General features: G+C 38.3%; 3 protein-coding genes and 1 non-coding gene across 4 annotated transcripts; 1 reads left to right on the forward strand and 3 right to left on the reverse strand.

Annotated features, from left to right (window-relative positions):
* Positions 1 to 38,481: 38,481 nt before the first annotated feature.
* On the reverse strand, positions 38,482 to 44,509 carry LOC140880871 (probable linoleate 9S-lipoxygenase 5). The gene is made up of 9 exons (XM_073285721.1): positions 44,210 to 44,509; positions 41,647 to 41,948; positions 41,188 to 41,428; positions 40,653 to 40,988; positions 40,481 to 40,566; positions 40,278 to 40,385; positions 39,870 to 40,174; positions 39,504 to 39,767; positions 38,482 to 39,332 (listed from the first exon to the last, which is right to left on the reverse strand). The coding sequence occupies exons 1-9, from the start codon at positions 44,409 to 44,411 to the stop codon at positions 38,576 to 38,578; spliced, it is 2,601 nt and encodes an 866-aa protein (XP_073141822.1). The 5' UTR covers positions 44,412 to 44,509; the 3' UTR covers positions 38,482 to 38,575.
* Positions 44,510 to 60,424: 15,915 nt separating this feature from the next.
* LOC140877817 (secretory carrier-associated membrane protein 4-like) lies at positions 60,425 to 61,525 on the forward strand. Its single transcript, XM_073281399.1, has 4 exons — positions 60,425 to 60,614; positions 61,109 to 61,171; positions 61,288 to 61,381; positions 61,456 to 61,525. Exons 1-4 carry the CDS (start codon positions 60,425 to 60,427, stop codon positions 61,523 to 61,525), a joined length of 417 nt encoding a protein of 138 aa, XP_073137500.1.
* Positions 61,526 to 64,178: 2,653 nt separating this feature from the next.
* Positions 64,179 to 64,688, reverse strand: LOC140877818 (uncharacterized mitochondrial protein AtMg00710-like). Its single transcript, XM_073281401.1, has 2 exons — positions 64,439 to 64,688; positions 64,179 to 64,306 (listed from the first exon to the last, which is right to left on the reverse strand). Exons 1-2 carry the CDS (start codon positions 64,686 to 64,688, stop codon positions 64,179 to 64,181), a joined length of 378 nt encoding a protein of 125 aa, XP_073137502.1.
* Positions 64,689 to 66,805: 2,117 nt separating this feature from the next.
* On the reverse strand, positions 66,806 to 66,912 carry LOC140885947 (small nucleolar RNA R71). The gene has a single exon (XR_012151358.1). It is a non-coding gene; the product is annotated as a small nucleolar RNA R71 (small nucleolar RNA).
* Between the last annotated feature and the right edge of the window lie 5,177 nt (positions 66,913 to 72,089).

The following is a 72,089-nucleotide window of genomic DNA, read 5'->3' on the forward strand; positions in this document are numbered from 1 at the left end:
TAAAGATTGTATTAGAACCTGGATTTGTGGTTCAAGTGTTGTAATCTTTGAGATTAACTTGGTTATTTTGAATAAAAGACTGATCATTGTTTTAATGAGTACTTGGGATTTTGCATGTTTTCAATGAATAGTTCTAGATGTTTACCTAAAATATTCTAGTAAACCAAGTGTTTTCAGAGATGATGTGATTCATCAGGATGCATGAATGTTTGTTCTAGACGGATTTATTTAGAACAGTTGGCTGTTTTGATCTTTTTAGGTTGTTACCTAGTGGTAATGGATTTTCATCAGGATGACAGACTAAGTAATACCAAGAGTTGTGGATTGTGACCAATACTAGACGTGAGGAAGCGCGACCCTTAGTCGGTATTACTCTGGAAGTTTTCTTACTTCAGAGGTTGTTTTGGAGGCCTTTGTGCTCCAGGGACTATATAGGGAAGGCTACTCAGTTTAGAAATTTGGCAACAGTCACAACAGGGTATGACTTTGGATAGGACAGATACCAGGTGTGGTATCAAGGTTTAGTTATCATTTATTTGAGATAAAGATGTTCCGTTGTCAGAACAGTCTTGGAATCGATTTTTCCTTGACAATTAATTGTTCTGAGTAGATAAATTTTTGATCTTGATTTGTGATATCGGGATTTAATCCAGGAGATTAGTTGAATTGATATTCAACAGGATTTAATTATCAGATGCTTGCAGACTCGGGATTTGAGTCGTGCCTCTACAGAGAATTTTCCTTGACCAATGATTTTGGTCCAGAAAGGAATGATTGCATAATATCAGAGACTCAGGGATGAGTTATGCCAGGGTGCTCTTGACTGTCGGGTTCCGAGATGGTATAGTAAGTGCGACCTTATGCCGGTGTACTCTGGAAGGATTCTTTTGTTCCAGTTTGGCATTATAGGAAGACTTATCTCAGTCTCGTTGTTTGTATAGTCATAGCAATGAGTATAACTATCAGGAGAATATTCAGGATTTATTTGAGTCTTCTGGAGTTATACTTGGTACTGGATTAGTTCCAAGGTATTTGAGTTATCGTCTGACTTCATCAGAGATACAGACTTTCGTTTCCGTGGACATAATAGTCTTGGAAAGGATTCCTTGACAAGTGAATATTCTGGACGGGTAGTTCTCGCACGTGATACTGGGGGAGAACCAGGAGGTTTTACCAATATTGTCTGATTCTATCAGAGGTATTTTAGTGATCAGAATCTTGATTACGAGATGAACAGGAAATTCTAAGTGATGAGTTTACTTAGGTAAATTTTCCTGTAAGAATTGGAATTAGATCGATGGATTGTCAAGCAAAGAAGAATTTTATCAGGGCACTGTGATGACTTATACTAGGAGACGTGAACTATGATCAACGATAGACATGGGAGAGTATATTTCCATTGATATTTTGGAAGTCTTTTGTACTTCAGGAAAGGATGGAAAATTTACTCAGTCTAGAGATCATTGCAACAGTTACGTTAAAAATATAGTGTGGTGTCAGTTTGATAACCTTGAAAAGATACTCGATTCTATTGACAGATGTCATGAGCCTGCTAAGTTACAGCATGGATTCATCAGTATGAGAATTCACTTGGTTAGTGAAAGCTGGGCACTTGTGTGTTCATGTATGTTTCGAAATGGTCAGTTAAATTGGTGCAAGTTTGGTGCCAATGACTATTTGCAACTATTTGTCTGAGGTAGATACAGATGTTATAACCCCGTGACGGAGGAGCTAAATATTCTTTTGCATAAAGAATGATTAGAATTATTCACTTTTTGATAGACTGAAAAGATGAGTAGAGTACTCAGATATTCAGTTCTCAGGAATGATTTAAAGTAATTCTCAAACTTCAGTGACAGAAATTGATCTAGCAAGCATTTGAATTTTAATGAATACTAACAGGATAACATCAAGTGTTTAGACATGGAAAAAGGACAGCAGCTGAGATCTAAGGTTATCAGATCCAGCGAGATTGTTGTCACTGATTTTTCAGGATGTCTAATGGATGCATTGATAAGTCTAATTCGATGAGATCGATTCAGGGGTTTTTGCTAGGTTGTATTGGTTTTAGGACTTTGCCTAAGAGGGATGAAACGGTTTTGTTCATCCAGTAGTGCAAGTCAGGATTCAACAAGAAATGATTATCCGTGAGAGGATATGCAATATTCTCATTTTCAGGTGTTATCTGATGTTATGAGATGGGTGTCAATATAAATTGGCACTAGAGATTGCACTAATCAATTTGTTAATCAACAAAATAATTGTATTGATGTTTTCCAAGAAGAAAACCTAAGAGGTTCAAGAAATCAAGAATTGTAGACAACGACATTGTCACAGTTGTTATGACAAGTGTTAGTCATAAAGTATGCGAATCCTTTCGGTGTAGAAAAATTTGCATCTGAGGTTCTTTCTGGTGGAAAGGAATGAAGAAAAATGTGTATTAGTATGCTTCTATATGTTTGGTGTATCAGTAGTTTAAGGCAGAACACTGACAACTTGGAGGATTTCTTCACAGTTTATCCATTCCTGAGTGGAAATGGGAGTTGATCATGATAAACTTCGTGACCCATTTACCGGTAAGATCAAGGAATTGTGATGCTATCTGGGTTGTGGTGGACCGACTCACCAAGTCAGCACATTTCATTCCTTATAACCGAGACTTTAGTTTTGATAGGATGGCACGATTGTACATTCAGAATATTGTTCGATTACACGGAGTTCCTGTAAGCATCGTCAGCGATCGAGATCCCAGGTTTACTTCCAGGTTCTGGGGGAGTCTTCAGCGCGCTATGAGTACTACTCTTAGTTTGAGTACAGCATATCACCCAGAGACTGACGGATAGTTAGAGCGCACGATTCGTACTCTTGAAGACATGTTGCGAGCATGTTCTATGGATTTTGGTCCAGCATGGCAAGATCAGTTGCCATTGATTGAGTTCGCGTACAACAATAGTTACCATCGCAGTATTGGGATGGCTCCGTTTGAGGCGTTGTACGGGCGACGATGTCGTACTCCACTGTTCTGGGAGGAAGTGGGGGGCGACAGGTTGAGGGACCAGAGTTAGTCCAGCAAGCTGTTGATATTGTTGGACAGATTAAGAAGATAATTAAGGTTGCGCAGGATCGACAAGCTAGCTATACGAATGTCAAGCGCAGACCTTTACAGTTTGAGGTGGGTGAGAAAGTATTCCTGAAAGTCTCACCATTTTGCAGGATTTTTGAGATTTGGTTAAGATATCTCCTAGGTTTATTGGTCCATTTGAAATATTGGAAAGTGTTGGAGATCTGGTTTACAGGTTGGCTTTACCACCGTATTTGTCTAAGTATCCACGTCGTGTTCCATGTTTCACTGTTACGACGGTATGTGGCGGATGAGTCTTATATCATACAGCCGTCTAAGGTACAGTTGGACTCGAATTTGACATATGTGGAGAGACCTTTGCGTATCATAGGTCACAAGGAAAAGGTGTTACGCAACAAGACCATTCCTCTTGTTCTAGTTCAGTGGCAGCGCCGAGGCACTAAGGAGGCCACTTGGGAACTTGAGAGTCGTATGTGTACAGATTATCCAGAGCGATTTTGAATTGTTGTATTTTCAGGTTGTAACTTGTAAAATGAATCAGTTTGAATAAAAGATGTTTATTCAATATTTTACTGCATTCAGTACTTAAGATTGTTCGAGGATGAAATATCTTAAGTAGGGGGAGAATGTAGTAGCCCGGTTCCATTTTACAAGATTAAGTGATTTTAAACATGTTAAAAAATGACATATAATTTTAAAAGTATCAAAACATGTTTAAGGATTCCTTATTTGGTTAAAATAAGTGGAAAATCAGATCCGGAACATCCGAAAAGGGTGGGGTATGTCCCGGGGGTTCTGGAGGACCAAAACCAGTTCGGAAGCATGAGAAACAGTTCGGAGCTACCGGGCAGATCGGAGCTTTCGATCCGAGAACGGAGCTTCCGATCCAAGAACGGAGCTTCCGATCTCAACCAGAAACAGGTGTCAAGGAGATTGAAACACGTGGCCAGATGCAGGAGATCGGAGCTTCCGATCCTGCGATCGGAGCTTCCGATCTCGGCCGTCCAAAACGTGGCAAACATGCACCGATCGGAGCTTCCGATCAGGAGATCGGAGCTTCCGATCGTGGTAAATAGGGGTCCGAATCCCTCATTTTTAAGTGCAATTTTCCCTCTCCTCTCCCAGTAATCGCTCTATTTAAGGGCTTTGGGACTCTTTCTTTAAGAGTTGGAGTAGGAAATAGTTTATTTTATAGCGGACAGTGTCCGCAGTAGCAGCCAGGCGGCGGAGCTCTGGCGAGGCATCTAGGAGTCATAGCTAGGCTATGCCCAGGCTCTGGGGCATGCGACATCAGCGGGCTGACGACGGACGAAGGTATGACTTTGGTTCCCTATAGTAAATAGGGAGTAGGCTATAGTTTAATTAAGGCTTTTAGAGCCTAGTAGGTGATGTTTGGCATGCTAGGTAATGCATGGTTATTTATGCTGTAGTGCTGCGTGGTAGGCTTGGACCTAGAGGGGGAGCTTCTAGGATCTGCCTTAGTAAGGTACGGAAGTATTATTTGAGATATCCAGATTGAGTATGCATGTATTATGTGTTTGCATGGATTATGTGATTGCATGTTTTATATGCCTTTATATGCAGCATGTCATGACTGTATGTTGCATACATGAGCATATTGAGCTTTTACCTTAGAGGTATCCTGTAGTAGGGCGCTCACCCTACGAGTTTGTGGATGGTTGGATACGTAAGTCTTGTGTCAGGTCACCTTTATGGTTGGACACATGCACTAGTATCAGGTCACCATTATCCACTGGGTATATGAGCCACCTCCTGATGCGACGGCGCAGCGTGCTATATACCCTGGGCCCGGTCTATGAGCTTGTTTCTTGACCTGAGAGTCTTGGTACCCAGTTCACTTGCATACATGCACACATAACATCGTATACTCATACTCTCATACTGAGCATGTTAGGCTCACTTCCGGTTATTTTTCTATTGGCTGGATGCCCTATTCCATGGGGCAGATGCAGGTAGTTTTCCCGGAGACAGGGAGGTTAGGTGGTGACCAAGGCTGGATAGCGGGGTTGACCACTAGGTTTTGCTTACCTGGTATTTGACTTACTTTAATTCCGCAGTTTCTCTGATTAAGATTATTTTATTAATTAATTGCATGCTTAAGTTCTGATTAGTAAGTGATCAAGGTGCGGGTCACTACAAGAGGACTCTACATGATCTATATAACCATCATGTTCATCTTCCTCACTATTTATTATCTCTTCCTCAGTCATATCTTTGATGGGATCCACCGTTATTTCTGATCGTATGAAGTTATGTAGCAAAACACATGCCAAAATCATTCAATTTTGAACCTTTATACAATAAAAGAGGGACTTCTTAGTACAACCCATCGCTTCTTTAGTAAACCAAATGTTCTTTCTATCACGTTCCGTGCTGAAGCATGTTTCATGTTGAAATACTCTTTATAGTTTTGTGGTGACGATGCTCCATGTCCCCAAGACTTCAAATGATAACGAACTTTCTTATATTGTGTTAAAAAACCTTCTGCATTAGCATACCCATTGTCTCAAAAATAGTAACAACCTATAAGAATGTGTAAACACAAGTCAATAAATTGAAACGAGAGAAAATTCAAAATAAAATAATAATGAGTAGTCTGTATTTTTGTTAAATTAAATACCTTTAGGAACCTTTAACCCATTTGGTCGACAAAGTGCATCACGCAACACTCTAGAATCAGTGGCTGAACCTTCCCATCCCGGCAGAACATACACAAATTTCATACCGTGATCACAAACACCTAACACATTAACAGATGTAATGCCTTTCCTTCTTCTATATCTAGCCTTCTCATTTTCACGTACATGAACACTGATATGTGTTCCATCTAAAGCACCAAGACAAACCTAATATAATATATATGATGATTAATATAAGGCCAGTATTTGAGAAACTTAAAAAAAATGTTTCAATATTTTAATAGATGAATTTTACCTTAAAGAGCTTCCACCTCTCATTTGTACTATCATCTGGTACAGGTGTTGGCTCTACAAGAAGGATATGGTGAAGTTTAAGTATAGATGATAATACATCATGAAAGTTTTTGCTAACAGTTTTTCCACTACGTAGGTAGTCATGTCCAATGATACGATTTTTCTTGTGATGCCCTAGAATGGATAGAAACATAGCTACTTTTTCTTTGACACTTACATATCTACAATCAGTCAGACCTCCCACATGTTCTGTCAAATAACAAAGCCGTGCAAATGCATTTCTAGTCATCCTCAAATTGTTTACACATTCAATATCTCCTACATCCACAATCCTTTGAAGATGCAAAATTTGTCCTGGTATTCTATCTGCCATATTATATCTCACAATTCTTGTACGAATCCTAGGATTACGTGGTTGCTTACGCATTTTATGAGCAGCTACCATCGCATTTAAAAATATGACACAATTAGTGATAATTTCTTGTACTGTCATGAAAATCAAACATAATAACTCTTTATCATCCATCAGTTAAAAAAATTCAAGATGAAATAATTAGTTTAAAATATTGAATATATGTACTCACATATTCTAACACTCCAAAAGAAAATTAAATACCATAATAAATGGTATTATGCCACAAGAAGATCAATAAAAAAACACTTTATAATGGTAATGCAGAGCTTCGAGAATTGAAGTTGAGGTACAGAACATAAGAAATAGACATGTGTACTTCACAAAAGGTTCTAAAGCACCAATATTCCAAATAATATAAACAACGAAACTTAGATACATATATGAAACTGAATTGGTATTTTGGGCCTTCAACCTCACTCCCACTAAATGCAATTGAAAAAATATTTAGACAAAAGGAAAAAAAAACGAGAGAGCAGACAGAAAGTAGGGATCGAGTACAACATACAGCAACATCAAATCATAAGCAAAAACTGGAGACACCCATGATTTGGAGTGAAAATCTTTTCTTTGAGGAGCAATAAGATACATATAAGAAACATAACACGAAAGGAAAAAACAAATTCATCCATCAAAGCACAAAAAAGTTCCCTCGGGTACTATATAAGATACAGAATTGTGCTTTTGAAATTCCTACCTAAGAATTTAAACATCATCTTCAACCAAACTACTCCAAATTTCATGGTATTTTGGAATTTTAGAAACAATCTTCCCTTGATGATGGTAACTCCACAAAATTTAACAAATAAAAAACGCCACAAGAAGCAGTCAACATTCTCCCAAGTTTTCAACTTGTTACCATCGACAACTAAAAATATCAAAAAACTTACAAATTCAAACAAAAAATTTATAATTTACTTGGATGAACCCAGAAAATACCTAAATCCATGTAAAAATTATTGAAGAATAAAATATTAAACAATCGTGAAATTAAGGCCAAATAAAAAAAAATAAAAGGAAAAAAATAGAAAGAAACCTTGCTTGTATATCTCACAGAAGCCGATGAATTGGAAGAATGAACTTCAGTGACGGCAAATGGAGCCATAAAATAGGAGAAATTGAGAGGAAAAAGAAGAAATTGGGAGGGAAATGAAAAAAACTGAGAGAAAAACGAAGAAATCACCAGGAGGGTAGATTAGGTTTTATGAATTTTTTTTTTACTCAAATATATATTAGGATACGCAATACCATGTAAAATGAAGGATGAGAAATATCGTGATATTAGGTTCGAATGACGGGCTTCAATATTTGAAAAAAATTTATTTTTTTTAAAGTAAACAAGGGATAAGAGAGGATTAATAAACTAATCCTATATTTATCAAGCCAAGTAAACGCAGCCTAGAAGTAACAATGAATTTTGTTGCCAATATTACCCTTTTCCTACTCAATCCACATGATTTTATTTCACCACAAAACTCTTCTCTCCTGTTTACGAGGGCCTCCGTTGTGGGTTATGCGGAGTTGTACAAAACTTGCTATGAATTCCATATTGTTTCTCTGTTGGTATGAAAAAAGAAATCACCATCGAAATTTTTTTAAGGACAAGTAGTTGATGGATTCCTTATATTTGTGTTCGAAAAGCACCTTCAATGGTGTGGGCTGACAAATCAATGCTTCGCAAATCTTCATTTTGTTTGAAAAAAAACAAAATGACTCGCATATGAATAGAAAAAACATAGTTGAAGACTTGAATTCTTCAAGACAGGAAGTACAGATCTGAAACTAAAAAATTCGAATGCATAAGATTTATTTTCAAACTCTCACATTATTCAAATGGGTTACGACGCAGATTTGAAACCGAGGAATCGCGATCTATAATTTCTTCGACGATATTTTGTGGATATGTGAAAGAGAAGTGGAGGAGTGAAGAGAGATCCGTGATTAGGTTTTTCTCATTTTACACCTATGTGCAGAATATTTTGTGTACCAAATTGTTTTCCAACTTTTAATCCTAAACAAAAAAGCCAACCAAACAAAAAAAGGTTTTTTATTTTTAATTCTGAAATCCTTGCATAAATTATATTTATCCCACATATTATCTTTATCACTAATAATCTCATCATATGTACCAAGCGTGGCCATATTGTTAATTATATCAATACTTTTCATTACGGCCGTTTATATCCACGAGCCAAGGCAGTGCTCAGTATGTTAGGATCGGGTGTGTGTAGAGGGAGGGTGTGTGAATATACACTTTTTAAAATTTTCTTTAAAATGCTCGGTCGGTTGAGTAGGTGTTAACCAACTGGACCAAAGTTCTCAACTTTTGAAAGCACTTGAACAACTCAAAAAGTGCAAAAATAGTTCAAAGGACTTCAATGAAGTTCTTATACTCGAATCACAAATAAATAAAAAAAATATAAAGGATAGTAAATGACACAAAATATATAGAAGTTCGATGGTTGAATCCTTCTACGTCTCCCCTTCTTTCACACAAGAAAGAATTCACTAGAAGACATTGGTTTTATAGACGCTGTAACAACCCACTCCAATATTATGACTTATAACATGCCTAAATCAGAACTCGTAGTACACTTCAAGATAAGATTTACAGTTCTTATCAAACTATCACAAACACAATACTACTGTTTGAATCCTTAGATCAAAACTATCAAACTCTTCTTCACAAGATTTCTGTATGAAGCGGTCGAGGAGCTTGAAAACCATTGGTTGATCCATGAAGAACTGATAACTTTCTTGATAAGCGAGGGTTGATTTGAGAAAAGTAGATATAAGACATTTGTGAGTGCTCAAGTGATATTGTTAGCACAACATATGCGAGGGATTCAAGTTGCAAAGATAAAGCTTTGGTGAGTTTCTCTCTTCAATCAATCTCTATTTATAGTGTCCTTTGCATGGAGAGACTCAACAATTCCTTTGACTTTTGCCGTAGATTATTCAACATGTAGATAATAATATCTTCTTCTACCAAAGAAGAAGATCAAGAAAGTAAACTTTGTCCCAAAAATAAGTCAACAAGGTCTTCTAAAATTTATTCAGCCAAGAAAGCACCAGAAAAACAATCTCATTAAGCTGAACGAGATGATGTCCTCGGTGAATCAAATATTATTATACAAGTAAAAGCTTTACAAGAGCACATGGATAAAAAAAATTTGGAGTTGAAAAATATGATTTCGAATTTGGATAGCAAGCTTGAACATGTAATGCAAGTTCTTGACATTTCAAGTTCATCCAAAATGTGTTCGAATGAACCAACAACTGTATTTACATGATCTGAAAGAAAGAAGAGCCACAAATATAAGTTTTGTGAATTTTATAATGTTAGAGATAATAATGCATTTGTTTCAATAATATGATTGATTGAATTGTAGATGAGCCGGTGATGCCTTTTTTCAATCAAGGAGTGGTTCTTGGGAAAGAGACGACCGTTGAACCATTAACACCTCCTTTGACATCTCTCGGTATATTTTCTTTTACATCCAAATTGTAGTATGTTTTTTTTAATTTTAATTAAAATTATTTAATTTTTTAAATCATAGATTACACAGTCAAAGAAACAACTTTTGTCGATCGAGACTTGAGTGAAGGAGTTAGTTGTGAGCAAGTGGTGGTCGATGATGAAGTGACCAATGAACCAGATGTTTTGTTTGATCCACCTCGTATGCTTTATTTTCAAATTTCAATTTAACTATTTTCGTAGTTTTATTTAACTTGATTAATTCATTTCATCATTGACGAGCCACCTTCCAACGAGCAACAGAGATTTGGAAAACAAATTATTTTCTACACACGTTCCAATAAAAAAGAATGATAATGTGTGCAAATATTTATGAAATTATATATTTGAAACATTCGTTTGTTTGTGTATGATACATTACTTTCTTTTAACTGTAGTTGAGTCTCAAAAGAATCTTATATATGGTTGTGGTGTGAATGAAAAAAATGTTGCTACTACGGAGATTTCATTCAAACATGATGATGCAAATGTCATCACAGTTGATAATCATGCAACTATGAATGATCAAGCATTACCAAAGGAGATCACACCATCCCTTGCAGTTCAAAAGTGTAATGCATTCTACTTTGTTATAATGTGTTTGAAATATAAGTTTTGAAGGTATGCATCACTATCTAAAACACTTGCTTTCCATATGTAGATGCTCAAAGGAGTAAAAAGTCTCAATTTTGTCGCTCTCCATATGTACACTACCCGAGACACCTTCTTTGACTGCACTTGGATATATCGGTCCTTACAACGGTTCATTTGAATCAGTGCAATGTGTTTCCATCAAGAAAGTATTGCCCACTGTCACTAAAGAAGTAGGTAGATTACATGATGGATTTAAAGCATGTACATATGGATCATATGACAAGTTATGGTTTACGGACCTTCTTAATCCAAGGCACTGACTTAAATGAAAGCGTGATTAGGATATTTTTTCTAGTCGTGTTCTAATCATAATATTTTATATATATATATAATATGCTTCCATAACATGCAGCACGTATATGAGAGCATGTATGGTTTATCTGTCTTGAAAAAGACATACCCACATTTGGTGAAATAGGATGTTGTCATCATGAGTCCATATATCTCTCAAGATATAGGTTTTTCATATCGGAATGCTCGTGATGTTTTTGACGATAGCAAGTGGAAGAAGTTATTTGGCTACGTTGATGGTATTGTCGTCGTTGGACTTCAGTACCATGGGCAAATGCATCTTCAATATTGATTCCATTGAATTTGCCTATACATTGGGTAGCGGTTATAGTAAATGTGAAGGATGAAATCATCACTATATATGATTGCCACCACGGCTGCTAGTGCTACACAGATGCTGAAATGACTGCTTATATTGATCCAATAGAATATGTGGTTCAACATCTTCTACATTATTGCAAAGTCAAGATTCCTGACATATGGACAGTCTCACGCCCCAAAGATTTCCCGCAAAATACGAGCAGGTATGTATGTTCTTGAATTTTATAGAATTTTTATTACAAAACATAATTTACCATTTCATTTGATCTCAACATATTTTGCGGGAATCTAAAATAATTCATTTTTACAGTTCTGATTGCGGTGCATGGATGCGGAAGACATTTGAGGTGGAGTTGTCTCAGCAGTCTCCATATGGATTGAATGATAATATTGTGAATTCATATAGAAAATATTTAGCAACATCTGTATGGTATGGTGAATGGTTTTTATAGATTTGCACTGATTTTATTGTTGTGATGGTTTCTAACTGGATGTTGATGTAATGGTTTCTGGACTGATGTTATATATTTGGAATTATTTTGTCGATCTGTTTGTGTAGTTGGAAGATGTTATTGATGTTATGGTTTCTGGATTGATGTTGATGTGATGGTATTCAGAATGATTAATTTTGTGAAAATTGGTTGATTGAATACACTATAAATATAAGCACAGGTCATTTCCTTCTGAACGACCCTTATCATTAACGGACTGAAATATAAGCATAAACCGCCTGATAAAACACATTTAACTGACTGAAAAAATTTTATTACCTAACTGAAATATAAGCACAAACCCCTATCATTAACCGACTGATAAAATTTTATGATCAATATGAAGTATAAACCGACTGATAAAACACATTTAACCGACTGCAATGATTTTATTAACCGACTTATTAAAACACATTTGAAATATATGCATAAACCAACTCATTAAACACATTGAACCAACTGAAATTTTTTATTCCACCTGAAATATAAGCATTAACCGATTGAATATACACATTGAACCGACTGAAATACTTTTATTAACCGACTAAAATATAAGCATACTTTGATATTTTACATCTAACCAACTGATTTAACACATTAAACCAACTGTTATATTTGAATTAACCGGCTGATTTTACATCTAACCTACTGATATATTTGCATTAACCGACTGATTAAATACATTGAACCACCCGATATATACAATAACCGATTGATTTAACACATTCAACCAACTGATATATTTGCATTAACCGACTGATTTTACATCTAACCAAATGATATATTTGTATTAACCGACTGATTAAATACGTTGAACCACCCAATATGTACAGTAATCGACTGATGTAACACATTCAACCAACTGATATATTTGCATTAACCGACTGATTTTACATCTAACCAACTGATATATTGGCATTAACCGACTGATTAAATACATTGAACCACTCGATATATGTACAGTAATCGAATGATTTCACACATACAACCAACTGATATATTTGCATTAATCGACTGATTGTACGAAAAATTAGATCATTTGCCAATACAAAGTTCGACAACATGTTCACAAAATACAACCTACTCGATAAAAAACCAATCAACATCCAAATACAACCTTTTAAACAAGAAACTAAACAACTTGTTTACTTATCAGTATGTCTCTTAAGGCATTTTTTCCGATAATGGTCTGATTCAAGACACGCACCACATTTTTTACTCCTCTTCCGGCCAAACTCTCCAATAGAGGGTATTTTTTCTTTTTGTGCTCTGCCACGTTTCCTCTTGACGTCGGGAGGAAGTACATCATATATAAAATTAATTATCTTGAATGTTCCATTCAATTGCAATCAGCATTGGATATATAGTATCGGCATAAGCGAGGGCCCATATCTGAGACGAGTAGTAGGACGAGCAAAAGTCATACAAATCTAATTTTGCCCCGTAAGTTGCTGCAATTGCATGAGCACATGAGAGTTTATCAACTTGAAACACTCGACAACTACAAGATTTGCCAGATAAGCTAACAACTTCATTCTTCCCATCACCAAATACTTGATACTCAAATGAATTAAGCTGAGATGCTTTTAGACGTTGTGACAATGTAAAATTAGCTCTCAAGATAGCTCTGTCGAAGGAGTAAGTGTCGTCGTAGCTGAACCTGCAGCATTTCGATGCTTTTTGAACCACTTTGAAGTTAATTTATAAATTGCATCCAACAATGCTACGACAGGCATCTCTCTTTCACTCTTAATTTTTGCATTTATTGACTCCACCCCATTTTTTGTCATTATATTGTATCTAGCACCGGGGGAATGTGTAGTAGCCCGGTTCCATTTTACAAGATTAAGTGATTTTAAACATGTTAGAAAATGACATATAATTTTAAAAGTGTCAATACATGTTTAAGGAGTCCTTATTTGGTAAAAATAAATGGAAAATCAGATCCAGAACGTCCGAAAATGGTAGGGTAGGTCCCGGGGGTCCAAAAATGAGTTCAAAAGGACCAAAACAGTTCGGAGCATACGGACCAGTTCGGGCCCTCCGAACCACTTTGGGCCGTCCAAACCTAGTTTGGGCCGTCCAAACTCAGCAGAGCCCAGGTGTCAAAATGGCTCGGAAAAGTGGCAGTTCGGGCCGTCCGAACCCAGTTCGGACCGTCCGAACTCCGCCTATAAATAGGGGTCCGAATTCCTCATTTTAAAGTGCAATTTTTCCTCTCCTCTCCCGGTAATCGCTTTATTTAAGGGCTTCGGGACTCTTTATTTAAGAGTTGGAGTAGGAAATAGTATATTTTTTATAGCAGACAGTGTCCGCAGTAGCAGCCAGGCGGCGGAGCTCTGGCGAGGCGTCCAGGGGTCGTAGCTAGGCTATGCCCAGGCTCTGGGGCATGCGTCATCAGCGGGCTGACAACGAACGAAGGTATGGCTTTGATTACCTATAGTAAATAGGGAGTAGGCTATAGTTTAATTAAGGATTTTAGAGTCTAGTAGGTGATGTTTGGCATGCTAGGTAATGCATGGTTATTTATGTTGTAGTGTTGCATGGTAGGCTTGGACCTAGATGAGAGCTTCTAGGATCTGCCTTAGTAAGGTACAGAAGTATTATTCGAGATATCCAGATTGAGTATGCATGTATTATGTGTTTGCATGAATTATGTGATTGCATGTTTTATATGCCTTTATATATACAGCATGTCACGAATGTATGTTGCATACATGATCATATTGAGCATGTATCCTTGTGATATCCGGTATTGGGATATTTATCCTCAGTAGATGGTTGGACACAGAGACACGTGTTAGGTCACCAAAATCAGTTGGACACGAAGCTCGTGTTAGGTCACTGATATTTGGTTGGACATGTGTACTTGTGTTAGGTCACCATCAGGGCTTCTGAGTATGTTGGTCACCTCCTGTAGCGACGGCTCAGCGTGTCACATACCAAGACCCAAGTTTGTTCTAGATCAGATATTCTTGACCTTGTGTCTTGGTACACAGTTCACTTGCATACATGAACATATAATACCGTATACTCATACTCTCGTACTAAGCTTATCATGCTCACGTCCCGTACTTTGTTGTATCTGGACACCCTATTCCATGGGGCAGGTCTGCGGTTGGACGATGCGGGTGGTTCCAGGAGAGCTTAGGCAATTGATGACCAACAAGGATATCTGTCTAGGCTTTTGTCTCTGATACATTGGGTTTTATTCGATATGGTTGTAAACAATATTTTATTGATGTTTAAGTATTCCGCTGTTTAATTTCTGATTTATTTAATTAAGTTAAATGCATGATTAAGCTTCTAATTAGTAGATGATCACGGTGCGGGTCACTACAGTTATGGTATCAAAGCATGCATAGTAATCTTGGGATCTAGATTGTTGGAATTGGGTTTAACATTTTGATCATCGTATAGATGGTGGGACTTGGTGACGAAAGTATCCATAGTAGCGTGGGTGGATGCTGGGGCGATCAGGACGATCTAGAACATCGTCGGGTCGTCATCACCATCGTCATGATGATCATAGACGTTTTAGTATGCATAGATATTTGCATAACAAGGGGTTAGAGTTGTGCTGGTGATCAGTTCTAGGATTTATCCTGAAACGATTCAGAAAGTCAGTGGTTTGACATAGTGTTTGAGATGACTCAGTGTTTGGGTCATTGGTTATTGATGATGTATTTTCATCATATATTCAGTGATAGATTATACCAGGTACTGAGGACTGTGCAGGGTTGTTCAAGACGGGATATGAAGCGCGACCTACGCCAGTGTTTTCTGGGAAGTTTATTCCAGATAGGCTATTGGGGGAGGCTACCTGAGTCTTGATATTTTGCACAGTTATAGCAAGGGCTATAATTATCAAAAGGAATGTTTTTATGAATTTGATATTGGTACTGGATTAGTGCCAAGAGATTTGAACGTTGTCGTCTGACTTTATCAGAGATACAGATATTATTTTCCTTTGTCAGAATAGTCTTGTAAAGGATTCCTTGACAAGTAAATATTCTGGGCGGGTAGTTCTCGCAAGTGATACTGGGGGAGAACCAGGAGGTTTTACCAGTATTGTCTGATTCTATCAGAGGTATATTTAGTGATCAGGATCTTGATTATGAGATGAACAGGAAATTCTAAGTGATGAGTTTACTTAGGTAAGTTTTCCTGTAAGAATTGGAAGATAATTGATCTAGTTAGTAATTGACAGATGTCATGAGCCTGCTAAGTTATTGTAGTGACCCTTACCAAGATTGCCTACTAAACAGAACTTAGGCATGCAATTAACTTATCAAATAGTAAACCAGAATAAGCTGCGGAAACAATAAACATTAATACAATCCCAAGAAAAAGAATCTGCAATACCCAAATATTATACAACCAGATCGAATAGTGTATAAACCCAATCATAACAGAAATAAAACCCTAGGCGAAGCTCCAGCTGGCCGACCACTGCCTAGCCCCTCTTGGATCCACCCGCCTCATCCAATCGCAAACCTGACCCATGGAATAGGGTGTTCAAAAACACAGAGTACGAGACGTGAGCATAAAACGCTCAGCACGAGAGTATGAGTATACATGAATGCAAGTGAACCGTCTACTGACTAGAGGTCAAGAACATATAACAGAGACAGACCGGGCCCTGGTATGTAGCACGCTTTGCCGTCGCTTCAGGAGGTGGCTCACATACCGAAATACTAGTAGATACGCGAGACCCAAATCAATGGAAGTCCATCCACTAACAGGATAGGGTAAAACCCTACTAACAGACATCTCAAAGGAGATAGCACAAGATACAAATGTATGCAGCATATAATCATGACATATAAATCATGCAGTCACATAATACATGCATACTCAGTCAGGATATCTCGAACAGTACTTTCGTACCTCAAATATCAGGCAAGTGCTGCCAGCTCTAAGTCCATGCCTAAAACCGCACTACATAGCGAAATGATACTAATATCATTATAGTGCTCTAAAAGGCTTAACTAAGCTATTGCATACTCCTAAATATTTTTAGGAAGCAAAAGCTATACCTGCGTCCGTTGCTAGCCCTTTGCTGTCGATTGCCTCAAAACTAGGTCACAGCTCCGCTACGACGTCTAGATCGCTATGCCACTTCCGGATTCCCAATGGGACGCCTAGAATTCCCTTGATCTGATCTAGAAGACTAAGGAATCGAGAGAGAAGAGGTGAATGGTGTGCTCAAATGTGAATCTCGGCACCTCTATTTATAGACGGAGTTCGGTCCGTCCGAACTGACTTCGGGCCCTCCCAACACGATCGGATCCTCCGATCACAGCTTCGGGTCGTCCGAACCCGATAATGCATAATTGCTTATGTCAGCAAAATGACATCATCCATGACGTCTGTCGGCAGAACGATCGGAGCGTCCGAAACCTCTTCGGGCCGTCCGAACTCCTACATCGGAGCCTCCGAACTCGACAACGGAGCCTCCGAACTCGATAGCCCTCTAACCATTATCGAGCGTTCTGAATCCATTTTCGAATCTTGTTAACCCATCTGGAACTTCCTTAATCATGTTTATTGGATTAATTAGCAAATACTCACTAAAACTGGATACGGGCTATTACATTCTCCCCCACTTAAGATATTTCGTCCTCGAAATCAGATCTTAAGTACTGAATGTAAAACAAGATGCAGAAACATTCTTTTATTCAATGCAAAAAATTACAGAGTTCACATTTTAATACAACTCGAAATGAAATCAAAATAACTCAGGATGTTCTGAACGCATCCTGCTTTCCAGCTCCCAGGTGGCTTCTTCAGTTCCTCGGCGCTGCCACTGAACCAAAACCAGAGGGATGACTTTATTCTGCAAGACCTTATCCTTATGATCCAGGATACGAGTAGGTCTCTCAACATAAGTCAAATTTGTATCCACCTGAACTTCAGACGGCTGTATAATATGAGACTGATCTGCCACATACCGTCGCAATAGAGATACGTGGAACACGTCGTGAATACTGGACATATATGGCGGCAAGGCTAGACGATAAGCCAAATTGCCAATGCTCTCCAAGATCTCAAATGGACCAATAAATGTGGGAGACAACTTGCCTTTGAGGCCAAATCTGAGAATCCTGCGGAAAGGTGAAACTCTCAGAAACACTTTCTCCCCAACATCAAACTGCAAAGGCCTACGCTTAGTGCTCGCATAGCTGGCCCTACGATCCTGTGCAGTCTTAATCCGTTTCTTGATCTGATCAACAACATCTGCTGTCTGCTGGACTAACTCTGGTCCCTCAGACTATCTCTCCCCCACTTCTTCCCAGAAGAGTGGAGTACGAAAACGTTGCCCGTACAACGCCTCAAAAGGAGCCATCCAAATACTAGTATGATAGCTGTTGTTGTACGCGAACTCAATCAATGAAAAATGATCCTGCCAGGCTGAACCAAAATCCATAACGCACGCTCGAAGCATATCCTCCAAAGTACGGATAGTGCGCTCTGACTGACCATGTGTCTCCGGATGATAGGCAGTACTCAAACTGAGAGTAGTGCCCATCGCACGCTGAACACTCCCCCAGAACCTAGAAGTAAACCTGGGGTCTCGATCGCTGACAATGCTCACAGGCACTCCATGAATTCGAAAGATCTCCTGAATGTACAATCGTGCCATACGATCCACAGAGTACTCTCGGCTATAGGCAATGAAATGCGCTGACTTGGTGAGTCGGTCCACCACAACCCAGATAGCATCACAATTCCTCGAGGTTACCGGCAAATGGGTCACAAAATCCATCGTGATAAGCTCCCATTTCCACTCAGGAATAGGCAGACTGTGAAACAAACCTCCAGGTCGTCGGTGTTCTGCCTTGACCTGCTGACAAACCAAGCATCTCAAAACATACTGATACACGGTGCGTTTCATCCCCTTCCACCAAAACCGAGTACGTAGATCCTTGTACATCTTGTTGCTTCCCGGATGAATACTAGTGCGATGTGCCTGAGACAAGATCTCCTCTCGCAACTCTTCATCCTCCGGAATCACAAGCCTACCAGACAAACACAGAAAACCATCTGATTGATAGTGAAATCCAGACGTACTACCCTCGTTGGCTAGATGAGCCAAATGCTGGGTCTTTGAATCAGACATCTGAGCCTCCCGAATCCGCGAATACAAAGCTGGCTCAGATAGTATCGCAAACATCTGTATACTCTGCATACCTTTCTTGTTCTTGAAGGTATACCCTGAAGAACAACAATCCCTGATCGCACTAGACATCGAACAAGTCTGAAGTGCGGATAGTCGCACCTTGCGACTCAATGCATCAGCGGTAAGATTAGCAGCCCCCGGATGGTACTTAATCTCGCAATCATAATCCTTAAGCAGGTCCATCCAAAGTCTTTGCCTCATGTTCAACTCCGCCTGAGTGAACAAATACTTGAGACTCTTGTGGTCGGTGAAGATCTCAAATTTCTAGCCATACAGATAATGACGCCAGATCTTAAAAGCGAACACAATAGCTGCCAACTCCAAATCATGAACTGGATAATTGTCTTCATTCAACTTCAACTGTCTAGAAGCGTATGCCATCACATGCTCATTCCGAGCCAGAACACAACCTAACCCCTGAAGAAAAGCATCTGTGTAAACCACATACCCTCCAGATCCTGACGGTAATGCCAACATCGGCGCAGAAGTAAACCGTCATTGAAGCTCACAAAAATTCTCCTCGCACTCGGATGACCACTCGAAATCAACACCCTTGCGGCTGCGTCAAAGGTCAAGCTAGCTGCGAGAAGTTCAAAATAAAATGACGATAATATCCTGCTAGACCCAGAAAACTACGAATCTCAGCAACTGTCGTCGGACGCGACCAATTAAGCACAGCCTCAATCTTGCTCGGATCAACGAAAATCCCCTCCCTGGATATGATATGGCCAAGAAAGACCACTCGATCCATCCAGAACTCACACTTGCTTAGTTTGGCGTACAACTGCTCATTCCGAAGAGTCTGCAGTACCAACCGCAAGTGAGAAACATGCTCGTCCGCATTGCGTGAATACACCAGGATGTCGTCAATGAAGACCACGACAAACTTATCCAAATACTCTCTGAAAACACGGTTCATCAGATCCATAAATATAGCCGGCGCATTAGTCAATACAAATGGCATCACTAGAAACTCGTAATGCCCATAGCGAGTACGGAATGCAGTCTTGGCTATGTCCTGATCTCGGACTCTCATCTGATGATACCCAGACCTCAAGTCAATCTTGGAGTAAACTGAAGTACCCTGTAGCTGATCAAACAAGTCATCAATACGAGGCAAAGGATACTTATTCTTCACAGTAACTCGATTCAGCTACCGATAGTCAATGCATAACTGCATAGACCCATCCTTCTTCTTCACAAAAAGAACAGGAGATCCCCAAGGAGATACACTAGGACGAATGTACCCCTTGTCCAAAAGATCCTGTAACTGATTCTTCAACTCTCGCATCTCTGACAGAGCCAGACGATACGGTGCTCGAGAAATAGGCGAAGTACCCGGCATCAACTCTATGCCAAACTCGACTTCCCTAGCAGGAGGAAAACCCGAAATATCATCTGGAAATACATCTGGAAATTCATTCACAACAGGAATACTCTCGAGCCCAACGCTCTCAGCGGACAAATCAACTGCATAGATGAGGTAACCTTTCCCGCCAGACTCTAGAGCTCGACAGGCTCTCAAAGCCGATACTAACGGCATCGGGGGTCGCACTCCCTCACCATAGAAAAACCAGCTATCACTCCCATCCGGATGAAAACGTACTAATCTCTGATAGCAGTCCATCGAAGCTCGATAGGTAGTCAACATGTCAATCCCCAGAATACAATCGAAGCCATCCATCGCAAGAACCATGAGATTTGCTATCAGAATGTTCCCTTCGAACTCTAAAGGGCAACCCATCACTAGATGCTTAGCCAAAGCAGATTGGCCCGTCAGAGTAGAAACAGAAACTACTACGTCTAGTGCAATGCATGGTAACTTATGCCTCTTAACAAAACGTGCAGAAATGAAGGAATGAGATGCACCAGTGTCAATAAGTACAAGAGCAGGTATACCATATAACAGAAATGTACCTACGATGACCTTCTCATTCTCCTTCACAGCCTGATCGTGTCTCAAAGAAAACACCTGGACAGAAGCCCGCGGCCTCAAATGAGAACTCCCAGTAGACTGTCCCTACGACCTCTGCTGAACGGTGGCCTGAGAACTCGATCCTGAACCAGAACCAAAACCAGAACCGCCTTTCCCAGATAGAGGACAATCTCTCCGGAGATGACCAACCTCTCCACAACGGAAACAAGCTCCAGAAGCTCTACGGCACTTTTCTGACGGATGGTTCTTCCCGCAATGGTCGCACTTGTCCTTCCTCCCAAAACGAAAAACACCAGCGGAACCAGAGGAAGAAGAAGTAGATCCAAAATTCTTTAAAGACTGAGCACGGGGACTCAAAGAACTCGTAGGCCTAGACTGAGAGAAAGACCTGTTCCGCCGAATGCTATCATCCACCTAGTGACAGTGGCTCACCAAACCCTCGTAGGACATGTCATCACCGACCGCCAGCGATCATGGATCTCAGGGTTAAGGCCCTGAAGGAACAGATTATACTTCATCTCAGAGTTGTCAGCAATCTCGGGGCAATAGGACAACAGATCAAAGAACTTCTGCTGATACTACTCAATAGACATAGGTCCCTGCCTCAAGCTCAGTAACTCACCCGCCTTCGTCTGACGGAGTGCAGGAGGAAAATATAGCTTTTGAAAAGCTGTGCGAAACTCGGCCCAGGTGGCCACTCCTCTCACCGCAATAAAGGGTGCAGAAGTAAACCTCCACCACCTACGGGCTCGCCCATCCAGAAGATAAACAAATGTCTACATCTTCTGATCCTCAGTACAGTGGAACGTCCGAAAATTCATCTCCATATGATCGAGCCAGTTCTCCGCATCCTCCGGAGACTCGCCTCCAACCAAGGGCTTAAGACCCATAGATAAGAATCGGCGCACACTGAAACGCTGATCATCATGGCTACAATGATGGCGTTCCCGACGAAATGATACTAATATCATTATAGTGCTCTAAAAGCCTTAACTAAGCTATTGCATACTTCTAAATATTTTTAGGAAGCAAAAGCTATACCTGCGTCCGTTGCTAGCCCTTTGCTGTCGATTGCCTCAAAACTAGGCCACAGCTCCGCTACGACGCCTGGATCGCTACGCCACTTCCGGATTCCCAATGGGACGCCTAGAATTTCCTAGATCTGAGCTAGAAGACTAAGTAATCGAGAGAGAAGAGGTGAATGGTGTGCTTGTTGTGAAAATTCCTCGCAAGCGTACGAGTGTCAAGTTTTAATATAGTGATAAAATCAAGTATCGATCCCTCAGGGAGTAAAATGAAAATAATAGTGCTTGTAATTAGAATAGTCCAAACTTTATCTAGAAAATCAATAATCAAGAATTTTGCAATTAAAATAAATAATTAAGAGATTTAAAAACACGCACACAACTTTTAGATTAAAAATCAATCAGAGAAAATGGTCTAGAGGTATAGATTTCACCTGGTTTCAACAACAATCAATCCTAATTAATTAATCTTCATGAATTTCAAAGAATTAATAGCCAAGAACACTTACGTGTATTATTCCCTCTCCCGAGTGCCGAATAAAATATATCAACTACAATTGAATTCCACTATCCCTATTAAGAATCTACTTGCAGTGATCAATTCAAAACTATGTTCTCTTTAAAAGCTCTGTTAAAGTTATAAGCTCTCCCGAGTCAGATAAACAATTAACAGTGTATTTTTCAATGATCCTATTCAAAATATCCTCTCCCGAGTGCCAAATTTCAAATAAATATTACAAATCAATTATTGATCAGATAATTGAAAAGACAATCAATTCTAGAAAAAACAATTAATCTAGAAGAAATCCAATTCAATAAAATCAAAAATTCAAGAAAGTGTCTACACCAGGTTCCATCCGACCTCTAGACTATAAAAATTAGTTCATAATAAAATTCTGAATAAAACAATAATCCATAAATTCAAACATATTCAAAATAAAATAAAATATAAAATAAACAAATCCGTCGTCGACGCCGTGTCCGGTCGATCAAACTCCGTCTTTGTTCTTCAATTAAGCTCCAGAAATTCCTTCCCAAAAGTTCTCGATCAAATCTCTGATTCCTCTTCTGTACGTCTGTGGCGGCTCTCCTCCTCTAAGTCAGATGAAAAATTGCCTTTTATATCGCCTCTCAAAAGCCCACTCAAAAGCCCACAAAATATAAAATTTCCTTCCGATTAAAACTTTCCAAGTTCAGAATTTAGCGACAAGCGCCCGCTCCAGAAATCACGCGCGCGCGTATAGGCCTCTGTTCTCAAGTTTCTCCTCTGAAAATCTCATGCGCGATTGCACTCTCCAAGCGCTAAGTTTTAGCGCTAACCACAAAGGCCCATAAGAAAGCCCAATTAACTTTATCCGTTTCTTTTCTTCTCCTCTCCTGACTTCTTATTTCTCTTCTTTCTTTGATTCTTTTCTTTTCTTTCTTTCTCTTTAATTTCTTCTTTTTCCAATAAAATTAATAATTATCTGTAAGCACGAAAACAACAAAATACCCACGTAAATCTGCTCGAAACAAACAATTAACAATTAAAATCATATATAAATTAAGTGTATAAAATACACTTATCAAATTCCCCCAAACTTAGACTTTTGCTAGTCCCGAGCAAAACTATTAAATTCCAAAAACTCATTCTATCAAACCCACAAAAATAGTCAAGAAATATTATGGAACAATGGCCTCAACAATGATTTCAAAAATATCAAATCCAAATCATATCCAACCTACTAACACTTGAAAGTTTCAGCCAATCACAAAATAATAACCGCATAAACTCACAATCTCCGCAACTCAAGTTCAAAACACCATTTTCCAAATTCAATTCAAACATTCATAGATCATGAGGACTTTTCAAAGATAACATAGGATCAAAAATAGGAAATTAATCAAAAACGCTCACAATCAGGTAAATGCAACGAATAATAGTGTGTGCGTGTTTCGATCAAAATTCATAATCATTAAAAGCATCAATCAACAGTCCATATGCTAAATTCTCGCAACTCTTCTCCACTAGTATATTGGGCAACTGAGACTCGGTCAATAGGACTTATTCAGCTTATAATGTAAGGCCTGGCTCATGGCTACAAATAAAAGATAAGAATTCAAAATAAGGAGTAATTCATATTATCAAACTCAATTACGACTCCTTTTTCATTCACAATTTCACATTCTTTCAATTCATTTCATTTCTCAATTTTTTTCACAACTCACTTTTCAGAACTTTTTCAACTCTCTACCACATTTTTCAACTCTTTTTTTTCTACTACCTTTTTTTTTTCATCTTTTCAATTCATCCACCACACCAATCCTTTTTTTACAAATAAAGCTAGGAGCATACAACATTTTAGCATTCAAATTACTCCCTTAAAGGTAGAAAATAGTGTATAGGCTAATCAGGTAGTCAATGTAGGACCTTGAAATAATGACGAATGGGGGTATAATCACACGTTTACACGCATGCCATTCGATTTTCAATAAAGCTCAAACAAGGTACTAGGGATAAAATAGATAATTAGGTAGCTTGAAAGGCTCAAACGAATTCAGAAAAATCGCCTAAATCATTCCTAATCTCAGTTTTGCCCGTATTTCGCCTCGAAGAGTGTCCGAACTAGTTCTAGACAAGTCTCAATCCACAATTAAATCATACAAATTCAATCAGTGCAAAAAAAATAATCATCAGCAGTTAAAGATGATTTTCAACAAATTTCAGATTCCTCGTACCTCAATGTACTCATATACGTGTAGGCTCAAATAGGCAACTAAGGATAAATTTAATGAAAATTAGGCCCAAAAATATCAAACAGTGCCTCAATCATATCTATGTCTGTATGTCTCAAAAATCAGATTCAAGCATTAATCACAGAGTATATAGGAAATTGTTCATCTAATTGGTTCCATTTTTTCAGAAATATTTGTTAGATAAGTGGACAATCATGGATTTCAGTTATAGCACAAAAATATTTTTCATTGGCCATGCATCCATATATTTCTCAATTCAATTCAACTCAACTCAACAAAAACAACAATTAAAAACTAATTCTCCCCCCAAACTTAATGTAATCATTATCCCTAATGATTAAAAACAATAAAAAGAACAAGGGACTCATACCTTCAACACCGAGCATCAGGACTCGGCGTCATCATCATCATCTCCATGGAACAAAGGTGCAGCAGCAGCAGTATCATCAGAAGACCACTACGGAGGAGGTGGATAAGGCACAACAGTGGGCGGATAATTCTGGGCAAGAGCAGCAGTAAAGTCATGCATATATTTCATATGTGCTCGCATCATCCTCCACTGCTTCTTCATCTGAGAAAGCACGGCCGTAGAATCATCACGAGTAGAATACTCAGGGGCCGGATGTGTCGGTAGTGACATAGGTCCTTCCAAATGGGAAGGTGCTGGCTCAAAGTGTGGTAGTGGCTCCAAGGGTTGCGGTGGTTCAGCTGCCTGTTCAGAAGTACCGGCTGCTTTCTTCTTCGTGTCCCGTCTCAATGCACCAGTAATTCTTATAGGACCTCGAATTGGAAGAATCTGCTCTGTATCATCCCACACAACACCAGCTAACCGGCAAATTTGAGTAATCAAGGACGAGTGGGGTAAACTGATAGTCGAGGAACCCCTAACTGCAGCAATAATAGACTCCTGAATTACTCTCCCAGCATCAACGGATTTCCTGGTCACAATGCAGTACACCAGTCCAGCTCTAACCTTAGTCACATCGGATGTATGCCCAGATGGCAACATCCTGGCAGCCACAAACTCATGCCAATTGTTCGCTTCTCGTCGAAGAAATATGGATGGAAATGTAACCACTTCATCCTTCGCATTCCTCTTCCATTCCACCCCATCCTCACACAAGGTCTGAAGTACAATGTTATCTGGATATGACTGATTCTTAAATACCTCATACTCATCATCTGCAATGTCCAAATCCGGCATTTCATAGAGGCGGTTAATTGTACTCTTGTCAAAAGGCACCAATTTCCCTCGAACTCGAACTTTCAGATTCACGTCTTTGACCATCAAATTTGCATAAAACTCATGAATCAATGATATAACAGCATCTGGTGGACTCCTAACAAATTTCTCCCAACCTCTTCTCTTTGCTTCAATTAACGCCGGTGCACTATACTCTCTCAAACTCATTCCTCTTTCTTTGTGCATCCCTCGCTCCATTACATCAAAACAATACTCTTCCGCTGTGGCATTCCAAAATCTATGTCTATCGTATGAAGCAGCAGAGGACTACGAAGAAATTGCTCCTTTCCCTTTGGTTTTTGGTGGCATTGTAACTCAATTATTCAACTCACTTCAAATCAAATGCCTCAAACAAAGCAATAAACTCCAAACAATTCCAGCAACCAACGTTCAAATATAATCCAAGCAATTCAACAAACACTTAGTAGGCTCTAATAGAATTTTATAGAATTTCACTGCCGTAAATGTACTCCAACCGCAAATGTACTCCAATCCACAATGCAGACAAAACTCAGATAACCCAATACCCTCAAATCACAACATTTATCAAAAATCAAATGTAAGAGATAAAATTTCAGCTTTTGTACCGTTCACGAATACATTTTCCAAATTCTTCAATTTCCCTTTTCTCGACAAGCTGAGATGGAGCAAGATCAATTTTTAGAATTTCTGCCTTGTAATTAAGATCACAATCCTTGAGCTGATGATATTTTGTTGAGTAGAAGATTTACGATGATCATGCCCTTGCGTGAGATTTAAATATGGACTGGGGATCGTGATTTAAGTCTGGGAGGAAGACTCTGGAATGGGCTTTTAAACTCCTGAACTAATTCGTGCGCGATAGCGCTGTTCAGTCGCGCGTTAGCGCTTGATAATGTGATGTAAAGTAGCGCGATAGCGCCTGATTTGTAGCGCGTTAGCGCTTGGTGAAGCGCCATTAGACTGCGCGATAGCGCTTAATTCTAGCGCGGATGAAGGGAAAGTAGCGCGATAGCGCATGCGATAGCGCTATTGGTGAGCGCGGTTAGAGAGCGCGATAGCGCATAGTGCTTGCGCTGTTGGATTGCGCGATAGCGCATGGTGAGGCTCTGTTGTCATGTAGCTTCAATGCGTAAAGTGGAGGCGGGCGCGCATAAGCCTCTGATTTCAACTCCCAAATCGTGAGCGGACGCCTCCAATCTTGGGCGAGCGCCTATAATGCGCTGCAGCAAGAAGACCAAAATCCTGAAAAATAATTAAACAATTTTAAAATTAGGCCTTCAAAATTATCAACAATAATTCAAAAAACTTAAAATTAGCTAATGAGCAAAAAATAAAAATAAAAAAAAAATTAAAGCAGAAATTTAAATAAAAAAAATTAAAATAAATAAAAATAAAGCAAAAATTTTGGGTTGCCTCCCAAAAAGCGCTTGGTTTAGAGTCGCCAGCCCGACTTTCAAAGTATTAAGTCTTCCCTTTCTCTTTCACGCGCCAAATAAATTTCATGAGGCGCCTTTTAAATTTCGCTATCTTGTTCTGCGTGGCTTTCTGTGGTAGTAAATTCGGCGTTTTTTCATTCGATGAATCGACCACAAAATCAGATCGGTTACAGTTCTCCAACTTCATAACCGGTTCAATTGAGCATAAGTCTTCGATGGATGGATTAGATGTATTCATGAATAAGTTGAAAATCACTCTCTCGCCTTCCACACCCATCGACAACTCCCCTTTCATCACTTCAATTTTTGCATCTGCCGTGGCCAAGAATGGTCTCCCAAAAATGAGTGGAGCACCATGATCTGCTTCTATATCCAATATCACAAAATCCGCTGGGAAGATGAATTTATCCACCTTGACTAGAACATCTTCAACAATTCCTAGTGGATATTTAATGCTCCGATCCGCCAATTGTAATGAAATCTTAGTCGATTTCATATCTCCCAACTCCAAGGCCCTGTAAATAGATAATGACATTAAATTAATACTGGCCCCTAAATCACAAAGTGCATTATTAAAATGAGAACCACCAATAGAACAAGGAATAGTAAAACTCCCTGGATCCTTAAGTTTCTGTGGCATCTTCTTTTGTAGCACTGCACTGCACTCTTCCGTCAGATTGACCACCTCGTTCTCTAGCAGTCTCCTTTTCTTGGACATCATCTCCTTGATGAATTTCGCGTAGTTCGGCATTTGTGCCAAAGCATCAGCAAAGGGAATGTTGATGTGAATTTTCTTGAAAATCTCCAAGAATTTGGAAAACTGCTCGTCCAATGTTTTCTTCTTGAACCTCTGCGGGTAGGGAAGTGGAGGCTTATACATCGGTTTTGACTCCTTCTCCTCAACTTTTTCCTCAAGTTTCTTAACCGCAACAGTAGGTTCTTGAATACCAACTTCTTTTCCACTTATCAACTCTATGGAATTGCACTGCTCCTTGGGATTTACCTCAGTATTGCTAGGAAACTGGCTGCGGTTGTTGTCCTTCAGTGCGTTCGCCAACTGCCCTATGCTGGTTTCCATGGATTGTAACACCGCACCCATGTTGGTCATGTGCGTCTCCAAACTGTCAAGTCGAGACTCAGTTTTTGCCATCCTCTTACCTGATTCCTGCACAAAAATACTAACCACATCCTCCAACGACTGCTTACCCTCATCCTTGTTTGTATTGAATCCCGAAGAATTCAGCACATTTTTATTGTTAGCATACGAAAAATTTTCATGATTACGCAAGCTAGGATGATAAGTATTTGGGACAGGGTTACCTCTATAGCCTCCATATCCTCTGTAGCCATTTGGATTTATATAATTGACTTGCTCTATGGTCGGTGATCCTTCAACTCCATTTGAATCTGCAACATTAATTTTATTCAAAGAAGCTACCTGTGTAGTCAGTGCAGATAATTGAGCAGTGATGGACGTGAGAGGATCCACTGCATACACTCCAGCCGGCTTCTTTACTCCTATACGCTCAGATGGCCATTGGAAACTATTGACCGTCATCTCCTCCAACATATCATAAGCCTGAACATGATCCTTCGCAAATATAGTACCTCCAGCCGCTGAGTCCACATTCATTCTCGTAGGCACATTCAGTCCATTGTAAAACCACTCAATCTGTTCCCAATCTGCAAAGTTGTGGTTAGGACAATGTCTTAATAATTCTTTATACCTTTCCCACGCCTCGTATAACTGTTCAGTGTCCATCTGCCGGAAGGTGCTGATCTCGATCTTCAGTTGGGTGGTTTTGGCAGGAGGAAAATATTTTGCAAGAAATTTTTCTTCCATCACCTCCCAAGTAGTGATGCTTTCAAGCGGCAATGATTGCAACCAACTTCTGGCTTGATCCCTGAGAGAAAACGGAAACAAGCGTAAGCGTATAGTATCCTCAGACACACCATTAATTTTTACCGTATCGGTTATCTCCAAAAATGTGCGTAGGTGTAGATAAGGATCGGCAATGGCGCTCCCATTAAATTGGTTCTGTTGAACCATGTTAATCAATGCAGGCTTCAGCTCAAAATTGTTTGCATTGATAGTTCCACGAGCGATTCCAGAGTAGTGAGCCTGGATCGTCGGTCTGAAGTGATCTCTAATAGGCACTAGGGGAGCTTGGTTTTCTTCTTGTTCAGCCATTCTTTCAAGTTCTTCTCTTCTAGCTCGTCTTAAAGCACGTGCAGTGCGCTCGATCTCGGGATCAAAAAGTAGAGAATTAGAACTTTGAGATCGTCGCATAGACTGCAATTAAAAATAAAAAGAAATTAATTAGCAACTTAAAATTAAAATAAAAAAAACTCTAAATTAAAATCTAGACTAATTGGTAACAAGACTAAAAATTAATCAAATTTACTCCCCGGCAACGGCGCCAAAAACTTGTTGTGAAAATTCCTCGCAAGCGTACGAGTGTCAAGTTTTAATATAGTGATAAAATCAAGTATCGATCCCTCAGGGAGTAAAATGAAAATAATAGTGCTTGTAATTAGAATAGTCCAAACTTTATCTAGAAAATCAATAATCAAGAATTTTGCAATTAAAATAAATAATTAAGAGATTTAAAAACACGCACACAACTTTTAGATTAAAAATCAATCAGATAAAATGGTCTAGAGGTATAGATTTCACCTGGTTTTTCAACAACAATCAATCCTAATTAATTAATCTTCATGAATTTCAAAGAATTAATAGCCAAGAACACTTACGTGTATTATTCCCTCTCCCGAGTGCCGAATAAAATATATCAACTACAATTGAATTCCACTATCCCTATTAAGAATCTACTTGCAGTGATCAATTCAAAACTATGTTCTCTTTAAAAGCTCTGTTAAAGTTATAAGCTCTCCCGAGTCAGATAAACAATTAACAGTGTATTTTCCAATGATCCTATTCAAAATCTCCTCTCCCGAGTACCAGATTTCAAATAAATATTACAAATCAATTATTGATCAGATAATTGAAAAGACAATCAATTCTAGAAAAAACAATTAATCTAGAAGAAATCCAATTCAATAAAATCAAAAATTCAAGAAAGTGTCTACACCAGGTTCCATCCGACCTCTAGACTATAAAAATTAGTTCATAATAAAATTCTGAATAAAACAATAATCCATAAATTCAAACATATTCAGAATAAAATAAAATATAAAATAAACAAATCCGTCGTCGACGCCGTGTTCGGTCGATCAAACTCCGTCTTTGTTCTTCAATTAAGCTCCAGAAATTCCTTCCCAAAAGTTCTCGATCAAATCTCTGATTCCTCTTCTGTACGTCTGTGGCGGCTCTCCTCCTCTAAGTCAGATGAAAAATTGCCTTTTATATCGCCTCTCAAAAGCCCACTCAAAAGCCCACAAAATATAAAATTTCCTTCCGATTAAAACTTTCCAAGTTCAGAATTTAGCGACAAGCGCCCGCTCCAGAAATCACGCGCGCGCGTATAGGCCTCTGTTATCAAGTTTCTCCTCTGAAAATCTCATGCGCGATTGCACTCTCCAAGCGCTAAGTTTTAGCGCTAACCACAAAGGCCCATAAGAAAGCCCAATTAACTTTATCCGTTTCTTTTCTTCTCCTCTCCTGACTTCTTATTTCTCTTCTTTCTTTGATTCTTTTCTTTTCTTTCTTTCTCTTTAATTTCTTCTTTTTCCAATAAAATTAATAATTATCTGTAAGCACGAAAACAACAAAATACCCACATAAATCTGCTCGAAACAAACAATTAACAATTAAAATCATATATAAATTAAGTGTATAAAATACACTTATCAGTGCTCAAATGTGAATCTCGGCACCTCTATTTATAGACGGAGTTTGGGCCGTCTGAACTAACTTTGGGCCCTCCGAACATGATCGGATCCTCCGATCACAGCTTCGGGTCGTCCGAACCCGATAATGAATCATTGCTTATGTCAGCAAAATGACGTCATCCATGACGTCTGTCGGCAGAACGATCGGAGCATCCGAACCCTCTTCGGGCCGTCCGAACTCCTACATCGGAGCCTCCGAACTCGACAATGGAGCCTCCGAACTCGACAACCCTCTAACCATTATCGAGCGTTATGAATCCATTTCCGAATCTTGTTAACCCATCTGGAACTTCCTTAATCATGTTTATTGGATTAATTAGCAAATACTCACTAAAACTGGATTCGGGCTACTACAGTTACAGCATGGATACGACAATATAAGAATTCATTTGGATAGTGGAAAGATGAGCAATTAGGTGTTCATGTATGTTTTGGAATGGTCAGTTAAACTGGTACAAGTTTGGTGCCCAGTGACTATTTGCAACTATTTGTCTGAGGTAAATACATATGTTATAACCCGTGATGGGGAGCTAAATATTCTTTTGCATAAAGAACGAATTGGAATTGTTCACTTTTTAGTAGACTGATAAGATGAGTATAGTACTCAGATATTTATTTCTCAGGAATGATTTTCAGTAATTCTGGGACTTCAATGTCAGAAATTGATCTAGCAAAGCGGTTGAATTTTAATGGATACTAACAAGATAGCATCAAGTGTTTAGACATGAAAAAATGATAGCAGCTGAGATCTAAGGTTATCTGGTCCAGCGGGATTGTTGTCACCAATTTTCCGGAATGTCTATTGGATGCTTTAGATCATTGATATGTTAGATTCGATGAGATCGATTTAAGGGATTTGCTAGGTTGTATTGGTTTTAGGACTTTTCCAAAGAAGGATGAAACAGTTTTGTTCAACTAGTAGCGCAAGTCAGAATTCAGCAAAGGAGTTATTATCCATGGCAGGATAATCCGTATTCTCATTTCAGGTTTTATCTGAAGTTATGAGATAGATATCAATATATATTGGCACTGAGGAGGCCACTTGAGAACTTGAGAGTCGTATGTGTACAGATTATCCAGAGCTATTTTGAATTGTTGTATTTTCAGATTGTAACTTGTAAAATGAATCAGTTTGAATAAAATATTTTTATTCAGTATTTTACTGCATTCAGTACTTAAGATTGTTCAAGGACGAAATATCTTAAGTAGGGTGAGAATGTAGTAGCCCGGTTCCATTTTACAAGATTAACTGATTTTAAACATGTAAAAAATGACATATAATTTTAAAAGTATCAAAACATGTTTAAGGAGTCCTTATTTGGTAAAAATAAGTGGAAAATCAGATCCGGAACGTTCGAAAATGGTAGGGTAGGTCCCGGGGGTCCAAAAATGAGTTCAAAAGGACCAAAATAGTTCGGAGCATACGGACCAGTTCGGGCCGTCCGAACTCAGCAAATCCCAGGTGTCAAAATGGCTCTGACAAGTGGTAGTTCGGGCCGTCCGAACTCCGCCTATAAATAGGGGTCCGAATTCCTCATTTTGAAGTGCAATTTTTCCTCTCCTCTCCCGGTAATCGCTCTATTTAAGGGCTTCGGGACTCTTTCTTTAAGAGTTGGAGTAGGAAATAGTATATTTTTTATAGCGGACAGTGTCCGCAGTAGCAGCCAGGCGGCGGAGCTCTTGCGAGGCGTTCAGGGGTCATAGCTAGGCTATGCCCAGGCTCTGGGGCATGCGTCATTAGCGGGATGACGACGGACGAATGTATGGCTTTGATTTCCTATAGTAAATAGAGAGTAGGCTATAGTTTAATTAAGGCTTTTAGAGCCTAGTAGGTGATGTTTGGCATGCTAGGTAATGCATGGTTATTTATGTTGTAGTGTTGCATGGTAGGCTTGGACCTAGATGGGAGCTTCTAGGATCTGTCTTAGTAAGGTACGTAAGTATTATTCGAGATATACAGATTGAGTATGCATGCATTATGTGTTTGCATGGATTATGTGATTGCATGTTTTATATGCCTTTATATATACAGCATGTCACGACTGTATGTTGCATACATGAGCATATTGAGCCTATATCCTTGTGATATCCGGTATTGGGATATTTATCCTGTCAGTAGATGGTTGGACACAGAGACATGTGTTAGGTCACCAAAATCAGTTGGACACGAATCTCGTGTTAGGTCACTGATATTTGGTTGGACATGTGTACTTGTGTTAGGTCACCATCAGGGCTTCTTAGTATGTTGGTCACCTCCTGTAGCGACGACTCAGCGTGGCACATACCAGGACCCAAGTTTGTTCTTGATCAGATATTCTTGACCTCGTGTCTTGGTACACAGTTCACTTGCATACATTCACATATAATACCGTATACTCATACTCTCGTACTGAGCTTATCATGCTCACGTCCCGTACTTTGTTCCATCTGGACACCCTATTCCATGGGGCAGGTCTGCGGTTGGACGATGCGGGTGGTTCCAGGAGAGCTTAGACAATTGATGACCATCAAGGATATCTATCTAGGCTTTTGTCTCTAATACATTGGGTTTTATTCGATATGGTTGTAAACAATATTTTATTGATGTTTAAGTTTTTCGCTGTTTAATTTCTGATTTATTTAATTAAGTTAAATGCATGCTTAAGCTTCTGATTAGTAGGTGATTACGGTGCGGGTCACTACAGAATGAGCTCTAGACCATTTGTCAGGAGATGAATGCATTTCAAGATACGATGCAATATTGGGATACCTTTATTTCAAACATCTGTACAAGTCATCAAATTCAGACACTTTGTATGCACATGCTATTTTCATAAACAAATCAACCCCACATTTTTTGCCAGACACTCTTTTAAGATTTTGTGAAAGATGCCACGAGCAATGTACATGTCATGCATGCTCATATACAGTACGAACATCATTAATAATAGATATATATCTGTCAGAAATGATTGCCAATCTAGGATCATCATGAATAAACTCATTCAACTTCTGCAAAAACCAAGTCCAAGAATCATCATTTTCAGAATTAACAATGCCCCATGCTATAGGATACTAATAAAAGTCACCATCTTGAGCTGTAGCAACAAGTAAAAAACCTCTATATTTGCACTTTAAAAATGTTCCATCAACATATAAAACTTTTCTCATTCTACGAAATCCGTCGATGCATGCCCCATATGCTAAAAACATATATTTAAATCTACCTGTTGAATCTGTCACCAAATCAGTTTTTGAGTTTTTATTCAGTTGCTCAATCATATGCAAATACAAACATAATTCTATAACTCTCTTCAGGACATCCAAGTAACTTATCCAAAGAAACTTGTCTCCCCCTCCATTCTTTGAAATAACTAATTTTAATACATTTTTTTTGCATCATCGTGATAATGGTTTTTTGTTCAGGCAAGCTGAGTTGTCCTTTAAAATTTTCGACCAAAATCTTTGATACAAAGTCTGAAGTTGCTTGCCATTGCATTTTCCTCCGATATGAAAGGTCACAAGTATGGATATTACGATTAACACGTATACAGAACCGTGATGAATTCTTTATTTGTGATGCACGTATTTTTCAGTTGCAACTTGGTGTCACACATCTAACATCATATACTTTTTTGTTGGATTTCCGAACATCTATTTCAAAGGAGGCATTTAAACAAATCTTAAACAACTTTGTTTGAAATTCATCCTTGCTCTCAAACTCTTGACCGACAAAAAGTTAGACAAATCATTAAATGAATAAGTCACATCTCTTTCAACATCTCGTACTTGTGTATTCTGTTTTGAACACAATGTACGATCATCAACATGATTCTCTTCGTGATAAGAATTTTCAACTTGTGTATTCATTGTTGTACACAATGTAAGCTCATCAACATGATTCTCTTCATTCACAACACATTCATACTCAACTATATCGGTTACCACATTTAAATTATCTGTTGTTTCATCCACCACCACATCTTCATGCTCATTCATTTCATTGTTTAACTCATTCTCAAAAAATACCCCATCAAAATATTCATCATATGTTCTCTTATCACCACCATATACTTCAGTTTCACAATTGTCAATCATCTCATCGTTAAGATATCTACAAACTTCAACATCTCTAGCTTTGTCATTTTTTTCGAAGTCAATTTTTTTTTATCATTTCAACATGAAGCAAAGGTCTAACACTTGAAACACCAAAAGACAGATATGTTGTCAATGCTCGTGAGCTGTTTATATACATTGGTCTCGGATTGCATACCTCAATTTTTGGCAAGTAACTTAGCTTCAATCCCATATCATGCCTATCCAAATGAAGTGTTTCAAAAATTGCATCTTCAACATCTTCAATACTCACATTACCATCATCAAAAGATATGTCATGCCATCCCGAATTACTTTCATCACACCATGAATATTTATGTTCACCATCAGCCTTCCACTCGCCATAAAAAATAATTAAGATTTGTATCATATCTCCGTTCGCAAAATCTGTAAAAAAAAATAAAAAACTAAATAAATAACGCATTGAAAATTAACCAACTGATCGAATGCTATTACCAACTGTAAAATATTTTTTAAACTACTGAAAATATAACCAAACGATTTAGTTATTTCAATCGACTGAAATATATAACTTAACCGACTGTAAAATATGTTTTAAACTACTGAAAATGTAACCAAACGATTTAATTCTTTCAACCGACTGCAATATATAACGGAACCAACTGATCTAATGTTATAAACGGACTGTACTATATGGTTTAACCTACTGAAATGAACCAACCGATTTAATTCTATCAACCGACTGCAATATATAACGGAACCAATTGATCGAATGCTATAAACGGACTGTACTACATGGTTTAACCTACTGAAACGTAACCAATCGATTTAATTCTATCAACCGACTGGAATATATAACTAACCGACTGATATAAATGTTTCAACAAACTGAATGACATATCAAATTACTTGACAAATGGATAACCCACAAATATAAAAACATAAATGAACAAACAAAATACCTTATATATATCTCCAGTGATAAAAATATTTTGTGAGAATGAGAAAGTTATTAAGCTTTGGTTTTCATCTAGAATTTTTTGGAGAAAATAAATGAAGATATCACACAACAAATTAAATGAAGATTGAGAGCGGTTGGGAAGAAGAAGCCGTTTGTTTGTGGTGGGGTTTTGCCCTTTCTCAAAGGGCTCACAATATCCAAAAGCTATTAAAAATTAATTATTATTTATCTTAAATGTTAATTAAAAGAAAGCGTATTCACCTAAAAAAATTTATTAGGAGCCTACAAACTTAAAAGAATTTTGTGGGGGGCCTATTTTTGCAAATGGCCCACGATTGTGCATCTCGCAAGCCATTATATTTAAAATAAATTCCAGCCAACAGTGTGTGTTTTTATTTTATTTTGATACCATTCTGAAACCATGAAACACAAAGATCGAATTATTATAGGATATTACAAATCAGTATATGATTTTATAAAATCATACATAGGATATTATCAAATAGTTTGATATCAGTTCTCAGAAAATCGCTCAAAATCGCCTAAATGTCAAACCACGGCTCAAACGGCTAAAGAGCTTAAAGAGAACTTTTTATCAAATATTTGAAACTGTGATTTCACCTACTGATTTTACCCATAATAACTTGATTTATGTTTTATGAATCCATAAACAATATAAGAACCAAATTATAAATAATTATATTGTCAGCTCATGATTTAGTACAAAAAAATTTAGCTTGTTAAATAATAATAATAATAATATTTTTTTTATAAATCAAACGTATATAGCTTGCACAAACGAGGCAAGCAAACATGGGTCGATTCTTATCCACTAACAAATCCATAACAATAAGATAAAATAATAATAATAATAATAATAATAATAGTATTATTATTGTGTTGTTAAATTAGCAAACGAAGAGGCCATTTTCTTTAGCTATTAAGTCATCTCCCACCTATTACGCTATCTTGGTATAACATTAACTTCAAAATGGTGTAATTTCTACACCAAATTCAAAACTCATCTCCAACTTATTAACCTAAATTTTACACTAAAGGAATATTCTCGAAATATTTGTTTATTATTTTATTCACAAAAACTAATTTATTCTACAAAATATTTTTAAACACCATAATTAAAATATCAATAATATCTAAAATAATTTCTACATAGATATGTATTAGAAATATTAATAAATTAAAATTTTAAATTAAATATATTTTACGATATATTTTTAAAAAATTTAAAATATAATTTCATTATTTTAAATACTTAAACTTATTAAATTAGTTTAATATAATTAATTAACTACTCAAAAAAATTAAAATCACACATAAAAGTAATCTGAATAAATCGAAACGTAAATTTAGTTGATTATTGAATAAATAAAACATCTAAAATAAATATTTAAAAATTTACATAATAATATAATTAAATTATATTATAAATAATGTTAATATATATTATAATAAAAAATTAAAAAACAAACAATGAATAAAATAAAACGAAACAAAACAAAACAAAAGGAATAGCGTAGCATTGCACAAACCTAACACTGAAATAACGTTAGGTTGGAGCAAGAAATCCAACACTAAAACGCCAACATAATATTAAATTGAAGAAGCCCTTATACAACTATCCACACGAGAATAAAATGAAATATATAAATTATTGATTTATGTTTGTTTTTGTTTGTGACATTTTTAGTCTTTTTAATTTAATTGAAAGTGATGGGTGAAATTGCACACATCAATATTATTTCGAACACGTAAACGTTGTATGGATGTTACATCATTTTTCTATAAGAGAAAAGACCAAAATTACAAAAAATAGCAAAGAAAACCAACCAAAATTGGAAATTGAAACATATAGTGGAACTGAACAACGTTTGACCTTAGTAAGCAAGAAAGTATCAACGTAAAGATTTATTAAGTATACTTATTATTCTAATGCAAATACTTGGGTCCAACTTGTAATTCAATCAGGGCAAAAATAGATGTTGTTGGGTTACAATAATTGTGTTTTAGTATTAGTCTATTAGATCGAACGAAATATGACGTTTGAGTTGTTGTACGGTTTAAAATATTTAATTAGTTCAATCATTACAACCAACTATAGTTTTGGTAAAGCCATAAACTTTCGAACCTACATATATAAGAACTTTTGTGAATGTGTCAATATATATATATATCATATTAAATTACATATCGAATTAGATTGACTATAACATGCAATATCAAATTAAACATTGATTCAATTTATTAATTGTTTAAAAATGAATTACATATACGAAGTTGGAAAAAAATAAAATAAAATCAATATAATACAGTTATAGACAATGTTACAAATAATCAATAAATTCAAAAGTACAATTCAACACACAAATTTGAACAAATGAAATAACATAGGCATAGCATCAATATATGCATGAATGAGCTCAATTCAAATTGCCACACTATTGGGAATCCCTTTGCCAGTAATTCCAGTGTCACTACTTGTCGGGTAGAGCAAAGTGTATGGCATTTTCACAGGTCCAACCCTATTCTTCCATCTCTCATCTTCATTCATTTCTGTGATTTGCTTCTCTATCTCACTCAACTTGTCGCCGAACCTCGCGAAAGCTTCGACAGCGCGCGCATCTTCCGTCCATTCCGGGGTGTCTCTCTGTCCAAGATACACCTCATCCGAGGAATGCCTAGACAAAATTTCGATGATGGCGATACCGAGCATCGTTTCGAGCCGAGCCGTGACGGTTCTCAGGAACACCTTGTCGGGGTTGGAGCACAGCTCATCGTATTCGGGGGTTCCCGGCTCGGGCATGAAACGTCGGCTTATGGTAGGCCGGTTGGGCAGGTAACCGGAATAAGGGTACTGACCGAAGTTCGTCGCAGCGTGGAGGGCAGACCCCAACCATATGATGGTGGTGCATGAGTCTATAAGCTCCTTTCGAGTCGCCATTTTAGGCCACCAGGGCTCGTTTTTCTTGTCTCCATGGCCCTCTTCCCTAGCCTCCTTCCACCATGATTGTAACTCGGTGTCTTTTTTAATAGCCTCGTCTGATTCGTAGTACAAGTAGCAGTAATCCTCCACCCATGATTCTATGGCTGACCAGATTTTTAGTCCATCCACGGCATATGGATAGTCTTCAATTAACAGGTGAATTCCGTGTGGCGAATCCGAGTCCTCCACTGCCATTCCTCTGCAGGGGAAAGTTGGTGTCATGTCAAAAACAAAAAAAACTGGCCTCGAGCGTGGAATTAAACGAGTTTAGGCTTAAATTTTGTCTAGCTTGGAGGTTTAGTATGAATATTATGACGGCCTATTAAACAAAAAAGCTCGTGAATTGACTCGATTACTTTACAATACTTACCTGTTCACAAGGTCAACCGGAAGGGCCTGATGGGTGAAAATCCAATCCTTGTAAAGCACAGAAGACATCTCCATAGCGTACTTGGATGGAAAAACAGTGGTTTCAACGATCCCGCCCGCGTTGATCAAGATTTGTCTTGCGAAAGCGTTGATGTTCATGGTGTCGCGGAAATGAGGATGCAGAAGCTTGTAGATGGGATGAAGCACACTTAGCTGCCTATTTGTAGCAATAACAAATGGCTCTATCACGGCATGTGTATGTAGCCTATATATACATACACACATGAACAAATTAGTACTCCACATTATTACATTAAAAATATATATCTTTCATTTGTTAGTTTTCCACCAAAGATTATTGCATTACCAGTGACTGATGAGCTCGTGGACACCGGAGTCGTTAACGGCGACATAGGCTCTGGCCAACTGCCAAATGGAACTTTGGACACCATCTCTAGCTGGAGTGCATACTTTACTAATGGCACCAAACTGGTCTCCATCGGGATGTGGTAAGCTCAGCTCGATCGCCAACGGCCTCAAACGCCCGTCGCTCTGCAAGAAAAGCAGAGTCCTCGTGGCATACGTTTTCGTCGTGGTCGTGTTGATCCGCCTTAGATATGGCATGAGAGAGTCGTGGTGATTCAGGATGTACAATCTGTTTGCCTCAACTGCCTGTTTGTGAAATCACACAAAATTTGTCATACTTTATTTTTCAAGAATACAGACAGACAACTAGATTAAGTAGACGCCAATTTTTCATCTATTTCATGATTACCTGATCGATGCTGAGTCCATCTAGTTGATTAAGAATATGATTTGGTGTTATTTTACTCGTTTGATCCCCGTAGACTTTTGGGTCCAGCTTGCTTGTGGGAGGAAACTCCTGTAACATCAAAAAAAAAATTTAATATATTTGAAATATAGAGAGCAAAGGTTAAAGTTATGGAAAGGGAGTGACTAGTTTAAGGTAACACAAACCGTGAGACGAGTGATTATGACAGGATTGACTCCTGCCAGCATTTCTCTTGCAAATTCTTCATCCGTTCTCCATGCCCATTTATCCTCTGTGACAAGTTACACCACGAAAATTAAAAACAGGACAAGTTACCGGACCAATTTTCCGTCTGAAATTATAGTTTTAACGCCGTACCTTTGATCACCTGAGGCATTGGAAATTTAAAGAGTCCCTCGCCATCGGTTGGAAGAAACTCCTTGAGAAACTCCAAGGGGTTGTTAGTATGATTAAGCAGATGGCCATTTGGGAGCTTGACTCCGCCTTCGTACAGCTGAAGAACATCCTCGAAGCTATCGAACTCATTTTGCACGCTGTCGGGTATGTTCGTCAGCTCAGGTAGAAGCACCTGTGAAACGGATTTCAGCCCATGAGCAAGAAAATCAGACATCTTCAAGTGACCGAACCGTTCGTCCCTTGGAACATATATACTCAAGCTCTCAATCAATGAGATCCTGCTCTCTGAACTAGGATCTGCCATCAAGAAAAGGATTTTAAATCAATATATGCCAACTTTCAACAAGATTGGTCGTATATACTTTTGACATTATAAGACTAATCGTTTGCCGCTATATCAAAAATTATATATAGGTATAGGTACACAACAGTATATTATTAATTCAACTATATATAATATTATCTCATCATGTGATGTGAAGTAAGATTTTGTAACCTGTGCTTGCAGGAGGCCTGCCTGTTCTTCCCCTCCGAGGATACGGATACTCAGACGATCCCCCGAGAACCGGTCGAGCGTAATCTTGACCTTTGTCTGGATTGCCCAAGTCATTGTAGTAGGCATAGTCATATACCCTGTCCCATTCCTGGAGCTCACCACTTCCATCTCCCCTTAAGGTCAATAGTTCTTGTTCCCTGTAATGTGCTAGTGATGCTGGTGTTTCGCCAGGGAGATAGCTCTGAACAAATTCAGTACGTAAACTAATTAATACACATTATATGTACCTTAATTAAGTAACGTACACACAAAAGTATATATATGCATGCATGTGAACTATGTACTATTATCATGTATATATATAATTCCGGAAATTCGATCATAAAAAAAACTGCGATTTTCGAGTAATGTATGATGCAAAGTGGACTGTTCTATATATATATATATATATATATATACCTGATTGGAGAAAAAGACGCGGGGTGTTTCATATCTGTGAGCAGGATAAACCCAAGAGTTGCAAACAAAGTGGACTGTTCCATGTCCGGGGACATGCTCCAGAGTAAGTGTCTTGAGGTAAAACTCGGTGTGATGAAAATTGTTGATGAGAAACGCCCCCGGCCTGCCAAACTCTTCGTCGTCCCAGTCGAACGTGACGTCGAACGTCGAATCTTGTGGCGTTGGAGAGGTGATATTCGTGATCCAATTTTCCAAGTGCCCCGTGGTTCCCAACTTCCCTTTCATTCCATTATTATGATGATCTGCATTGCAAGTAGTTATATATGATCATCTCGTCGAATCGGTCGGCCAAATCGTCTTAGAATTATGCAAACGAATTATACAATAGGATCTCAAAACTCGAGACCTCGTCCCTAATTTGGAGCGCAGATGTCAAATAGACCACGAACCATCCACAACAATGTGATCTAAGAATATTGATCAGGATAGTTTTAAACTTGTGTATGTTAATTATTTTTATTGTCATTAAGAAGCTAGGCATTAATTATTATTGTTTTTGTTTTTGGTAACTTTGGTTGGGAACTATCCGAAATTTATGAGGTTTTAAATTATTTTCTTTTACCAAAAATAATCATGGTCAGGGATAAAATAAATATATTATATAATAGAAAGAAAAAATATATATAGTTTTATTTTTAAAAAAATGTGGTCAAAATATTGCAGTAGTACGTAAGTGCATTAATAATATTACATGCAATGCCAGTTTTTCCATTTCACCAACGTCATTGATAGTGAAAGCCCCGAAACTTTCTCAATAATTTTAATATAATTATTTTTTCTTTGTATTATAACTTCCAACGTATTAAATACTGCATACATATATGATGCACAGCACCACTAGGTGCAGAAATTAGTCAATTGAAACGGAAAATTCAATCTTGGATCCTCACATCCAAAGGATAGAATTTACGTTCATATATATATGTGACAACATATGAGATGGAACTCTGATTTAGTGTATCAGATAATTAACCAACTAGTTTCAAAAAAGAATATTAATCAACTATTTTCATAATTTCGTGGAAGGCTGGAAGCGTGTAGAGGTAAAATTTTCTTTATCGGCCAACTTGTGTTATATGGGATGTGTGTTTTGTGTATATTCAAAAAATGTTTATAAGACGGTTTTATGAGTCAATTTTATAAAATGAATTTTATATTTGATTTGAGCTCTATAAAAACATTATTTTTATATCAAAAATATTGTTTTGATAAACTTTTATGAGATCGTTTTGTGAGTTGATTTTGTGAGACAAATATCATAATTGATCCGACATGACCTGAAAGACTATTACTTTTTATGCCAAACATATTACCTTTCACTCTATCTATGAATTAAGTCGACATGTTTTACGTATATAGATCTGTGAGATCATCACGAAAGACCTGACATATATATAATATTCGAGGAGACAAAATAATGTTTTGATGTAATTTTAAAATATCCAAATACCCCAAATTTTTTAGCCCCCTATTTCTTCTCTACTGTTTTTACAAGAAAAATTTATGTGAAAAAATCTAAAAAAACTAATTAAAAATAAGAAATTTTAGAAATTTTCAATTTTAATTCCATGTACTCTTTTTAACAAAAGTAATTATATATACGTTCACACGGGGCTGGTATGTATATAATATACTATAGTCATATTGGTGGAGCTGTTATAAAATGTTACGTCAATCTCATTATTAAACAATGGTTATTAATTACATGCTTCGTTTTAGTACGAGACCGGCTATTATTTTACTCTTTACTTTGTATAATCGGCCAATGAGCATTTAAGACATTTATTATGGGATTGGTAGGAAATTAATACGACGAAAAATTAAGTGCATTTGCATGAAATGATTTGATCTAAAATGAATGAATTTGATTTGAGAAAAGAATTGAACGATAGATTTGAAATAACATCATCATAGGTGTAATTCGAATCCAATTTCAATTATTATTACATTTGGTAAATTAATAAACGGTGGATTTTTTTTAACAATAAATAACGGATTTGAAATTCACCCAAGTAAATTAATCCAAACAGTCAAATATATTGATTTAGAATAATGATTGGTTTCAAATCAATGGTTTCAAATAGCTCAATCCAAATACAACCGAACCGAATATGAGGGTTTGGTTTTGAAGGGTTTTCTTTTCTAACTTCTCTAATATTTGTTTTATTCATTTCAAATGAAAAAATGTAACCTCATTAAATGAATTTAACAACTTATTTTTTTTCAAAAATTAGATAATAATTACATATATATTGTATGCAAATTCAGTTTTGAATCGATTCTAAATATGAAAGTATTAGATTTAATTTAATCTATTATAAAAAACCAAGAATATCAAGAACCAGCCGATTAGTTATAGTTCATAAGATACCAACGTCTCAAATTTAGAATAAGTTATCGAATTCAAAATCCAATTATATCAGACTCTTCTCCAACTCAAAAAAAATAATAAAAATAGAAGAACGAAGAATATGATTAGTAAAGACTTATTTTAAATGAATACCTGAATGAGTGGAGCTAATGAGCTGCAGAGAAACTTTTTTGTGAAGAAATTCATCAACTCGATCAACAATGGAGCCACCCAAAGCTATGAAATCCAACACATTCTTTTTCATCAACACCACTCTCCCTTTTACCTTCTTATTCTTCTCGTGGTGCTCCTCGACTTCGATGTTTTTCCCGATCAACAAATTCAAAATACCCATTTTTAAAAATATTTTTAATCAAAAAATATCCAAATTAATTAAAGCTGATCAATAAATAATTTAGTACTGAAAATAATATTGAGAATATATTGAGTAAAGTTTAGCGATGATTCAAGAGTTTACATAAGAATGGGATATTTATAGGCACAATCCATTGGAGAAAAGGAGTAGGTACGTAGTATGGAAAATGTCAGCATTTAACTGGGTCTCGTTCAAATTTGGCGAATCACATATTCACTGCTCGGTAGTTGTTTTGTCAATTTTTTTGGTCTTGAATATTACTCGGGGGACCGATGGCTTCTTCATTCACGTAAGACAACTTCTCCGGTTTGGACGAATATCGGGTTCAAGATTCTATCGTAACAAATTACTCTTCCCGGCCCACACATGCATATATAAATAAATTAAAGTTTTATCACGATTATAAAAAATATATATATATATTTTTTTTGTGACTAAACTTTCGTGTCAAAAGATTAAGAGTATATATATCTCATGCGAGATGGTCTCACGGATCTGTCCGGTTTATATTTGGAGTGAAAAGTAAAATTTTTGACATAAAAAATAATAGTTTTTATGGATCAGGTTGAATATGATATATGTCTCACTTGACTAATGAGACGGCTGTCACGTCCCGAAACTGGGCATAGTTGACATCGGCATTGTTTAACAAAAACAATAAGCCTCGTAGCATATCAAATAGCCAAAATCAGTCTTTGTCATAAATAGATAATTGTCTTTACATTGCCAATAGAAATTCACCAGAGATACGACATAATTGCGGAAGCGGGTTACAACGGAAAACAAATATAATAAAACTAAGCAGATGCTTGAATCTTCAGATTTTGAACTTCATTGACAGCCCCAAAACGTCTCTTGCTCGTCATCGTTCACTTGTTCCTCAGTCTTATCTGGAGAAGAAGTAAGGGGTGAGTGCTTTGGAAAACACTCAGAAAGTGGGGGACGATCGTTACACCAATAACGAAGTTTACATATAAACATATGTTCAAAAGTGATTTTCAAATATACTTATACGTAATTTCACAATTGACTTTCATATACTAGTATAAACAAAATTTCAAAAGTGACTCTTTATGGAATTTGTCACGATAGCGTACAATACATAAGATAGACATATTTCAAAGCATAGTTCAAAGGAGTATCATATCATATATAAATCATTGAATTTCATCTTTTCTTTCAAGATTCATTGATCTGTCCCAATATGTTACTCCTCTATGGGGCGAGACCATATAACGGTTTGATATGTCCCTAATATGTTACTCCTCTATGGGGCGAGGCCATATAATGATTTTATACCCATCGTGTAGGGGCCAAATAATGGTTTTATACCCACCGTGTGAGGGCCATATAACGGTTTTATACCCACCATGTGAGGGTCATATAATGGTTTTATACCCATCGTGTGAGGGCCAAATAACGGTTTTATATCCACCGTGTGAGGGTCATATTACAACTTATCAAATTCAGAAATTTCAAATCAAATCTTGACAGTGCTTACTTTCATTTTTGCATCATAATAATAATCGATTCGTATGAACTGAATATATACATATCAAAGACACGAAGCATCATGTGTACGATCGAAATTTAAAACATAACCATACTCATTTTAAAGCATATATATAAGTATATATAAGCCCACTTACAGTCTTGAATCGAAAACAAAAGGGTCCTAGATGGTCGAAAATTCCTTGTTTCACGTGTCCTCCTCGTTGAACAACGATAGCTCGAACATGGAACGTACTTTTGGGTAACAAATCTTGCTTGAAAATGGACAACCTTTGCAAAAGCGCCAGATATCGTTTGAACCATTGGATCGCTATGAAATTTATTCATAACTTTTAAGGGAGCGTGAAATCAATTTGAACGATGAAGATCTGGTTTGGATGTCATTGGAAGCAGAAGAACAACAAAGAACAGAAGCTGCTAGTTTCTCGCATGGAATCTGTGCAGTCTAATGGTGCAGGTGTTTTCTAGATTAAATTATGTGGCCAAAAAAAGTGTCGAACACAAGTTCTGGTCGTGGAGTTTTGGTTGCAAAGGTTGAATGGAACTAGCATCGAATGACTTGAATGTGGCTTGATCGTGACTCGAATTTCTTAAGCTGATCTTGTACCACACTATGTTTGAAATAGAGGATGATTTTAACCCAATAACTGTAGTAGCCCGTAACCAAAATCAGTAATTAAGGAATTAATCATAATTACTTGGAAAGAGTTTGAAAGCTCCGAAGGTGAGTTCGAAAGCTCCGAACAAGATCGGAAGCTCCGATGCAGGATCGAAAGCTCGGATGGTATTACGTCAGGCATGACGTGTGGCAAGATCGGAAGCTCCGATCACCCCTATCCGAAGTCAACAAGTGATATTTTGACACGTGGCAGATCAGGATCTTCGGAAGCTCCGATGGCAGGATCGGACGTTTTGATCGAGGTTCGGAAGTTCCGATCGAGGATCGGAGGCTCTGATCTTTGTCTATAAATAGAAGGTCGAGAATTCATTTTCAATTGCCAATTTCGGATTTCCTCTCTACTCTAGCCGTATTCGAGTTGTTCTAGCCTTCCTAGGCTTGACCCGGGAGTCATCGAGGTGTTCGGAAGTCATAGCAGAGTTGTGCCCAAGTTCTGGTGGCATCAACATCAAAGGGCTAACGACGGACGAAGGTATAACTTTTGCTTCCTATAAATATTTAGGAGTATGCAATAGCTTAGTTAAGGCTTTTAGAGCACTTTAATGATAGTAGTATCATTTGGCAGTGTAGAGAAGACTATAGGCGTGGACCTAGAGTTGGTAGAGCTTGCACTGATTTGAGGTACGAAAGTACTGTTCGAGATATCCTGACTGAGTATGCATGTATTATGTGACTGCATGGTTTATATGTCATTGATTTATGCTGCATTTATTTGCATACTGAGCTATCTCCTTCGAGATGTCCGTTAGTAGGGTTTTTCCTATCCTGTTAGTGGTTGGACTTCCATCGATTTGGGTCCGGCATATCCACTGGTATTATGGTATGGGAGCCACCTCCTGAAGCGACGGCACAACGTGCTACATACCAGGGCCCGGCTTGTCTCTGTTATCTGATCCTTGACCTCAAGTTTATACGGAGTTCACTTTTCATTCATGTATACTCATACTCTCGTACTGAGCATTTTATGCTCACGTCTCGTACTCTGTGTTTCTGGACACCCTATTCCATGGGGCAGGTTTGCGATTGGACGAGGCGGGTGGATCCAAGAGGGCCTAGGCAGTTTTTGGCCAGCTGGAGCTTCGCCTAGGTTTTATTCTGTTGTTATTAGATTGATTCAGCTGTTCGATCTGGTTGTATAACATTTGGGTATTTACAGATTCCTTTCCTTGGGATTGTATATTGTTTTTGGTTTCCGCAGTTTTATTCTGATATCCGTTTAATTAAGTTAATTGCATGCCTAAGTTCTGTTTAGTAGGTGATCCAGGTAAGGGTCACTACATTTATGGTATCAGAGGATGCAAAATATTCTTGGGATTTAGATTCTACATAAGATAACCGTTAGGTTAATTTTGTAGATGACAGATCGTGACGACCAGAGTTCTCATGGCAGTATTGGTGGGCGTTGGGGTGATGCCGACCGGGAGCCTCGTCGGGAACGCCGCCATCGTCATCGAGATGAGGACCGTTTCAGTGTACGTCGATTCTTGCAGACAGGGCCTAAGACCTTGGTTGGGGGTGAGTCTCTGGAGGATGCGGAGAACTGGTTAGACTGCATGGAGACGACTTTTCAGACTTTCCACTGCACCGAGGAGCAGAAGATGGAGACCCTGGGTTATCTTATGGATGGACGTGCGCGCAAGTGGTGGAGTTTTACTTCTGCACCTTTTGTTGCGGCGAGAGGAGTGGCCACCTGGGCCGAGTTCCGCACAGCTTTTCAGAAGCTGTATTTTCCTCCTGCAATCTGTCAGTCGAAGGCAGGTAAGCTACTAAGTCTGTGACAGGGATCCATGTCTATTGATGAGTATCAGCAGAAGTTCTTTGATCTGCTATCCTATTGCCCCGAGATTGCTGACAGCTCTGGGATGAAGTATAATCTGTTCCTTCAGGGCCTTAACCCTGATATCCATGACCGTGTGGCGGTTGGCGACAACATGTCCTACGAAGGTTTGGTGAGCCGTTGTCACCAGGTGGAGGACAGCATTCGGCGGAACAGGTCTTTCTCTTAGTCGAGACCTGCTAGTTCTTTGGGTCTCCATGCCCAATCTTTCAAGAAGTCTGGATCTACTTCTTCTTCCTCTGGCTCTGCTGGTGTTGTCCGTTTCGGTAAGAAGGACAAGTGTGATCATTGTGGGAAGAACCATCCATCCGACAAGTGCCGTAGAGCTTTTGGAGCTTGTTTTCATTGTGGAGAGACTGGTCATATCCGGAGGGATTGTCCACTATCTGGGGGAGGCGGTTCTGGTTCTGGTTCAGGATCTAGTTCTCAGGCCACCGTTCAGCAGAGGTCGCAGGGACAGCCTGCTGGGAGTTCTCATTTGACGCCACGAGCTTCTGGCCAGGTGTTTTCCCTGAGACATGATCAGGCAGTGGAGGAGAATGAGAAAGTCATCGCAGGTACATTTCTGCATTATGGTATACCTGCTCTTGTACTTATTGACACTGATGCATCTCATTCCTTCATTTCTGTATGTTTTGTTAAGAGGCATAAGTTACCTTTCATTACACTAGACGTAGTGATGTCTGTTTCTACTCCGATGGGCCAATCTGCTTTGGCTAAGCGTCTAGTGATGGGTTGCCCTTTAGAGTTCGAGGGTAACATTTTGATTGCGAATCTCATGGTCCTGGCGATGGACGACTTTGATTGCATTCTGGGAATAGATATGTTGACTACCTATCGAGCTTCAGTGGACTGCTATCAGAGATTAGTACGCTTTCATCCGGAAGGGAGTGAGAGCTGGTTTTTCTATGGAGAGGGAGCGCGACCCCCGATGCCTTTGGTATCAGCTTTGAGAGCCTGTCGAGCTCTAGAGTCTGGAGGGGAAGGCTACCTTATCTATGCAGTTGATTTGTCCGCTGAGAGTATTGGGATAGAGAGTATTCCTGTTGTGGATGAATTCCCAGATGTATTTCCTGATGAGATTCCTGGTTTTCCTCCTGTTAGGGAAGTCGAGTTTGGCATAGAGTTGATGCCGGATACTTCACCTATTTCTCGAGCACCGTATCGTCTGGCTCCGTCAGAGATGCGTGAGTTGAAGAATCAGCTACAGGATCTTTTGGACAAGGGGTACATTCGTCCTAGTGTATCTCTTTGGGGAGCTCCTGTTCTTTTTGTAAAGAAGAAGGATGGGTCTATGCGGTTGTGCATTGATTATCGGCAGCTGAATCGAGTCACTGTGAAGAACAAGTATCCGTTGCCTCGTATTGATGACTTGTTTGATCAGCTGCAGGGCACTACAGTTTACTCCAAGATTGACTTGAGATCTGGGTATCATCAGTTGAGAGTCCGTGATCAAGACGTAGCCAAGACTGCATTTCGTACTCGCTATGGGCATTATGAGTTTCTAGTGATGCCATTTGGTTTGACTAATGCACCGGCTATATTCATGGACCTGATGAACCGTGTCTTCAGGGAGTATTTGGACAAGTTTGTCGTGGTCTTCATTGACGACATCTTGGTGTATTTGCGTAATACGGAAGAGCATGTTTCTCACTTGCGGTTGGTACTGCAGACTCTTCGAGATGAGCAGTTGTACGCCAAGTTGAGCAAATGTGAGTTCTGGATGGATCGAGTGGTCTTTCTTGGCCATATCATATCCAGGGAGGGGATTTCTGTTGATCCAAGCAAGATTGAGGCGGTGCTTAATTGGTCACGTCCGACGACGGTTGCTGAGATCCGTAGTTTTCTGGGTCTAGCAGGGTATTATCGTCGCTTCATTCTGAACTTCTCTCAACTAGCTCGAACTTTGACGCAGCTTACCCGCAAGGGTGTGGATTTCGAGTGGTCCTCCAAGTGTGAGGAGAATTTCTGTGAACTTCGACGGCGGTTGACTTCTGTGCCGGTGTCGGCATTACCGTCAGGATCTGGAGGGTATGTGGTATACACTGATGCTTCTCTTCAGGGGTTAGGTTGTGTCCTGACTCAGAATGGGCATGTGATCGCATACGCTTCTAGACAGCTGAAGCTTCACGAGGACAAATACCCAGTCCATGATTTGGAGTTAGCAGCCATTGTGTTCGCTTTGAAGATCTGACGTCATTATCTGTATGACGAGAAATTTGAGATCTTCATCGACCATAAGAGTCTCAAGTATTTGTTCACTCAGGCGGAGTTGAACATGAGGCAGAGACTTTGGATGGACTTGCTTAAGGACTATGATTGCGAGATTAAGTACCATCCGGGAGCTGCTAATCTCACTGCTGATGCATTGAGTCGCAAGGTGCAACTATCCGCAGTTCAGACTTGTTCGATGTCTAGTGCGATCAGTGACTGTTGTACTTCAGGATATACCTTCAAGCATAAGAAAGGTATGCAGAGTATCCAGATGTTTGCGATATTATCTGAGCCAGCGTTGTATTCACGGATTCGAGATGCTCAGATGTCTGATTCGAAGACCCAGCATTTAGCCCATCTAGCTAACGAGGGTAGCTCATCTGGATTTCATTATCAGTCAGATGGCTTTCTGTGTTTGTCTGGTAGGCTTGTGATTCCGCAGGATGTAGAGTTGCGAGTGGAGATTTTGTCTCAGGCGCATCGCACTAAGTTGAGTATTCATCATGGGAGCAACAAGATGTACAAGGATCTACGTACTCGTTTCTGGTGGAAAGGAATGAAACGCAGTGTTTATCAGTTTGTTTCGAGATGTTTGGTGTGTCAACAGGTCAAGGCAGAGCACCGACGACCTGGAGGATTGCTTCACAGTCTACCTATTCCTGAATGGAAATGGGAGTTTATCACAATAGACTTTGTGACCCATTTGCCGGTATCTCCGAGGAACTGTGATGCTATCTGGGTTGTGGTGGACCGAATCACCAAGTCAGCGCATTTCATTGCCTATAGCCGGGAGTACAATGTGGATCGTATGGCTCGGTTGTACATTCAGGAGATCGTTCGACTTCATGGAGTGCCTGTGAGCATTGTCAACGATCGAGACCCCAGGTTTACTTCTAGATTTTGGGGGAGTGTTCAGCGTGCGATGGGTACTACTCTCAGTTTGAGTACTGCCTATCATCCGGAGACTGATGGTCAGTCAGAGCGCACTATTCGTACTTTGGAGGATATGCTTAGAGCGTGCGTCATGGATTTTGGTTCAGCCTGACAAGATCATTTGCCATTGATCGAGTTCGCGTACAACAACAGCTATCATACTAGTATTGGGATGGCACCTTTTGAGGCGTTGTATGGGCGACGTTTTCGTACTTCACTATTCTGGGAAGAAGTGGGGGAGAGACAGGCTAAGAGACCGGAGTTTATCCAACATGCGATAGACATTGTTGATCAGATCAAGAAACGGATTAAGACTGCACTGGATCGTCAGGCCAGCTATGCTAATACAAAGCGTAGGCCTTTGCAGTTTGATGTCGGGGAGAAAGTGTTTCTGAGAGTGTCAACTTTCCTCAAGATTCTCAGATTTGGCCTAAAGGGCAAGTTGTCTCCCAGGTTTATCGGTCCGTTTGAGATCTTGGAGAGCATTGGCGATTTGGCTTATAGACTAGCTTTGCCACCGCATCTTTCCAGTATTCACGACGTATTCCACGTATCTCTATTGCGACGATATGTGGTGGATGAGTCTCATATTCTGCAGCAGTCTGAGGTTCAAGTGAGCAAGGATTTGACCTATGTTGAGAAACCTATTCGTATCCTGGATTATAAGGATAAGGTTTTGCGGAACAAAGTCATTCCTCTGGTTTTAGTTCAGTGGCAGCGCCAAGGCACTGAGAAAGCTACTTGGGAACTTGAGGACAGGATGCATGAAGATCATCCTGAGTTGTTTTGATTTCATTCTTAAGTTGTATTCAGTTGCAAACTCTGTAAACGTTTCATTTGAATAAAGAATATTTCTGATTTTTGTATTACATTCAGTACTTAAGATCTGATTTTGAGGACGAAATATCTTAAGTGGGGGAGAATGTAGTAGCCCGTAACCAAAATCAGTAATTAAGGAATTAATCATAATTACTTGGGAAGAGTTTGGAAGCTCCGAACAGGATCGGAAGCTCCGATGCAGGATCGGAAGCTCCGATGGTATTACGTCAGGCATGACGTGTGGCAAGATCGAAAGCTCCGATCAGGATCGGAAGCTCCGATCACCCCTATCCGAAGTCAACAAGTGATATTTTGACACGTGGCAGATCAGGATCTTCGGAAGCTCCGATGGCAGGATCGGACGTTCCGATCGAGGTTCAAAAGTTCCGATCGAGGATCGGAGGCTCCGATCGTTGTCTATAAATAGAAGGCCGAGAATTAATTTTCAATTGCCAATTTCGGATTTCCTCTCTACTCTAGCCGTATTCGAGTTGTTCTAGTCTTCCTAGGCTTGACCCGGGAGTCGTCGAGGCGTTTGGAAGTCATAGCAGAGTTGTGCCCAAGTTCTGGTGGCATCGACATCAAAGGGCTAACGACGGACGAAGGTATAGCTTTTGCTTCCTATAAATATTTAGGAGTATGAAATAACTTAGTTAAGGCTTTTAGAGCACTTTAATGATAGTAATATCATTTGGCAGTTTAGAGCAGACTATAGGCGTGGACCTAGAGTTGGTAGAGCTTGCACTGATTTGAGGTACAAAAGTACTGTTCGAGATATCCTGACTGATTATGCATGTATTATGTGACTGCATGGTTTATATGTCATTGATTTATGCTGCATTCATTTGCATACTGAGCTATCTCTTTCGAGATGTCTGTTAGTAGGGTTTTCCCTATCCTGTTAGTGGTTGGACTTCCATCGATTTGGGTTCAGCATATCCACTGGTATTATGTTATGGGAGCCACCTACTGAAGCGATGGCACAACATGCTACATACCAGGGACCGGTCTGTCTCTGTTATCTGATCCTTGACCTCGAGTTTATAGGGAGTTCACTTTGCATGCATGTATACTCATACTCTCGTACTGAGCATTTTATGCTCATGTCTCGTACTCTGTGTTTCTAGATACCCTATTCCATGGGGCAGGTTTGCGATTGTACGAGGCGGGTGGATCCAAGAGGGCCTAGGCAGTTGTTGGCCAGCTGGAGCTTTGCCTAGGTTTTATTCTGTTGTTGTTAGATTGATTCAGCTGTTCGATCTGGTTGTATAACATTTGGGTATTTACAGATTTCTTTCCTTGGGATTGTATATTGTTTTTGGTTTCCGCAGTTTTATTCTGATATCCATTTAATTAAGCTAATTGCATGCCTAAGTTCTGTTTATTGGGTGATCCAGGTAAGGGTCACTACATTAACCCTTATTTTATGCTGTTCAAACCCAAAAATAAAACCCCATCCTAAGTGCACTTTGGAGTTCGGTTTTTGGGAGAATTTTGGAGCTGTTTTTGAATGCCATTTTTCCCTCACTTCATCAGCTATTTATAGGCTGGAAAAACATCTGAATGGGCAGCTAGAACACTGTTACTTGGTGCCCAAACCAACCTTCAATGTGATCAAAACTTGGAGCCCAAATCAGCCTTTAACGTGGTTAAAACTTAATCCAAAAATTAAGGGTCACTAGGTGAGTCAAAGGGTCATTTATTGCACCATAAATACCTACCTCCCTTAGCTCAATTCCCAGCTGATATACACAAGCCTAAGGATAGAATTTATATGTTTTAATGAGCTGGAGTTATGAGTTTATGGGCTGAAGGTTTTTGAGTTCATAAGTCTCCATGGTTTTGAGCTTTGGGTGTTGTAAAGTACCTAGCTTTGTGAGCTGAATTTAATCGAGCCAACGATAAATATTAGAATAGATTAAGGATTTGATTGTCTTTAAATTAGAATATTGAGTTTCGTTTCTTACATCACTTGCTTTTAAAATTCGGGTCGTCACATCCCACCTACCTTATTGGAAGTTTCGTCCTCGAAACTTGGCTTGTCTCTTAAATTCAACAAGTTTTCATTCAACCATTGCTCCAAAAATGCAAGGTCGTCAAGTTATTATACAAGCGAACTTGTACCACATTGACATTCATCACAAAGATCAAATTTAAAATACTTACTGACATCCTTTCTAAAATAGAGCTATAAATTCCCAATGTCAATCGTGGCTCCTAAAGTCTTAGTGAATTGCCTAGATCTTGAAAATCATATGACACCACAATTAATTAATACATAAGAGAGTAATTGGATTATTGGGATTTTACTTGCCACGAATTCGTTTTCCTTTAGTCTATTCTCGAGTGATCGCAAATACCCGAGTATTGGGCTTTTGGCTTGTTTGGAGTAGCACTAACTTTTGACTATGTCCCCACGTTTCTAGGCTCGAGATATTTAATCATTGAGTGTACCATCCTCCCAGAGTAGAAACATGCATTATTCTTCATACGACATTCACCAGGGCGTCGAAATTTTCAAGTAGGTCATGGATTTATGTCTGGAGGGCTCGTGGTTAGTCTCCTTGATTGATTCGATCTCTTGTACATTTGTTCACTTTGGGAGGACTGGACAGCGAGTGTTGTTGTTCTTGTTCTCGTCCACACATTACTTGATATCCACTTCGGCTCTCATGGTCGTTCCCTTCAATTATGTGAATCTCAAGGGCTATAAATGACGATGCTTATTGGATTCGACTGCTTAGTCCTCTCTTGAAGCAATGCATCTTCAATGTATCGTCTATCATGATGGTCGGGACATAAGTTCCAAGGGAATTGAACTTAGAAGTATGTTCCATCATGAAAATTTCTTGAGTTTGAACAAATTTCTAAAACTCACTCAATTTCTGAAGTTGGATCTCTGCTGGGTAATAGTGTTTCAAAAAATCTCCTCGAAATTGTTGTCACGTAATCGGTCCAGCTGCTGTCATAGTTGGTGAGACTGTCTTCCAATGTTTTCTTGCTTTTTCTTATAAGAATGGTGTCACAACATCTACATTAAGTTCTTATAGAATATCAAGTATTTGGATTTGAGTCTAAATGTCCTTGAACCAAATCTGACTGACTTATGGATAAGATTTCCATCAAAGATTAGCACTCGGTTCTTCCTAAGGGACTCATAATGGTACTCGATTCCGTGTTCTGTGGGTGATTGTGGAAGCGGTTGATTCATCTCCATCAATTGGAGGGTGGTCGCCATTATTGTTGATATGGTCATTAATTTCACGTGATTAAGGTTGAATCTTTCTGGTGGTGGTGGATTTCCATCATCTTTGTTAGGAATCAATCCGGAAGAGTTTTGATATTTTTAGAATTACCAAACAAATAAAAAACACAATCCCAGAAAGCGGATGAAACTCAACGCACACAGATGAAACACCAAACTCACACAAAAGCAAATAAACAACACAATTGTTACGTGGTTCAGCAAAGAATTTTCCTACGTTCACGGGAGAGCAACACAACCACTTTATTAATCACCAACAAAACAAATCCAAGCTCAAGAACAGAGCTTATTACAGAGATAGATCAGAAAACTATTAATGCTAGATACAGACACGATTAAAGGTTTTGATCTAATCTTTCCGTCACAATCTGCGCCCAAGTTTTCTCCTCCGAAATCTCTCTTTATTCTCTCTCAATATATTTTGAAGAATTTTTATTTTCTATTATGTTCGTTGCGGCCAGCTTCCACCTGCTTTTATAGAGAAATAAACCGACTTTCATCTTGGGCTTTAGGTCAACAGCAACTTACGGCCCAATTATAAAGTCAACATGGTCCAACCCGATAAGTCTTCTCACATCATTCTGATCTGCTCTTGTACTTCGATCTGCTTTGATCTGCCTTCAAGTTTTCTGCTTCTCGGACACTTCATCTAACTTCTAATCAAGTCACAGTACTCGAGCAATCGATCTGCATGAACTCCTCCGAAGACTCATCTGACCATGACTTCGATCTGATCCCAGTATTCGATCTGGACCATGAATTCATCTGAATACTGAACTCATCTGATCTGCACTATTTGATTTAATCTCCTCTTTATTCTTATTCAATCTGATAGAATAATACTTCAACAATCTCCACCTTGATTCTTTCAGGTTGAATGCTGCTCTTCATCCTAGCCTTCTTGGCTAATTTCCAATCACCGCATTGACTAAGTCCAAACATTTCTTGAACTTAGCATACGGCAGTGACTTTTTCATAACATCTGCAGGGTTTTTTTCTGATGCTATCTTCACAAGGATTACTTTTTTTTTTTCAATTACATCTCTGACGAAATGCATCTTCACATCTATGTGTTTCGATCGTTCATGATAGACTTGGTGTTTCATCAAGTGTATTGCACTTTGATTGTCACAGTGTTCTAAAACTTGATCTTGTTTTACACCAAGCTCCGCTATCATCCCCTTTAACCAAAATCCTTCCTTTATGGCCTCAGTGACAGCTATGAATTCTGCCTTATTGGTAGAAAGGGCAACCACTAACTGTAAATTTGACTTTCAGGTGATCGTTATGCCATAAAAGGTGAACACATAACCAGTAAATGACTTTCTCGTGTCTAAGTTCCCAGAAAAATCTGAATCCATATATCCAACTACCGGATAAATTCCATCTTGCTGTTTCTCAAACTTCAGCCCCAACCCAGTTGTGTTAATGAGATATCGGAGAATCCATTTCAGATCTTCCTAATGATATGTATCCGGATTAGCCATAAATCTTGACACAACACTGATTGCGTATGCAAAATCAGGCCTACTACACACCATTCCATATATGAGACTCCCCACTCCGCTAGCATATGGAATACCAGCCATCTTCATCTTGTCTTCCTCACTTTCAGATGACTGATTCGCAGATAGCTTCAAATGTTGTCCCAGAGGGGTCAAGACAGATTTTGCTTGATTCATGTTATACCGCAGAACAACCTTCTTCAAATAGTTCTTCTGACTCAGTTGAATCTCCTGTCTTTTCCTGTTTTTCACTATGTTCATGACCAGAATTCTCTTCTCTTCACCCAGATCTTTCATCTCAAACTTTGAGTTGAGCTGTTGTTTCAAGGATGATATCTCTGTCTTAATTTTATTTGCAATCAATATATCATCAACGTAAATCAGTAGATATAAGATAACCTGTCCTTCATCATTCTTCAGATAGACACATCTGTCATACTGGCTTCTCACAAAACCGATACCAATCATGAACTCATCAAACCTCCTATTCCACTTCCTCGGACTCTGCTTCAGCCCATACAATGATTTTCTCAGTAAGTAGACCTTATCTTGTGTTTTCTAATGTATGAAGCCCTTAGGTTTTTCCATATGAATGGTTTCTTCCAGTTCACCATGTAGAAACGCAGTTTTCACATCCATCTGCTCAAGCTCCAAGTCGAGCTGGTTCACCAATGCTAACATAATCCGGATAGAACAATGTTTGACCACTGGAGAATAGAATTCATTAAAATCTATTCCTTCTACCTGACCAAAACCCTTTGCAACCAATCTAGCTTTATACTTGATCTATTCTTTTCCAGGAGTTCCTTCCTTCTGTTTATAGATCCACTTGCATCCTAATGTCTTTTGATGCTTCGGTCTATCTACTAAAGTTCAGGTTTGATTCTTCTCAAGTGAGTTCATCTCTTCATTCATAGCTTCAGTCCACCTGTCACTACAACAAATATGTTAATTAACCACACTAAAACGACAACGGTTTTATGTGTAAACTGTTGTCTTTTAGTCTTTGACAACGGTTTTTACAAAAACCGTTGTCGTTGACCGTATTTTAATTAAAAACGACAACGGTTTTTAAAAATCCGTTGTCGTATATATGTCTAAGACAACGGTTATAAAAACCGTTGTCTATGAGCGCGTTTTTGGTGTCCTACAACAACGGTTTTAATTAACCGTTGTCTATGTGCGTTCTTTTTGGGGTCTACGACAACACGTTTTTAAATCCGTTGTCGTTGTTATTTTTTTATTTGTTTTTTATTTTTAAAAAAATTAAAAAATATATAATCCCATATATATACATAAGAACCTTCTACAGGCACTCACACACACTTGAGCGCCCCCTTCAAGTGCGATCGAGAAAACTCAACCCAATCCCTAGCCCCAACCCATCGCCCCTTCAACCCTGCTCTTCTCCGGCGCCCTAGACGTCGATTGTTCACCGGAAACTCGTCTTCCGACCTCCTTTCAGCTAACCCAAGCCTTAGCAACTCCAATAGTAACCCAAGCCCTAGACGTCGATTGTTCGCCGAAAATTCGGAAATGGCGGAATTACCAGTAACAACTCCCTCATCGGTCTTGGATCAATGGAAAATTCATTATGCACGCTTCATAAATTACAGCTCCACCGTTGTCAACCGCGCCCATCCTTCTCTCACGCGTCTCTCCGCCACCTGGAAATATCGTCACCAAGGAGGCACTTGGATCACCGCCTTGTCCGCTGTCTCACTCAAGCTTATGTTCGAACGAACTGCTGAGGGATTGGATGACGTAGTTCTAGTCATTTCTCTTCGATCTCGCGTACTTGTAAGTTAAAATTTCTGCTGGAACAAACTTCTTCTTTATATGATGTAGTCTGTGATTTTATCGGTATGAGAATTTAAGCTCGATTTAGGGGCTTGAACGAGATCAATCGATCTCCAGCTCGTTCATTTCCTGTAAATATTCTGAGATGTTGTTAAATGTTAATGTACGTTATTTCAGGTGCTTGAATAAGATTGAGCAATCTCCTGCTATTTAACATGTAGCAATATCCGTATCTTGCAGCGTGCCCATTTTCTGTTCTTAACTTGATTTGGATTGATATTTCTAATAGAATGGGAAAGAAATTGTCTGTGTAAACTCGGTGCTACTTTTATGTTACCTGGTTGTTATATGTAATAAGCTATTGGATTTTCTGTTAAAGTTGTTCACAAAAAAGGCTACAGAAGTTCACAACAAAAAAGTTATTTGAAGTAATTATTTGTTGTCTCCTAATCTCATAACAATATTTTGGCAAAGAAGAGCATAGATTGGATTCTACTGGAAATTAAATCATAGGTATCATATTTAGTTTATGTGAGCCCCAACATTCAAGTTCAACGCATGCAAGATTTTCTAAATTTCTCCGTTGTCGCATGTGATCCAGTTATGACAGCTTCTGTGCATTTTTAATTGTTTCAAAGGAATGTCTATTTACAAGAAAAAGTTCAATTGTGATGTTTATCACCAAGAGCAGGGGATCCCTGCCATCACTCTTGTTCTCTACTAACAAAACTACAGAAGTGTAACCACTACTTTGTCCCTCCAATTCTAATGATGCCCTGGTTGAGCATGGATAGTGTAGTGTCCTGTATTTAGTAAGTTTGGCATGGATATGATTAAAAAAAATTAGTTATCTTACAGGAAGAACATCACATCTCAAAGATGTATTTTTCATGGCCTCAAGTTTCATGTGTGTCTGGGTTCCCCGCAAGGGGGAGCAGGGCTGTTTTGTTTAGTCAAAAGAGGATGCAACAACTTTTAGCCAAGTTGGTGGATTTCGCAAACCTAATTTTTACAACTCAACACAGAAAGAAACCAAGATCGGAACATTGTAATTGGTGTTGTGCTGTGCAAGTACTTGTAATTTCGGCAAGCAACCAAACCTAAGCATGTACTTTTACCCATTCAACTTTGATAGAACACTATACACAAAAGCTTAATTTTCATTTTAATTTTAATTTTCATTTTCATTTTTTTCTTAAACAATATGGCAACAGATTTGAATGCAGATTGCAGAGCCTGAAACATACAAGTACACAGGTATTTATTTATTTATTCTACTGTCCCAGCCAGACCTTATAATAGTATCAGAATATATTATTATATGTTTTGATATACTGAAATACAATTGTTGTCTTTAGTCCATGGAAATAAACTAAAAAGAAGATATAAAATAATAATATTTAGGGTAATCTGGCCGACGTGAGACAAATGGTGGTTCCACTGCACCACGTGAAGATGTTCACAAAAAAAGATGCAACTAAAGTTCATGATATAGCTGGTGTCACGGTGGATGATAAAAATTGGCCTCCATTTTTCCCCATCATTCACCATGATATAGCCAATGAAATACCAGTTCATGCTCAGAGGTTGCAGTATCTGGCTTTTGCAAGTTGGTTAGGTGTGTATATGAATATATTGCTTCAGTTTGTATTTTGTACATCTGTAATAGGTTTAATATTTACAAACTTATATCTAATTTTGTGATAAACCTAGCTTCTTTCAAGTATAAGTGTGTATTTTCATGGAAAGCATTTTCCTTCATGAGTTCTGGTGATAAGAGACTTGCTGATTTCAGTATTCTTGGTTATCGATTATCTATGCTCCGTGGCAGTGCTGTCAATATGTTACTTGCTCCCATTTTTTGTGTAGCATGAGATGACAAGGAGTAATTATGTTTCAACATATCTGCTTAAAGTATGGTAAAAGCATTATTTGTTGGATTGATTTCCATGTTTCCACTTAGTTTCTTACTTTCTTATTGTTTCGAGGACTTAAGTAATTTCTATGTTTTTTTATTCATATGGCTCTACTTTGTAGGACCGTAATTTTGGTTGGTTGCACATTTGACAAAATTTATTATTTATTTTTCGTTATTGTTTTTTTCTATTACAGGTATCGTCCTTTGCCTTTCGTTCAATGTCATTGATGTCATTGTTTGTTGGGTACAGGGTGGTGGTAAGTTTATTTTCTTTAGTTTTGTTTGCAAGTTTAGATTAGTGTTTTTTTGGTGCATCAAGTTGGGTATAGGTTTCTAATTATGCAAAGTGCTTAAACATAGTTTCCTTCTTTAGGTGTCAAGATCTTTTTCCTCGCAATAATATATGCCTTGATGGGATGCCCACTTTCATATGTCTTATGGTACAGGCCACTGTATCGGGCAATGAGGTATTTGCATTCTCCTTATTATCCTTTTTGAGACCCTTCAGACAACTATCTATATATGTGATTCTGATTTTCAGGACTGATAGTGCTCTAAAATTTGGCTGGTTTTTCTTGTTCTATCTGGTATGCCTTTTTTTTCCACCTTGAGCTTGCATCCTTTTCTCTAATTGGAGGAAACATACCACAACAGCATTTGGGCTGAAATATTTATTTGGTCTCTTTCTTTGTTTTATCTCTTTGTATTCTCCCCTTCCCAAACTCTCAAATAAGATAAGAACCACAAATATTTGATTGTTCATTGCAATCCCTTCGTTTCTCCCCTTCCCAAAATCTCAAATCTCAAATCTCAAATAAGATAAGAACAACAAACATTTGACTGTTCATTGCAATTCCTTCAGTACGCTTGCTCCATTGAAAAATGCCAGTAGATGATTTTTGCTCTATCATGCATGTCAAAGGGGTATTAGTTACTGTAGGTGCTGATTTGGTCGTTGCTCGGCGACGAACGCCTCAGTTCACGTCGGATCCCCGGTTAAGTTTTATAGAAATACGTCATTTATTCAACATTCGACGTTAACATTTACTTGTTACGTGTTTTGATATAGTCTAATAAATATTGTGTCAAGCGTTCGTTGGACCAGAACAGAGGAAGAAGTGAGGTATGCATTTGAATGGATATATTTAAGTCCATTTGGTTTACTTTGCTCTTTTTTTCCTACTCTGTTTGTTTTATGTTTTTTTATCTGTGAGTTTGTCTTAGAGGCAATAACTGTAGTTATTATGATGAACGGGGAATGAATGAGCAGGGAAGGATATGAAGAAAGTTGAGTATTTCATTTTAGTCTTGATATTTCTTTTTTTCCCAGTTTCCATCTTCTGGACGACTTCTTCATGAAAAGGTACTGTCATTCTCCTCCTCACTTCCCCGGTGTTCATCCGTTCATTTGTTGCTTGTTGTTTTCGGTGGACGCGGACAAATGATTCTTTTCTGTTTTTTTTTAATTTTTTTTTTAAAATTATTGTAGGACATGCATACACGTATTTAGGCATCGTATCTTGGTTTTGGCTTTTGGGCTTAATGTAACTTTCGAGCTTGCTCTTATTTTTTGTGATGTTTTATTTATTTATTTGGATTTTTTTTATTATGTTGTTCCTTGTGGAAGGTTCGTTAGTTGGTGAAGGATTTTATATAAAATCCACTCCAAAATTTAATTATTGCGTAAATGGGTCACTATTAAGTTTTGTTCGAGTTAATTTACTACGTTATCATTTTTAGTTCTTATCATTATTGGTTTATTATTAATATTTTAATGATACTATTTCTCGTGTGTACATGTTTGATTAAAATTATCATCACTTTATTTCTACATATTAACAATATTATTAATACATTTCATGTGGTTTTGATTTGCGTTAAGATGACATATTTATTGTTTGAAGATGTTAATTGATTATAATATGAAATTTCCAGTAATTTCTGTTAAAAAGTTGGGGGATCCATGCTAGTATGAATTAAAGTTGGGAGGCTAGCTTATTGGGATGTGGAGTGGAACTTGAAATGGTGTGTGGTTTGAGTTATTGGGATGTTGTGGAGTGGAACTTGAAAGTGCCAAATCCATGATTTAGCTTGTGGCCTGTGGGTTGGTCGGAGCCCACGGTTTGTCAACTGTGCCTACTATATTTTATGAATTCAATACAAATGCAAAAATGAGTTGAATAAAATCTGCACTGCCTTCCCTTTTGGAGTTGCTGAGTTTTTTTCTTTTATTTTTTTCCATGACAAGCGAGATATTAGTTTGATAGTTGAGATTGGATTCCATGTTTAAATTGGTCTAAGATTTTGTTGATAATTTTGGACTGAGAATGTGTTTCTTGTAGGTAACTCGGGAGTAATGCATAAGGGGTTTTGATGCAAGGATTGAGCTGTGTTTCAGATCGCCTTGATAATACGTAGAAGTTATCTCGTGAACATCGTTATCAAGAACAAACACATGATGATTTATGTTTTCATACAACCATCTTTTGGAACTACTTTTGTTACATTTATATTATATTAGATGGGATATTTTGAGTTTCGAATACGTAGTATTATCTTCCAAATTAGATGTGTAACTATTTTGGAACTTGAATATTTTCATGGATTCAATGTAGTAAATATTTTATTTTATATTGATTTTTTTATTAATATTTATAGTTCGTATGAAGATTAATTAGGCAACGGTTTTAATGACTCCAAATACAACTGATTTATTGCCAAAACCGTTGTCGTATATTCAAAAATGACAACGGATATACACTGTTGCAAATATGTTGTCCTAAGCCATAAACAACAACGGATATAAATTGTACAAAACCGTTGTCTTAAATAGTCAATGACAACGGATTTACACTGTTGCCGAACCGTTGTCTTTGGACACTTACGACAACGGATTTACACTGTTGCAGAACCGTTGTCTTTGGACACTTACGACAACGGTTACAAACTGTTGCAAAACCGTTGTGGTAGGATGGATACGACAACGGATATAAACCGTTGTTATAGGGCACGCTTTTTACAACGCCCCCAGTTACAACGGTTTTAATCCCCCCTACGACAACGGATAATATCCGTTGTCGTTTTGAAATTTTGTTGTAGTGTGTTTTTATGTTTACTTGCCATATCTTCATCATAATTATTCGGCTCTAAATACTCCACCTCCTCAGCTACTGTAAGTGCATACCAAGCCAGATCAGCTTCACCAAACCTCTTAGGAGCTCTTATCTTCCTTCTGGTTCTGTCTCTTGCAAGATTATAATTACTCTAATCTTCGGTTTGATCTCTTGCTGTCACATTATCATCTTGCATCTCATCTGGCCCTTCATCTGGTACAGAAGACTCCACCTCAATGAGTAGTTTATCATTCACACTGATCTGACTGTCCTTTTCATCTGTATTCATTTTATATCCCAGTTTGAATTCATCAAAGTTCACATCCCTGGTGTTGAAGCACTTTGGACCTCTTGATTCTGGGTTTCAAACCTTATAACCCTTCACACCATCCGGATACCCAATAAATATACATCTGACTGCCCTTGCTTCTAACTTGTCCTGTTTCAGATGAGCATATGCAAGACATCCTAATACCCTCAAGTTTGAATAGTCTGCAGGTGTTTCACTCCTCTTTTCTATTGGTGACTTGAAACCAATTGCGTTGGATGGACACCTATTGACCAAATAGCACGCAGTAGATAATGCTTCTTCCCAGAAGGACTTAGGAAGAGAAGCATTGATCAACATACATCTGACCCTATCCAGAAGAGTTCTATTCATTCTATCTGCCAGGCCATTCTACTGTGGTGTTCCTGCCACTTTGCAGTGTCTGGTAATGTCTTTCTCCTTACATAAATTCACAAACTTATCTGATAAGTATTCTGATAGGAGTCATTTTTCCATGTTTTATTGTTCATTTTCTTGATGTTTTGCATTAGTTCCATGTTGTATTGTTAGTGTTTTTCTAATTTTGTTTGCATTTAGTGTAGTTTTATGTGTTTTTATTACTCCTATTGATTTATGGTTAAATTGGCAGGAAAACAAAAAAAATCATATTTTCGGGCTTCAAAAGAGGGGTGCGCTCGGTCTGCAGAATTCAGCAGACCGAGTGCTGGCATAATTTGAATAGGCAGAGAGTTAAAGAAAATGGAGCGCTCGGTCGGTAGAATTCAGCTGACCGAGCGCTCGCTGAAAAAATTGGGCAGAAAGTTGGTGGATTTTCCAGCGCTCGGTCGGTCAAAAAGAGCAGACCGAGCGCCCACGCGTGATTTTGGAAAATTTTATTTCGGGAGTTTTATATGGAAAGGACTCTGAGGGCAATATATATAGAATATTTTCAGACGTTTTGAGGGTTGGAAAAACACATCAAATCAAGGCGGAGGCGGCTCTGAAGATCGAAGCTTCTTCTTCTGGGAGTTTTTCTTCTTCACGATTTCTGAAATTTTATGTTGAAAATTTTTTTAGATTGAATTTTATTATGAATTGTAGTAGCTAAAAATTTTTTTGTTGGAATTTAGGGGATCCTAACCCCGAAACATATTTTTTTGATTGAATCGTTGGACGAATTGATTTAGTTTTATGCGAGTATTTGATTTTTTCATGGTTTATTATTCTATGTTGAGGAGTAGGTAACTTTAATATAGATTCGTAAGTTGTGAAGTGTTGTCGAGAGATAGATTCATGATTAGGACGAGTGATAAAATCCATGGACTTAAAATATGCATAGAGATATTATATTTAGTACATGTTGATAACCATAGACCACCAGGTTGAAAGTTGTAGGAATTCAATGAACGCAAAGCAATCAATAATAACAAACACTTAAAGAGATTTAATTGTTTCATTAACTGAGTTAGATTGGCATAAAATCGAGAGAGAGTGTCGATATATCAGGAATTTTTGTCAAATTTATGAGTGTAAAAGTAACTTTCAATCGTCCAAATTCAATTAGGGGAAAGGTGAACCGAGATTCCAACAAAATTTCTTCAGATTATATTTCCTGTGCTAAGCATTCTTGCAATTTATTTTATTTTAATTTAGGATTTTAAGATGAATTATTTAATTTATAATTTTAGAATAATCAATGATAAAATTTTTGTTACTTTGGGTAGAGAAATTAAATAATTGAATTATTGTGACGTAGTCCCTGATGATGATACTAGTACTCAGTACACTTTTCTATAACTTGATTCGTGCACTTGCAATAATTTTGAGCATAAAAGAGAGATAATTATATTGAATTTAAGTTTTAGTATTTTCTCGATCAAGTTTTTGGCGCCGTTGCCGGGGACTATTGATTACTTTGATTTTTTTTATTTATTTTCCCTACTTCAATTTTAATCACTATTTTCATCTGTGAACTGCAGGATTCTCTTGCACTGCATGCAACATTCACCCGAATCAAAACTCTTGCCTTTTGATCCAGAGATTGAAAGAACTTTTCGCAGGAGAAGAAGGCAACAAAAAGAAGCAATGGCTGAACAAGAATGACTACGTGAAGATGGAGAAGCTGAGAATAATGCACCACCTATCTATAGGTCAATGCTGGATAGTGCTATGCCATCTATCGAAAATGCTAGACCAAGCATCATCAGGCCTACCATAGCAGCAAATCAGTTTGAAATCAAGCCTGCCATCATTCAAATGGTGCAAAACACAGTCCAATTGTGGGATGACAATCGATGACCCATATGCTCACTGGCAATTTTCTAGAAATCTGTGACACTCTCAAGATGCAGGGAGTTTCTGATGATACTATTCATTTGCGTTTATTCCCTTTTTCATTACGAGATAAGGCTAATGCATGGCTAACGAATTTACCTGCAGGTTCCATCACCACTTGGGATGATCTCGCAAAGGCTTTTCTTACCAAATACTTCCCACCGTCCAAATCGATGAAGTTAAGAGCTGACATCACAACCTTTTCTCATGGAGAACAGAAAACACTATATGAAGCATGGGAGCGCTACAAAGATCTATTGAGGAGATGCTCACATCACCAACTACCAGACGGTCTTGTGGTACAAACTTTTTATTATGGTCTTCCTCACTCAAATCGCACCATGTTAGATGCAGCTGCAGGTGGTAATTTGTTATGAAAATCACCGGAAGATGGATATGAGTTAATTGAGGAGATGGCATCCAATAGCTATCACCCTTAATCTGACAGGAATTCAGCCAGGAGACCCGCAGGAATGCATCAAGTTGATGCATTCACCTCAGTAGCAGCTCAGCTTGAAGTCATGAATAAGAGGATTGAAGAGGTAACTCTAGGGCAGTTTGCGATGCGTATTCAAGAAGTGTGGTGTGAGAAATGTGGTACAGAACACTTCACAAAAGATTTTCAGACAGGAAATCCATCATATCAGTCAGATGAAGGAATGGTGAACCATGTAGTGAATCAAAACCGCCCTAGGAATGATCTATTCTCAAATACATACAATCTAGGGTGGAAACAGCATCCGAACTTTTCGTGGGGAGGACAGAATAATAGGCCATATGGGAATCAGAACTATGGAAAACAACATCAGGAGCAGAAGTCAAGCATGGAACAGATGATGCAGAAGTTCATATCATCCACTGAGACCAGAATGCAGAATCAAGATGCATTGATTAAGAATCTGGAAAATCAAATAGGGCAGTTAGCTAAAGAGATTTCTAGTAGAGAGATGGGTACCTTGCCAAGTGACATGGAAAAGAATCCAAAGGAGCAGGTCAAGGCTGTTGAATTAAGAAGTGGAAAGAGAATCGAAGGTGAGAGACGAGGCGAGAAAGAGTCAGAACCATCTGTATTAGAGAAAACTGCAGGTAAGTCTTCTACTTCCACACCACCACCCACATCACAATCGATTCTCAGTTTGCTAAATTCTCAGATAAGTGCTATTCCACCACCTTATCCTGTAGCTCTCAAGAAGGCCAAGATAGATTCTCAGTTTGCTAAATTCCTAGAAGTATTCAAGACATTGAATATAAACATTCCCTTCGCCGATGCATTGATGCAAATGCCTATCTATGCAAAGTTCTTGAAGGAGATTCTCTCCAACAAGAGAAAATTGGAGGAGCATGCAATGATCAGTTTAATAGAAAATTGCTCTGCACTAGTTCAGAACAAGATCCACCAAAGCAAAAAGATCCAGGGAGTTTCTCTATCCCTTGTGTTATTAATGATGTGCAATTTCATAAGGCTTTGTGTGATTTGGGTGCTAGTATAAACTTAATGCCATATTCTTTCTTCAAGAAACTGAACTTGGGAGAGCCGAAATCCACCAGGATGTCGTTGAAATTGGCGGACAGGTCTATCAAATATCCCAGAGGGATAATAGAGGATGTGCTAGTAAAAGTCGACAAATTTATTTTTTCGGTGGACTTTGTGGTACTCGATATGGAGGAGGACTTGGACATGCCACTTATTTTAGGAAGACCTTTCCTGGCAACAGGAAAAACACTAATCCATGTCCAAAAGAGAGAGCTACATCTAAGAGTGGGTGAGGAGAAAATTTCCTTTGATGTGTTTAATGCACTTAAATTTTCACAAAGTAATGAAAAGTGTTTTCAAATTGACGTTGTGGACTCACTTTTATATTATTTTGTGCAGGATACATTGTAGGAACCATTACAAGCTGCACTCATATCTCCTCATCATGATGACTTAATCAATGTAGAGATAGAAGAGATGACGGCTTACTTGAATGATAACCAGTCATGGCGAAAAGGTGGCAAGCTCAGACTTGAAGATCTTGGTGACCGGAAGGATTTAGTCCTACAGAAACCAAGTCTTGAAGAACCACCAACTGTGGAATTGAAACCATTACCTACCCATCTCAAATATGTATTTTTAGGTGAGAATGAAAATTTACCTGTCATAATTTCTTCTTCTTTGACAGGTGAGATGGAGACCAGACTGTTGGATGCTCTCAAATGTCATAAGAGTGTGTTTGCCTGGAAGGTCGCAGATATCAAAGGCATTAATTCATCTATCTTCATGAACAAGATATTAATGGAAGAGAACATCAACCCCTTGGTCCAACCACAGAGGAGATTGAATCCCAAGATGAAAGAAGTAGTAAAGGCTGAAACTATAAAACTTCTGGATGCAGGTATCATTTATCCCATTTCTGATAATGCATGGGTGAGTCCAGTTCAATGTGTACCAAAAAAAGGGGGGATAACTGTCATTAAGAATGAGCATAATGAGTTGATACCTACTAGGACAGTTACAGGGTGGCGTGTGTGTATAGACTATAGAAAATTGAATGACGCAACCCGTAAAGACCATTTTCCCCTCCCCTTCATTGACCAAATGCTAGAAAGGCTTGATGGGTATGAATTTTATTGCTTTTTAGATGGGTACTCAGGATACAATAAAATTGCTATTGCACCTAAAGATCAGGATAAAACAACTTTCACTTGACCATATGGTACGTTTGCCTATAGACGCATGCCTTTTGATCTTTGTAATGCTCCTGCGACTTTTCAGAGATGCATGACTTCTATATTTCATGATATGGTTGAAAAGTTTCTAGATATATTTATGGATGATTTTTTCATTTTTGGTCAGTCTTTTGATGCATGTTTGAATAATCTTAATACTGTTTTGATAAGATGTGAGGAAACGAACTTGGTACTCAACTGGGAAAAGTGTCACTTTATGGTGACAGAAGGTATTGTATTAGGACACCGCATATCTGGTCAGGGAATTGAGGTGGACAAGGCCAAGGTGCAAGTCACTTAGAATTTACCTCCATCGACAACAATCAAGGGAGTCAAAACTTTTTTAGGCCATGTCGGTTTTTATTGGCATTTCATTAAAGATTTTCAAAAATTGCAAAACCTCCGTCTTCTTTATTGATTAAAGATGCACCTTTTAATTTTGATTCCACTTGTTTACAGGCATTTAAATTTCTGAGAGAAAGACTGGTCACTGCACCAGTGCTGACTTCACCGGATTGGGACCTTCCCTTTGAGGTGATGTGTGACGCCAACGACACAGCTGTTCGAGCTGTGCTTGGCCATAGGATAGACAAGGTATTCCGTACGATTTACTATGCTAGCAAAACCTTGAATGAGGCTCAATTGAATTATGCTACCACTAAAAAGGAGTTTTCTAGCAGTAGTTTTTGCACTGGACAAGTTTCATTCATACCTTGTACTTTCGAAAATCACTATATACACTGATCATTCTGCAATAAGACACCTTTTGGCAAAGAAAGATGCAAAATCTAGGTTGATTAGGTGGATCATACTCTTACAAGAATTTGACTTAGAGATAAAGGATAAAAAAGGAGTAGAAATGTTGTCGCTGATCACCTCTCTAGACTAGAAGGCATTCCTGATTGTGCACAGAATGATAATGAGGACATAGTTGATTGGTTCCCTGATGAAAAATTGTTTGCCATAGAACACTCGCCATGGTATGAGAATTTTGCAAATTACTTGGTCACGGGCACAATCCCACATAACTTATCTTTTCATCAAAAGAAAAAATTTCTGTCAGATGTAAACCATTATTTTTGGGAAGAACATTTCTTGTTTAAAATTTGTGTTGACTCTATGATTCGGAGATGTGTGGCGGAAGGAGAAATGAACAGCATCCTCAGTCATTGTTATGACCGTGAGGTAGGTGGCCATGCTGGGCCCATCAAGACGGCAACTAAGGTACTTGAATGTGGGTTTTATTGGGCAAATATTTTTAAAGATGCGCGTTCTTATGTCATTGAGTGTGATAGATGTCAGCGGACAGGTAATATCTCAAACCGTCATGAAATGCCTTTGAATAATATTATTAAGTGTGAGATATTTGATGTGTGGGGAATCAACTTTATAGGACCATTTCCAAACTCTTTTACAAAAAAATACATTTTGGTCGCCGTCGATTATTTTTCTAAATGGGTAGAAGCTGTAGCTTTGGCAACTAATGATGCACAGGTAGTTCTAAAATTTTTGAAGAAAAGTATTTTTAATCGATTTGGTACACCCCGTGCAATTATTAGTGATGATGGCACCCACTTTTGTAATAAGCTCTTTGAAAAACTCTTGAAGAAATATGGTTTCAAGCACAAAGTTTTTACTCCTTATCATCCCCAAACAAGTGGCCAAGTATAAGTGTCCAATCGAGAAATTAAGCAAATTTTGGAAATAAGTGTGAGTACAAATAGAAAGGATTGGGAACTTAGACTTGACGATGCATTATGGGCCTATAGGATTGCTTTCAAAACGCCTATAGGCACCTCCGCTTATAGACTGTTGTTTGGAAAGGCATGTCATTTGCCAATTGAGTTAGAGCATAGAGCATATTGGGCTATCAAAACATTAAATTTTGAATTTGCTGCTGCAGGTGAGAAGAGATTGCTTGAGCTAAACCAATTGGAGGAATTTCGAGATCAAGCATACGATATGGGGGTGTCGTACAAAGAAAGGACCAAGAGAATACATGACCGACGCATTCGTCATAGAGAATTTGAGGAAGGGGATGCACTTCTTCTGTTTAACTCTAGGTTGAGGCTCTTTTCTGGAAAGTTGAAGTCTAGGTGGTCCGGTCCTTACAAAATTACTAAGGTGTATCCATCGGGGGCTATTGAAATAAAGGATGCAAGAAACGAGTCTTTCACGGTCAATGCTCAGAGGCTGAAACACGATGTAGGGGGGGATGTCGACTCAACTCCAGTCATCACCACACTGACTGACCAAGACTAGTTTGGGGAGGAGAACAGTCGAGCTCTAGACTCTAAATTAAGAACTACTTGTTTACCTTTTCTTTCTTTTAGTTTTTATTGCTTGAAATTTATTTTGTTTTGTTTTACTTTTATGTTCTTTTGATTTCTCTTTTATTTTTGAAAAAGGTTTCGAACTGGGGTGCGCTCGGTCTGCAAAATTCTGCAGACCTAGCGCCCTAAAATCCTGCTACCTACTGTTTTGCTAAAATGGGGGTGCGCTCTATCTGCGCAATTGAGCAGACCAAGCGACCAAAATACCCCAACTTACTATTTTGCTTATATGGGGGTGCGCTCGGTCTGAAGAAATTTGCAGACCGAGCGCCCAAAAATACCCCGACTTTCTATTTTTCATAAAAGGGGATGTGCTTGGTCTATGAATTTTTACAGACCAAGCGCATTGCGCAATTTCAGAATTTTAAACGCCAGATCCCCTTTCGCCTTTCATTCGATCTCGTTCTTTCTCTCATTC

This window comes from Henckelia pumila, chromosome 2, assembly GCF_033568475.1.
Source record: "Henckelia pumila isolate YLH828 chromosome 2, ASM3356847v2, whole genome shotgun sequence".
NCBI classification, from domain to species: Eukaryota; Viridiplantae; Streptophyta; class Magnoliopsida; order Lamiales; family Gesneriaceae; genus Henckelia; species Henckelia pumila.

Coding starts and splice junctions, on each gene's coding strand:
- LOC140880871 (XM_073285721.1), bottom strand. CDS start 44,411: ATGGGTATTTTGAATTTGTTGATCGGGAAAAACATCGAAGTCGAGGAG. Junction 40,989..41,187: donor CAGGCCTCCTGCAAGCACAG/GTTACAAAATCT, acceptor TCTTGATGGCAG/ATCCTAGTTCAGAGAGCAGG. Junction 39,768..39,869: donor CACGAGCTCATCAGTCACTG/GTAATGCAATAA, acceptor ATGTATATATAG/GCTACATACACATGCCGTGA.
- LOC140877817 (XM_073281399.1), top strand. CDS start 60,425: ATGGTGGTTCCACTGCACCACGTGAAGATGTTCACAAAAAAAGATGCA. Junction 61,172..61,287: donor TTGTTGGGTACAGGGTGGTG/GTAAGTTTATTT, acceptor TTCCTTCTTTAG/GTGTCAAGATCTTTTTCCTC. Junction 61,382..61,455: donor CCACTGTATCGGGCAATGAG/GTATTTGCATTC, acceptor TCTGATTTTCAG/GACTGATAGTGCTCTAAAAT.
- LOC140877818 (XM_073281401.1), bottom strand. CDS start 64,688: ATGAATAGAACTCTTCTGGATAGGGTCAGATGTATGTTGATCAATGCT. Junction 64,307..64,438: donor AGAAGCAAGGGCAGTCAGAT/GTATATTTATTG, acceptor AAATGAATACAG/ATGAAAAGGACAGTCAGATC.